This window comes from Chroicocephalus ridibundus, chromosome 10 (assembly GCF_963924245.1).
Source record: "Chroicocephalus ridibundus chromosome 10, bChrRid1.1, whole genome shotgun sequence".
Taxonomy (NCBI): domain Eukaryota; kingdom Metazoa; phylum Chordata; class Aves; order Charadriiformes; family Laridae; genus Chroicocephalus; species Chroicocephalus ridibundus.
In genome coordinates, this window is record NC_086293.1 from 714,222 (window position 1) to 784,129 (window position 69,908).

The following is a 69,908-nucleotide window of genomic DNA, read 5'->3' on the forward strand; positions in this document are numbered from 1 at the left end:
GCAGCACACCAGCACTGACGACTTCCAAGCTGGGGCTCCAAAATTCGTCCTTGTGTCCTATTGACAGGCAGGCGTGCGGCGGCACCGCCTGCGGGACCTCGGGCAGCCCCTGCCGTGGCCACCGAGGACGGGAGGCTGAGCCAGCACACAGCGGTGTGGAAACCAGGGAGGGAAGTCTTCAAAAAGGAAAAAAGAACACCTATGTAATCCAGTAGAAACTGCTGGGTGACGAGAGAGAGAGCTTTGCATAATTTAATCTGTACGGAGGTTGGGTTTTATCTTGCTAAAACTCATGTCGGTCTGCCAAATTATCACACGGCAAGGGAAGATTGCATTGCACACCCTATACAGCCAAAGCGTGGCTATCTGCGCTGCACTTCTTGTCCTGAGTGGTAACGGTGCGCCGAGTCAAGCTGTGGGTAGAAGTGGCAGTGCCCGGATGTGAGCACAAATATATTTTAAAAAACCATTACTTCACTGAGCATTTTTTTTTTCCTAAGGTTAGTGATTGATTTGTGGTATTTGTGGCATTCAGATCAGAAAGACGTAGTTAAAAAAGTAAAGATGCTCTGGTTCTCAGGTCGTTAGATAGCGGTAAGGGCTCAAGAGAGCTGCCTTGCTGCGGCTGAGCGTGAACGTGAATTAAACTACTCACAGCACATGCAGCCCAGGAACGGGGCAAAAAATGTTGCCAAGGAAAGAAGCGTTTGAGTTCAAGTCGGCACCTGGGATAGGGGAAGTCGTTATTTCTCTTCGGCTAAGTCCGAGGACTCCCAGAATGAGAAACTGAGGCAGCTTCAGGCTGTGTCAGCGCTTTCAGACAGCAGCGTGTTAGGGCCGTGGTTGCCCACAGCAGGAAGCCATTCAGACAGCGCACCAAGGCTGTGGAAGCGGAGCTTTTGGGACTAAACTGAGCTGAAACTGCGCCTCAATGTGCTTGTAGGGCTGAGTGAATTTCACAGTTGCCGCAACAAAAAAAGCCGGTCTTGTGATTGATTGAATTGTTCCTCATCTTCTCAAGAGAGCTTTACTTTTAAATTGGGACTAATAAACGAAAAGAAAATGTGCTTGAGGCCCATAGGGTTTTCACGGGGTGGAGGAAAGGGGTCACTGCAGCTGTGTCTTGCTCTTGGGAGAAGGCGCACGGGGCGCTGGACGTGGAGGTGCCCCCTGGGAGCCGGCGTCCCCCCTCTCCCCGACCTCCGGCAGCCGCAGCTGCCCCTCGGGAAGGGAGATGCCAGGTCCCCACGGAGTCATTTGGAGACCAGGTCTCACCAGAATTCTACTGGCCTTTGTCTGCAAACAGCTCTTCGGTTAATTTTCTCCCTCTTCAGTGAATTTTCCCCAGTTTTCGTTAGCACGGAGACAACCAGCCACTACAGCGGTATTGCAATAGCTGCTACTTCTTTTTGCCTGAGAGATCATTTTTGTGTCAAATCTGTGGCATATTAGCACTTCCTCCCTAATTTCCAGAGTAAGCACGAGGCTTAGGATAATAATGCACTACTTTAAGTCTGTAATGGAGCCATCACTTAGGAACGGTACACCGATGCTTTACTATATTTCTTAGAGGTTGCTGTTTTGAAGGGATAAAGCTAATCCAATGTGCATCTCGTGAAAGTTTCTAAAACAGGCACCGGTATCACATGGGTTCAATCCTCTTCCGAGTTACGCAGATCCAAATCCCCAGGACTCGTTTGACCTGGGGACTTGGCAGTTGCGTGTCTGCCAGCGTCGTTACACAAACATTACCCCGGCGCCCTGGTCTGGGCCGCGCTTGGCCGGAGATGGAGCTGGTTCCACTAAGTGAATGGCATTTCTTTGAAATCAGGATTACGTACTTGGTATTGGAGCAAGTCACTCACGTGTCACCTTTCACTCTCCCAAAAACATCCCCAAAACAGAGTAAAATTTGTAAAAAATTAATGATTCTTACAAAAAAAAAAGACAGAATGTAAAAAAATCTGGTTTCTGCGTCCTAACATTGGAACCATACTTTGGTTAAGAATTTCTGAGAAAATTTAGACTATTTTCACCTGGAGGAGAAACTTTAGCCAGGCGCTAAAGTTGGTCATGTTGTAGGTAGCTAAAACCAAAATGTAATAACAGCGACTGGGCCGGTAGCCTTTGCCTGTGAGAGCCAGAACTGACTCAGGTACTAAATGCCATGGCTCTGGTGGCTCTTCCAAAGGAAGATGCTCTGAAGCTTTTTCCGGAGGTATGAATAAGATATGGTGACACCTGGAGCCTTTCACTGACCCAGGCCAAGAATGAGCTTAGTGAGAGTGAAATGGAAACGCCAGCATGTGAAGGCAATACGGTACTGTCCTAAATGTAGCACTTTTTTTTTTCCTTATGGACAAGCCATCAAATTATTATTTGTAGAAACTCAGGCTGGGTACAAAATTTTAAGTCTATTTTGTCCGAAAGACCAGATAACCGATCTATTCTAAAAATATAAAAACAATAGTAAAAAAAAAATGTGACATTTCTTGTCAGCCGGCGTCAGAATGGCTTAAAAAGCGATGGCCCACCGCTCTCGAGATGACAAGGTGACAGCTTTCTTATATATCACCATTATAAAAGTGAATTTCAGTGGAAGACTGTGGTTGCTTGGGGTTATCTGCATTTCTTTAGAAATACAGTATCGTTTTAAAGGGTGCCGGCATTAATATGAAGAACTGCATTTATGGAGGAGAATATCGCCACCTCATTGTTAAGGGTTCATGGTGTCCTCGTTCCTTATTCAAGGCAACACAAAAAGCTATTTTCAATTTTAGTAGCAAACACGTATGAAAACTGATGTCAGTGCCTTTGAAGTGGCACCCAAAACCCATAGAAGTTGGAATCTGGGAAAGCAAACAATCAATAATATGGTTTAGCAAGGAACAAGTGACCCATGCCACGGCACTGCAGGAGCGTAGCGGCAGAGTAAATATCTCAGCTGGGGTATGCTCGCCCCAGCCCGGTCAGCGCAGGGCAGGACCAATATTCCCAATAAAACGCTGAGCAAGAGAGAGAAACGATTATTTTAGCAGTAAAACTAGGTTTAAACCCATAAGTCCCCAGCTCTTTCAGCTGGAGATGTCGTTTACAGGGAGCGTTTCGAATGGGGAAGCGCAGCAGCGGGGTCTTGCGGATGTAAAGGGCTGGAAGGGCGTATTGTCGCCATCTACTTAGGCAGACATGAATGTCGCTAGGCTTCCCTTAGTTAATGTCTTTTAGGAAAACATCCACTCCTGATGTCACGATTGTTAAGGGCTGCAAATTCTCAGCTACAAAGTCCTGGAAAATCCCGGCTTGACGGTCCCCATCCCTGGGGACGCGTGTGCAGGCTTTCTAATGCCCCTCCGTGGGAGCTCGGCGTGGGCCATGCTTTCATGTAGCTCATGAGACCAGCACGCCAAATAAATGTTTTGCCCCTGAGCTTAGGTATTTATAACCATCCATGAAGTAATCCCCTTACTCTTCCCTCCAGAAAAATCTATGAGATCTTTTTTTTTTCTGGTATTTCCGGCACACCTCCCCAAGTCCTTTCCAAATCAGCGGTTTGCCTCTAACGTTGACACCAGCGCTCAGCGCATTACTTCAGAAGCCGGCAAACTTGTGCTGGTTCCACAAATAATAGGCTTTTCCAGCTGTTTCTCCGTGTTTCTGTCTCTCCAGTCACAAGCGGTGTTCGTCCTTCGGGCCCCACGCGGAGCGGTGGATACAAGATCAGGCGTTTCTCCATTTGGATGCCCCAGCCGCCTTCAGCCACATCTTCCTGAAGCCCTCATCCCACCACGCTCTTTGGTCACGGGGCTGACACTCCGTGTTTCGCTGGTTTAAAATGCCCTTTAGCCTACAGCCAGCTTACCGACCGAACTGGACTTCTCTGTGTGTTACCCGTTTTCTTCTGTCTGTGTGCCATTGCCAAATTTCGTCCACGACGATTTTATATTCTGTCATCAGTAAAAATATTAAAGAGCCCGTCATGACAGGAACGTGCTGGGAATAGTGACGTGATGCCGATGATCCCCCAGTTGCAGCTGCGTTTTGAAGGCTGTCAGTCTGCCAGCCGTTAATCCATGTTAATCCTCCTGAAAGGAGGATTGCGATTCAGGAGTACGGCTCGCTCCGAGAGGGCTCACGTGGGAATTCAGCGTGCTTTAACTTCTGCACGCTGACTTCATGCCTTTAATGGGTTTGTCTTCACTTTCCGAGTGTCCCTACGGAAGCAGACTCCTCCGTGAGACATCCTCTTTCCGGGGTGGCTGTGACAGATGGGTCTACAATAGGCTGAACCTGCCAGGGGGTGAATGAAGCAGGAGAATGAGCAGGAGAAGCGCGTTTGGATAAACCTTTGCTTTTGCCTTTGTTTCTGTTTAACTAGTGAAGCACGGGATTAACTCCGAAGGATTAATTTTCCAGAAGAATCAAGCTTATAAAAAATGAAGCGTGCCTTCCAGAAGTACGGTTACCCCTGTTTCACAAGGTGTAAATCTCAAATATTCAAGCCCAGATTTGTGGAGGCGTTTCTATATGGAGCTCCTATGTAATAAGTATTAGATACATAAATAAGAATAAGGCATCCAAATACCTTTGTAGAGCTAAGCCAAGATTCTTGCCCTTGACTAGAGAAGAAAGGCTTTAGAACGATGAAAATGCAAACCTGTCTGTTCCCATATCCCGAGCTGTTATCCCAATCATTCCATCTATGCTACGGACGCTTCAGGGCCAGGCTGTTACGGGCCTGTTTAAAAATGAACCCTAGAGCTGCATCCCGTAGGAAATTAGAAAAAAGGAATGGATGTGTCTTTTTTATTATTGTCATTTAATGTTGGTGTTTGCATAATCGTACACTCCGGGAAGCGTTGTGTGTTCGTGTTGACTTCGGTGGAGTTAGGAGCTACTCAGTTCTCCGTCCCGGGGTACCAGCTGTAGCACGACACACTTCTTTGGTTTGCAACTTCTTTACTTGACCAGGAATCTAAGTTCTGTTTGAGGCGAAACATAAAACTTTAATATTTGGACCGTGTACCAACCCTTGAGTGCTTCTGTGGCACCCCCCTGACCACCCACCAATCTCAAACCTTGTCCTGAAAGATCTCTGCCTTAGTGAGATACTTAGCGCGTGTTATTGGTGTTGTCCACTGCCCATCCATTTGTCCACGATGACTGAAATAATTGTTCCAGCCTGCAACAAAACTATTCCCTTCCCACAAGGGGGAAGAAAAGAGTGCATATGTATATCTCTGTGTGTGTATATTAAAAAAATAAAAATATACACATAATTATATACACATATATATACACATAAAAATATATACATATATACATGTGTCTGGTGTTCTGTGTGTGTGTGCCTGAATATATTATATATAAATTCTATCTATTTATATATATATAAAAAAAAATTATAAAATATATATGCACAAACACACAGAGCACCGGGGAGCTGATGTGCTAAAGTGTTTTTGAAAGACTGGCAAGCTCCTGAGCACGGTGCTCTAACGCCTGATATGAATCAACCCCGTGCTGAGCAGACGCAGCCATCTGGGGAACAAAAAGGGAGTTCGATTGTTCGGCGTCTGTTGGGAGGGAAGGGAAACCTGAAAGGTTCCGCTTCTTATCTGAACTCCCAAATGCAAGGAGGCTGGGGATTTGCAAAATGGAAAATGGTTTTAAAACGCATTACGAGGCGGTTCTGCTCTTTTCTGAGCCCTTTTCTGAATCCCCGTTAAAAACGCAAATGCAGAAGTCAGCGGCCCCCAAGACGAAGGGTGCCACTATATTCGGGAAAGCTCTGCCATTTCCCTGATACTATCATGTTATTTAAGGACTGGAAGCTCGAGAAGCAACGGAAGCCTCTGTAGCTCCTTTGAGCGGTCCTTTACCAGGTGGTCCTGCTTCTTGTGGCTCTGAGGGTAACTCACCTCTTCGGGTCAGGCGGGAGCTGCTGCCTGTGTCAGAGACGTCTTGAGAAGGACATTCTTCTATCCCAGGTAAAAACCTGGAGTTTAAGGCAAGTGCAAATGTAAATCGCAACAGTATGTTTATACACACTATGGCTATATAAACACTGGGGGGTTTATCTTTTTTTTTTTTTTGAGGGTTTTTTTGTTTTTTTTTTTTTTTTGCTTTTTTCAAAGAAAACTCCCCAGGTGAAGCATTGTTTGCGGGGCCTGCAGGCTGGTCCTTAGCTGAGTCATCTCTTTGCTCTGGTGTTGCCTTATCACTTGTGTTCGGGGCAGGCTGCACCCGTATCTGAAAGCATTGTGCATTGTGTGCTCCATTAGAGAAGAGACGATAAGCCGCGCCCGGGCACTTCCCTAATATTCGATCTATTAATGGGAGAGCGGACTTGGTAACTCCTGCTGTTAAAAGCCAACCATCTGGGGCCCACGGAGGCTGCCCGGTTTCCAAGGCTCCATCGGAGGGAACTTGAACCGTGCCTGGCGTGGGGAGGGGGGTCCAGAGGGGCATCTCCTGCCTGAACGTCCTCGGCACCAGGCACCTGGAGCTTCCCCTGGGTTCCTGCTCTTCCGTGGGGGACACGGGAAAGCCAGGGCCATCCCTAAGGAGAACAAAAGGGGGTGGGTCGGAGATGATGACAGGACACTTTATTTACAGCTTGGCTCAAGCCGTGAGAAGCAGCTGGTTGGTATGCGGCAGGGGGGTGAAATCGCACTCCCCCTCCTCAGCCCCTTCGCGCAGCGCAGCGGCAGCTGGGGTCGGCTCCGCAGAGCTCACCTGTCCCCTGGACCGCTCCCCACCGCCTGGCAGACAGTTCCCACAGCTCTGCCAAGGTAAAACACACAGCCAAGCCCCGTGCCTTGCTTCCAAAGCGCAGTTTGCTCCTTCAGCCTGCTACTTGTACCGTTTTGGGGTTTTTTTTATTATTATTATTATTATCCTCACGCTGCCTGCCAATCGTGTTTTATTGCAGCGATTTGGGAATGGACTCCTTAATCTTTCACATTGTTAAGAGAATGATGGCAACTTCACTTCCCACTTCACAGAGAGCAAGGGGAAAGCGATTACTGGACTATAATGTGATACGTGCTAAATAGGGACCAGGTCAAACCCCTGACAGCTAGAATTTCTCCTCTTGAGCTGAGGGGGTTGGGAAGACTCCGGCTTTCTCAGTCGCTCTGTTACTTTCTGTTAAGATTGCTGATGTCTAGAGCTATCGCTGATCAAACGCTCAGAGTAAAAACCGTAGATTATGATTGCTATTCAGAAGGTGACCCAGTATTCGGAACAACCGGTGCTTCGCCGGGCATAAAGGAAACCTTGCGTCTGCCGGTGGACTATGCAGAGCTCCTGAAGAAAAGTGGCATGAAATTTAACTAATTGGGTACGCTGTGATTCAGGTACGTCAGTCGCTGGAGTGATGACATATCCAGTTGTAAGGAAAGGTAGTGATGTTGTAAGATACAAGAAAAATGCTCCCATTTACTCCTCTCCACCTCCAAATTAATCTACTGCCAATTGAGACTCCTGACCTGGAATATCTGGGATAGGTTCCCACGTAACTGCCTCTGGTAGTAGGGGAATAGAGATCAATCTTAAGCAACTAATAAGGGCAAATAACATGTTTAGGAAGAAACTTTGTCACTAGCGTCTTCATCCCATGCAGCTGGAAGTAGCTGAGTGCATCCCGATGCTCTTGGGGATGTTATTCCTTCCCGCCTTCAGGAATTCCTTTTGGTGTTTTCTCAGGGATCCGCTGGAGCACGTGAGCATTTCCATAGTGCGCTTTCAGATTCGTTAGCAGAATTAAAACAAGGCTGCCTTTTGAGGCACAGGTGACCGACCGCCTGAGACCGGGAAAAGAGCAGGACCATTTACAGCGGTTGTGAGCGCTCTGGCCATGGGATATATTGGTTAAATTATACTGGGCTTTAGTAGCTGTACCTGATATTTAAGGTTTACATTTCTCCCAGCTTCTGTGTGTCCTTGCCCTTTTCTTAGTTTTCGGTGGCACTTCATCCAGATTTGGACGGAGGGAGTATAAGGGAGATGCTGATGAACTGGAGCAAATCCACCGGAGGACAAACGCAATAGCAGGGAAATTGGAAGAGGCAGCCAAGGGACCTGGACTTGCTTAGAGGGGACCCGATATCAACTTTCTGTCACCGATGAGGAAGAGCCAGGCTCCTTACTGAGGTGCAGGGCAGCAGAGTAACAGACAGCCAACATAAATTGAAGCAAAGGACCAGAGAGAAGGAAAAATATTTTTCATTTAGAGGATAATTAATCACAAGAACAGAAACCCACGGCACTCCGAAGGCATCGCTGACCTTGGAGGTCTTCGGCTCACCCCCTGGGTGAAGCGCTGAGGAGCTCGGTCTGAAATTTATGGTCACTCTGCTCTGAAAGCAGGAGGGCTGGAGGCTCGAGGCGCTTTGCGAGCTGAAAAAGTCACGGTTCTACAATGGTTTATATTTAAGCTTGGCTCTGTGCAGTGTCGCTCAGATTTAATTAGGACTGGGCTCAGAGTTAGACCAGAAGGGAAGGCGGGATAACAAATGCTGCTCCTTGCTATGTCTCCTAGGGCTTGGACTGTTAGGTATAGGCTGGGTTTTGCTGCTAATATTATGCGTCTGCCAAAATAAGACAACTCGGGCCACTTTGCTTTAAAAAACGTTATGGGGGAGCTGAGGTTCCCCCATGAGAATCGTTGTCTTTGTTTTGCTAACGGGTAACCGAAATGGCAGGGTGGAAACGTCTGTGCAAGCGAAGTTGTCTTGTTTTTAGAACAATAACACAAATGAAAAGCAACATATAAAATTCAGAATCAGGGTAACGCACTGTGGGAGGATCAGGGTCAGTCCAGCGAGTTGCCCTGGTAGAGTTTATCTGAATCTCTCACAGGGCGTAAAGAAGCTGTCAAAGTTGTCCTGCAGCGATTTGGACACAAGACCTGCTCCTGACCTTGCGACGGTTTTGCTGGGAGGCTTGGGTTGTCCCCGCGGAGCCACGCTGCCAGCACCGGGACCTGCAACCTGCGGAAACCAGCTAGAGATTGGGACTTCGTCTTTTATTTCCCGTCTTCTCCAAGGGTGAGAGCCTTTTTCCCATGAACTCAGGGGGCCAGACATACAGGAGCCACCTTCGAAGAACAAACCTACTGGGAAGGAAGTTTCCCTTCTCGCTGATTTAAATAAGGAATAAGAAGTAGAAGGTCCTGTACATAGCCAGAACTCAGCTCTCGTCTGTCGCATGCTGCACTACGCACCTCATTAGTGTTACGTATGGGAAAGTTTGATTCTAAAATATCAGATCTATAAGAGATTTTATGACCGTGAAAGCTGGAGGTGACTGTGATCAACAGGGAAACTTACGTTTATGCTGGAAAATACTGGTGGAAAAGTCTCAAATTTTGGGACGCGGCAGGGAATGTTTCCCGCAGGACTGAATCCACATCTATGTAGAATACAGTGCTCCGGAATATTGCCCCCAGCAAAGTCTCTGCAAAAAGCACTCTGCAGCAATATTATATGGAGTCTCCTTTAAATCCCATTTCTTTCGATTTTTCGAGTAAATACAGTAAAGAAGCACCACGGAGCTGCGTTGGTGTGTGCAGAGGGCCTGCAGTGCTCTTCCCTCCCACAGGCAAGAAAAACGATTCTAAATATCCTGTTTTGTTCTTGCATCTTCCAGATGTGCTATCCCACCGTTCCTGGGGCTCCAGAGAAACTCTGCCGGATACAAAAAGCTCCCACAGAACTTGCTTTATCGTACCTCTCCTTCGTTTGACTGCAGTAGATTAGTTAAACTCCAGAGAGCTCTTCTGGGGGAAATTCTCATTTTGTGTTCTGCTTGGTTTTAAAATAAAATATGAAATTGTCTCTTAGTTCTTTCCAGCTTATTGTTTCTCACAGGTACAGAACAGCGTCCTACACAACATCCATGCCAGAGTGAGCGGGAATTTGCTTTTATGCTATTTAAAATCCTGTATAAGCGCAAACCTAGATGTGAGCTCTGTATGTGATGATGCGATGTGAATGTGTATTTGTATCCATGCGTGTCCATCTATCTTTATAGACAATTAATACTTATACATTTATAATTTTAGTGTTTCCAGCATACAGGAGTGAAACTGATATAAAAGCTAAAATTACAAAAAGAAACTCTCTGCTTAAATTTGGGATATAGATTGAATCTCCCCGTCTCAGAGGCTTTGCTGATAAGGACTCTGATTTTGCTATTATGGAAGCAACACGATTCCTAGCCCGGGCTGACGGTGTGGTACAGCCAGTAAAGACTCTCTGTTTCTGTCTATAAGGTTTGTACTTTGGACACCTTTGCTGCGCGAGATTTTATCCCAAATATTGAATACAGAGGTTAAAACCACCGCAGAAACTCCCAGGGACAGCGTTGTTATCAGACCCAAGGAGACAGGCTGGCTGCAGCCTGGTTCTGTCGAAATGTTTGCGAAGTCAATCTCCCGCCTGTGCGGGAGGTGGTGGCAAAGCCGTATCGTCTTCAAGGTTAAATGCTTCACTGGCCAATAAAACCTCGATATTTGCAGGGTTCATTTACATCCATCGATCGTTTCTATAACTGCTTCAGACGTGAAGATCCTTGAGTGGCAGCAATGGGTGACAAACGCATCTGTACAGTGTAAGAAAATGGATATATAGAGTCTTGTGGGTTTTTTGGGAATGCCGTCAGTCCCTTCTGTACCGTATTTTGGCCATGAGTAGCTACTAAGACAGACCTCTCTGACCCCTGACTGGCACAGGTCAGGGCCCATTTTTCCTCAGCTGCCTGTTGGCGTTGTCCTCCCCAGTGCTGCCAGCTCCGGCGCGGGGGAGCTGAGGGCTCTGGTGATGGCTCTGCACAAACCAGGGGTGTTAAGGGCTGCGTACATGGAGGTGGCTGAAGTTCCCTTCTGTAACAGCTGAAAGGGCTCTTTCAGAGAAAGAAACGACAACAAAAAAGAAATATTTGCCCAAGGGATGAACGAATAAAGGTTTCTTCCATCACTTTTTCAATACGAGGAGGAGAGATGCTCTGGAAATCCGCTGTGTACTTTCTCATTTGGTGAAACGTTCCCTTTCCTGAATTTTTTATTTGATCATATATACCCCTACTATTTTGAGGTTATGTTTTACTCTGCAGATTCCCATCTTTTCTTTTCCTGAATTGGAAGGCTAATTTAAAAGAATGAGACGTCATTAAGCCCTTTTGGGTCTAGAATTCTGGTCAAGTAATTTTGAATTTGTAGGAAATTATGCTGTCAGCTCTAACTTTCTAAATTCAGTGGCAGCAACAACTCGAATACTTCTCAGCTTTTTTCAGATTATGTTTATTTCCTTTTATGCAAGAATCGTAAAGGTAAGCTAATTTAGGAGATAGGGACCTCAGCCTGCGATCGTAGTCCATCCCGAGATGAAGCTACTGTGCCAGTCAGTAATTCTTGCCCTTCCACTTTCTGTTGGGGCAACACCTGCGGAGATAAAATGTGGTAGCACTAGGTATCATCTGTTTTGTTGGCTGAGGAATACACAGGGATTTTTTCCACGTCCAGCAGCTAAAACAGAACTTTCCTTCCAGCTGCGTTGATCATGTAATAGTCCCTTGTGGCACACATGGTGACGGGCCACCGCGGCGAACTCCCTCCTGCACGGATCACCCCCTGAGCAAGGGGGTGATTTTTGGCAGAAGATATCTCGCGGTACAACGCAACTTGGTAAGCAGATGCAGAAATAAGAAAGTGGGCTGCGGATTCTCAAAGTTTTGTGATCTCGGCGTCAGCAATTTTAGACAGCATTTTTTGGATTTGAGCTCCCATTCTCTGCTAGTGTGGAGGTGGGTTTCCGAATTCCAGCAAGCTTTATTTATATTTTTTTTTTTCCCCAGCTTATTGCTTGCTAGATTCCTTATTTAGGAGAATGTCATGGTTTGTCCTCAAACCAGGACAGAGAGTCATGATTTATGGTTCACCCGTGCGAATTCAAATGATTAATCTGTAGGAAAGCACGAACACGGGAGCTTTTTCCACATACTCGGCTGCCGTAATGGCTCAGTCTATAGACAGCAAGTACTTGGTGATGAGAAACTGGCTGCAGTGTGAATTGTGCCGTTGCCTTTACTGAGGGCAGGATCTCAGTATATAAAATTTCAGCTTCGTCTTCCGTGTGTCCGCAGAACAAAAGGAAGTGGAACGTGCTACTTCAACTGTACGCGGCTTTTAAATGGGAAGTTTATCATTTCGACTGGGCAGCCTGAAATGTGGCCAGTTCATGGTATTTTTCGGAGATATTCGCTGACCGCGGGGCTGTGAAGACGGTCTCCAAAGATGTGACGCAGCTGTACTGCTTTTTCACCTGGTGGTGGATATTAAACACTAAAGCAAAACAGACAACCAAGAAATGATGTGTTTTAGTAACCAAATAGCTCACCGTGCTTAGAAATCTCTCTTGCAGTTTTAATATATCATAGAATAAAAGCAATTTGTAATCAATTTAAACTGATGTAAGAAATTTCGATTAAAGATCACAGACTGTACATGGGCATGTTTCTCTGCCTTTCGCATCTTTTTCTTCCTCATTTCAATAGTTACTAGCAACCATTTCATTGGTTGCTTGTAAGATACCTTTTTTGCCAGTTAAACTGCAACGACTGTTGACGGCGTACCCTGGATTACAATTTTCATTGGAAAAGCTTTTGTACAACTTCAAGAACTCTGCACATATCTACAGATGCCTTCACAAGGCTCTTCTGCCTGGGGGAACCCTCGCCAGCAAGAGTAGGAGCATTCGGCACGCTTCAGCCAGCCGAACTCTGCGACATTCGTGGTCAGGAAATTAATTTTTTTTTGTTTGTGTACTTTGCTACTCGACCAGCTCCGGCTGGCGTTGACCTCCGTAGCAGAGTGTGGTTGGTCCGAACCCCAGCATAGGAAATACAACAGCATACCACGCACAATTTCACGTCTTCGTTCCTCCTTTTCTCTCTCTTTGTGGCCAAGTGACTGGGATCCTCCAGTCTATGGGGCTGGCGCAGTTTTATGCATCTGCGTACTCCACAGTGGTGGCGTCTGTTGTCCTGAATGACTGTGGAGCACCATGGTGAGTAACTTGTGCGTTCACGCTCATTTAATTCATTGCTGGTGTTGTCTGAAATTTACCTTTTCCTCCTTCCTGCCGATTCTGTCATTTTGACAACAGCAGCATCATTTCTTAACCATTTCTGAGCCTAGGAGATGCCCAGCAGGAATTAGTCATTCCTTCCGGCTAACCAGTTTAACAGGACGGCCTGCCTGCCTTTGGGGGGAAAAAAAGGTCGGCAAACAAGTTTAGTTTTAATTTCATTTTCCTAACTTGCTTTTTATGTGTTATCCAATTCTGTTCACTCATGTGCTGCTAGCCTTCCGATGTTTAGGTTGGAAGCGTCTGAGACCCTGTGGGTGTCTGGCAGGGGACCGCAGTCAAGACCACACCAGATAAAGGTGAGTCTTATAAACCGCTGCGTCCCTTGAAACTCAAGAACAATCTCCCGGAGCCTACGGGCAAGTTTTTCCAGAGACCTTTTTTGCCCTTTTCCGATTTTAATATTTCATTCATGGCTGTGATATCACTTGCAGATCCACTCTTTGTATCGCTCTGGTACTCGCGTGGTCCCATTTTACTTTTGGGGGTGCAGGGATCAGTTTTGGCAGCTGCGATCAGAGGGCAAAAGAAACTGGCTGGCCACGCAGAGGGGGCTCGGAGTGCTGCTAACAAGTGAATGACTTGGGTTCTCTCCCGAGAAGCAGGTCGGATGTCCCGGCAGCGCCTCCACACATTTATTTGCGAGTGGAGCTGTTGGAGGGCTGTAGCCAAAGCCCAGCAGTTCTCAATTAAGCTCAAGCAGCCATGATATGACTTGTGGAATGAAATATTTTCTGTAAACTGCACACCTGGCAGACCTGGGTCAGAAAGACTGCTGTTCTTCTTGTCTTTTGTTTAGTAGAGGTAAGTTATTTCTTGCTTGAATCACACTGACTTGAGACCATCTCATTTAACAGCCCTTGTTAATGTAATTCAATATGCCGGTAATTCTAACAACAACGCACATCAGTAATAGCACGGGTCTTGGTCTTCACTTCGGGCCAAATGTTTAAGCTGCAGTTCTTCCGTTCGTGCTATTACAGGGTAGGCTCTAACAAATGGTTATTACAGAAAACTGCCTGCATCAAGTTACCTGCATAAAGCGTAACTGTATTTTATGCAGAGTAATAAATAGAGAATAAATAGATCCACTTGGCTTACTCCAGCCACCAGCAAATATACAGCTTGCAATTTTAGAAGTTGCTGATGTCTCTCTTCATAACTTCTGTCAGGAATATATTATTTTCCTCATTGCTGTACTCATTAAAAATAAGCACCTGAGATTTCACGGAGGCTTAAGGTACAAAGAGTGAGCGGACACAATGAGGTAAAAGGTACTAATTACGGGAGAGAAGTCAGTAGGGCTTGGGGAGTTGCCAGATCCCGCAATGTGTTTTGGACAACTGTCACTCCAGGGGTTAGTTTGTGGTGGGAAAATAAAGTCAACATAAATACCCTAATAATTACTTTCCTTGTCTGTGAAATCAGATTGACAAGTCCGGGGGTGGGATTGAAATAACTCCTTTAACGAGCCTTCGCAAAGGTGATGACTGCTGTGCTTGTTCTTGCTGGTAGAAATTTGAACTTTGGGGAGCGCGTCGTGTCTGTCCTGGCTGCTTTTTGTTTTCAAGAGGAAAAAACAGGTCACAGAAGTGTACGTTTATTTTCAGTGTAAGCAAAATAGGTACATTCAGGAATGCATTTCACGCCTTTGCTCAGAGTCCATCTTAGTGGGCAACGCCATGCATGAGTGAGATGTACAGGCGCAAACTCCACTGCAGCCCCAGCCCAAGCTCTTGCTGGCTTCAATATTTTTTTGCTAATATGGAATGGGAATGAACTTTGCCCATCTTCTTGGGGATAACTTAAAAATTATGACTTGGACCTCGAGTTTATTTGTGAACCTGCTGGCATTCTCCTCTTTATATGCTTTAAAACAGGCCATCTCACCACCACTGATAACATTATGAACCTATATAAATCCTGTCCGCGGCACCGCACTCAATATCCTGTTGGCCTCCTGTATTGTGTCCCGTAACTTCTCCAGCGCAAACTCTCTCCGTTTGCTCCCCTTATCTCAGCCGTGAGGCTGGATTTGCCGCTCTGAGGAAGAAGAGCCCCGGTGATGGGGGCTGGAAATGCAGAAACCCAAGATCAATTCCGAGAATTGAGTAGAAGGTGTCATCGAGCAAGGTCACTGCGGCTTCCTCTGCCTCTTTTTTGGTAGTCCACAAGGAGGGAAGGGGTCATCCTCCCTGAGAAACGAATCCCCCCCTGCAGGGTGAATTCTGCCACTTGTTGGTAACGCCGGGGGATGCGGCTCTGCAGAAAGCGGCTGCTGTCTAAATTCAGTTTTCACAGCAGATCGGCTTTCCAAGAGCTCTAGTCTTAAGCAGAGAGGAAAATCCCCTGCTTACTTGCATTTTCATTCTGCCATACGATCTCTCTACTTAATGCCTCCCAGTACCTTTTCTTTGAAAGCGCCTCCTGATTTTTGGAGCTGTTTTCACATTCAGATCTTAAGTATAAGAGTAAAATAAAATTTTAGACAATCCTGTTTGTCAGAGCAGATCTCACGCTGAGCAGTACCCCAATGTCCCACATTTTTGTGTGTTCAACGACACCTGATGTGAATTCAGCTCCGTTCCAAATGCTGCGGGAATGCAAAGAGTTTTCTACTTTGAAATGTCCATCGCCCAGCGCCTGGGCTGAGGGAACCTGAAATGTATTCTTTTCTTCTTCAGGGTCTGCTGGGTGGCCCCAGGCCTTGGTGTCTGTGGGGGCTCCTATCGGTTCTCCAGGTATTGCCCTCCTCAACTTCGCAGCTCCGCTCTTCCTCAGGTAACAGCCCCCGGCTCCCAACAGGCACCGGGAGCCTTCGCTGTTTGCGTATCCCTTGGCGAGGCACCATCTCATCCCCTGCAACCTGCCGCCGGGCGCTTTTTCATGGACTGTCCTCTGCCTTCTGTCCTGCCGGAAAGCCTGGAAGTCTCACACATGCACACTATTTTTTTTTCTTTTTTTTTTTTTTTTTTTTAAATGAGCCACTTGCTTTCCATCTCTCCTTTCCCAGTTCCTCCCACCATTCTTTAGTATTTATTTCCTGTTCCTTTATATGCGTTCATTTCGATACCGCACCTCTTAAGAACACCTCCACCGGCTCCAAAGCTGGTATTTTAGCTTAAACGGGGACTGTGAAAGCTCAGCAAACCCAAGGCTGCTCTGCAGCACGCTCTCGCTCGTTTGTAGCAGGGCCCAGGGCTGTCAGACCCCACGGTGCGATGCAGCGTGCGTGTTTGGAATGTAGGGATTTGCGTGTTGTTACCATTTATTTTGTTTTCTTATTCCTATGGTCAGCACAAACAATTTAAATGGGGAAACAGAACTATCATTATTTGCTGCCCATTGTAACGTTAAGAAATTAAGCTGGAGAAGAACGTGTGACATACGCCAGATTACCACAGGCACCAAACCCCAAACCAGCCCTGAATTTGTAAAGCCATCTCTGCTTCACTGTAACGGGGCTGATCAGCTCCGAACGACGCTGGAGGAGACAGTCTGCCTGCGAGCGTGCACAGCAACATTTTGTCTTGTGTTGAAGACACAAGCGGTTGTTCGCAGAACGTTTGTTTTTTTCCAAGCCACTGGCAAAACGGCATGTATATTGATGCCCCTTGGCCTGTCGCACTGTATTTATTCATTCCTGTTAGAGAGGGAACAAAAATGTTCCCTCTTTGAATTAGCTTAACGCTTTCAGACTCTGATGGGCTAAACATAGCTGTGTGTCACTGCGTTTTTCTGTACCGTGGCACTGCGCCGTACTTAGGAGCAGTGCAAGAAAACAGTTCCTGAGCTATGGCCCCATGCAGAACCCGCCCCCGCCCTCGCACCCGGCTACGTCTCGTGGGGGAAAAAGTGTAGGGTCACTAGGCAAAAGAAAAAACATTGGGGGTTTTTTTGCAGCAGGTGAGCAGGTCACTTGTTATCAGCCGCGAGCTGTGACTGCACGGGCACAGCAGAGCTCTGTGCCACCGGTAGCCCAGGAGAGCCTGCGGAGGAGCCAAAACGGAGTTTGGCGTGGGCACGCGGCTTGTCCCTGGCAGAAATGGCTCTCCGGGTCCCCGTGTGCAGTATTCCTTGCTCCAAAATGAGATTGGTTTCCCCTGCCCTGAGGAGTTCCCATCATCGCTCCTCTCTGCTGGGAAAAGCAGCCTTTTATTCCCACCTTTTTTTTTTATTTGAGCAAGGTCCTTTCCTGCTGTGCCATCGCTGTTTGAGGTCCTCTGAGAAGAGATTTTGCCAAAAGCCCTTTTATGAAAAGCCACGTAGAAACTATCAACTAGACTTTCCCTTTCTTCTGGCCTTTTGACTCCTTTAAACATCTCCAGAGGATTTTTGAGATATAACTTACTTCCGTTCGTAAGCCCCATGTTGACTTCTCCCCAATATATTAAGTGTATTAACCCAATATATTAAGTGTATTAACGTGTTCACTGACCTTATTGGCTAAAGCACTTTCTCTTATCGCGGCTGGTACAGATTTCAGGCTCACCAACCTGAGGTCCCAACCGAAAGAAGTCCTTCTAAAAAGCTGGCGTCACATTTCCTCTATTTCAGACCTTGGGTAATCAAGAAGGTTTTAAGTGAGAGGTTATGCACCATTGTTAAAAATTAATTTGATTGTTTCACCCTGAGTTTCTTTGGCATTCTTGCTGAATGCCGCCTGCTCTTCTTCCTGCGTGTTCCGCGCGCAGAGCCCTCAAAGAGGGGCGCTGGCTTTCCTCCCGGGTTTCCTTCAGGGTAAGCGAAGAATTAATTCAGCCTTTCTGCTACGACCTTATCTTCTGTGAGTGCTCCTTTCAGATCCTCATCAAGGACCTCACCAGCTCTCTGACAGACAGCCTTCCTGCTTGTAAGGCATCCAAAGACGGATTTACGATTCCTTTTGATGCTTTTTTGCAAATTGTTCTTCCCCTCTTTGGCCTGCTGCTTGTGCTTCAAGCATGTTTAATCTGCCAGACTTTCTACTTTCCTCATTTGGGCACATCTTCAGATTTTTGGAAGGATACCTGCTTGCTCCTAACCATCTTTCATCCCTGCTGCTCGGTCCTGCCAGCTTTTCCTTGCTGATCCTTCTCAGGTCCTTGCTGACAAGCAGGTGTGTCCCGCACCTCTAGCCCAGTGGCCACCACCAGCCTCTGGTCTGCCTGGGAGGATTTGAGTCTCTCGGCTCTTCCTCAGGGGCTGTTTTCTAACAAGGTTTAATAAAACCTAGAATGGTTTGGGCTGGAAGGGACCTTAAAGACCATCTCGTTCCACCCCCTGCCCTGGGGGGGGGGACCTCCCACCAGCCCAGGTCGCTCCAAGCCCCGTCCAGCCTGGCCTGGAACGCTTTTACGCAGTTGCCCTTTCTGAGGTCAGTACAGCGGTGGTGGACTGTCTGCTCTTGCAGAGGTTGGATCTGGAGTACGTTGCGGTCTGTAACACCGAGGCTCAGAGGCGGCAGCCGGTCTGCTCTGGGTCATTCCTTCTCTGGAAGGTCCCTCAAACAGCTACTCCCCGCAGCAGTCCTCAACTGCACCTGAAAATGCAGTCCCCGGGGCAGACCCTGCGCCGCACAGGCTGGGCCGAAGCCATCAGCAGCTGCTGTAGCTGAAGGAAAAGGCAAAGGCTTCAGGTTCCGGTTTCACAAAGGCTGGCTCGGGCTCACAGCCCCCTGCCAAGGCTAGAAGCCGCCTTCCCCCTCTGGTTTTGCTGGGCTAGCCGGTTTGGCCGGCACACCTTGCTGTCAGAGCTAGCAGAAGGGCAGGGGTGAGGAGGAGGAGGAGGAGGAGGAAGAGGAAAAGGTGGGGGCAGAGGAAAACCACCTCCTCCAGGCAGCTGTGCACCATGGATTCGGGAGTGCCCTGGGGATGGGAACAGTTCTCACAACCCAACAGATTATTTCACCGTCTAAAGACCTTCTAAGGGTCGAGTTTTTCTTTCAGGAACCTAATTGCTGAGCCCAAGGCGGACTTTTAGCAGTAACACACCTATGCATGTGTTATCTGATTAAATAGAAACCTGTGGCTGGGAGCTACGATCCTTCTTTTCAGGCGTTTACGGCCTGCTCAAGGCTCTGAGCAATGGAGGCAAACCCAAGGATGGTTGTCCGGGGGCCGAGGGGCGGATGCTCAGTTGGAGCCGAGGGAGAAGCAGGGTAAAGGGAAGCGGGGGTAAGAGGAGGTGGCAGCAGGGCTGGCTTCAGGGAGGGAGAGATCAGCTCGGTGCTGCTGGAGGGCTGGGAAGCTGGCACAGACGGGGAGCGTGTCCCTGCCCCGCAGCCAGCCGGGCTCTGCAGCTGCCGGCCACCGGGACTGCCGCCTCAGCAGCCTTGTGCCCTTGGCATGCCTTGAGCCAGCCCTAATAACCCTGATTAGAAGAAAGGCAGCGCCTTAGGGCAGCTTAGCGAAATCCAGCCGTTGCACAATCCCTGCCCCAGCCGTGAGGGGTGCCTGGTGGTGGCTGCGCAGCTTCCCCCGGTGCTGGAGGCCAAATACGGGGTCCAACAGGGAAAAACGGGGCTGCAGCGTGGGAACTTCCATCATTTTTAAGACGCGCTCTCTGTTCTCTTCCTTCTCTCTCACCTTTTTTTCTTGTGTGTGTTCCCACTATACTGGTGAGATTTTTTTATACTAAATTCAGTGTGTTTGCGTGGGAGGGGTGGCTTTAAAAGCGAAATCATGTCACCATTGTTGATGACGGCAGATGACAGCACCTTACTTGGGCAAAATCCCCCTTCATTACAGCTGGATTTTGAGTAAGGATTGTAGACGTTGAGTCAATGGAACTGGCCACCTTCTTCATTAACATCATAGAATCACAGAATCATAGAATGGTTTGGGCTGGAAGGGACCTTAAAGACCATCTCGTTCCACCCCCCTGCCCTGGGCAGGGACACCTCCCATCAGACCAGGCTGCTCCAAGCCCCGTCCAACCTGGCCTTGAACCCCTCCAGGGATGGGGCAGCCACAGCTTCTCTGGGCAACCTGGGCCAGGGGCTCACCATCCTCACACCAAAGAATTTCTTCCTCAGATCTCACCTAAATGTCCCCTCTTTCAGTTTAAAACCGTCACCCCTTGTCTTATCGCTCCCCTCCCTGCTCCAGAGTCCCTCCCCAGCTTTCCTGGAGCCCCTTTAGGGCCTGGAAGGGGCTGGAAGGTCTCCCTGGAGCCTTCTCTTCTCCAGGCTGAACCCCCCCAGCTCTCTCAGCCTGTCCTCCCAGCAGAGGGGCTCCAGCCCTCCCAGCATCTCCGGGGCCTCCTCTGGCCCCGCTCCAACAGCTCCGTGTCCTTCATGAGCAAGACTTCCGCTGATGGCAAGCACTAGGTCCCCCTGTCCCCCAACAAGCCCTGTCCCTGAATCCGGGGAGGTGAGTTAACCCCTGGGAGGGGGCAGCCAGGGCCAGGGGAGCTCTTTGCCTGCGGGGGCTCCAGGGCCCAATAAGCAAAAGCACCTCAGGTGGGTTATCATTTCCATTACAAAGAAAAGCTAGATGTCGCCATGAGGTGAGTGGGATTCAGATACTGCTTCTGTAAGTGCCTGTAAGGGAAGACTGGACTTGCAACACCGTTGTGTTCAACTTTGTAACAGCAGTTGCGGTAACAAGGGCTTAAGGAAAAAGTCACTGATGTGGGGTATTCCTCTGGCCTCGCAGACATGAAGGACTTGATCGCGGAGCTATGGTTCATTGCTGACTTAAATTCGATTGATGGGTATTTGGCATTACTGAAAACACAGACCTAATTCATAAGCTGCAGCATTTTGAAAAAGGCTGTTCTTTTGCTATAATGTGACCAAGTGTCACTTTTAAAATGTATTTTAGTTGTAGACATGGAAATAACAGTCCTTTATACTTGCAATATAAGCTCACAGGGAGGAGTGTGATGTCCAGTAGCACAGAGCAGCGGTGCCACCACTACCCTTGGGTACGGTCCTACTCCATGCGGTGCTGCCAGGAGAGCCTTAGGAGATTTTTCTCAAGTCTATTTGGGCTTGGTGCATCTTGGAATTTCGTCTCTCCAATCTGCTCCTGCAGACTTTTTTTCTTCTAATTCCACACGGAAAAAAAATGAGAGGGTAAAACAGGCGGAGTGAGTGTTAATAGCCGCAGTGCTTAGTGTGGGCCCCAGCCCATATGCTCAGCACCAACACGCGGAGCTCCTTCAGAAGAGCCTGCTGTTCCTCCTCTTGCTTTTCCTGGACACACGGTGTAAACCACTGAAGTTCGATTCTGACTCTACTACCAGTGTCAGCACGTCAGCCACCTCACCCAGCGCTGCTGGGACCCACGCTCCCCCGCCGCAGGTAGTGAGTGACTGCAGGTGGGTACGGCCAGGAGGTGACAGGCACCATACCACACCCAGAGGGAGCGCAGGGCCTTTGGGCGTCACTGAAGAGCCTCTGCGTGTTGGTGTGCGCCGTCCAGCTCCCAGGTAGTAAGATGATGGATCTTGGCACTATCCAGGGAGTTCAGTTTCCGATCCCAGTGAAAAAGAACACAACTTTGAAGACCAGAAGCTGCGTGCATGTGAGAGGTGCAGCTGCTGGCAGATAACGGCACAAGGACGGTGGGCAGCATGTTTGGAATGAGAAGACCAAGACCCATGAGACCAGCTGGCCCCACCGGAGGCTCTGCAAGCTGCGAGCACCGGCCCGGGTGCACTGGGGGCCAGGAGACAGGCGGGGCGGGCAGCAGGCAGGGCGGGCAGCAGGGAGCAGGCAGGGTGGGCAGTAGGCAGGGCGGGCAGCAGGGAGCAGGCAGGGTGGGCAGTAGGCAGGGCGGGCAGCAGGGAGCAGGCAGGGTGGGCAGTAGGCAGGGCGGGCAGCAGGGAGCAGGCAGGGTGGGCAGTAGGCAGGGCAGGCAGCGGGGGCACAGCAGGCAGAGCAGGAAGCAGGGGGCAGCCAGAGCAGGCGCGGGGCGACAGCAGGCAAGGTGGGAGCAGCAGGCAGGGCAGGCAGCGGGGGGCCAGGCACAAAGCAGGGGAACCGCAGGCAGCGGGGGGGCAGGCAGCAGGCAGGGGACGGCAAGCAGGGCAGGCAGCAGGCAGAGCAGGAAGCGGGGGGCAGCCAGGGCGGGCATTGGGGGGGCAGCAGGTAGTGAGGAGCAGGCAGGGCAGGCAGCGGGGGAGGGCAGGCAGCAGGCAGGGGAACCGCAGGCAGCGGGGGGGCAGGCAGCGGGCGGGGGAGGGCAGGCAGCGGGCAGGGCAGGCAGCGGGCAGGAGAATCGCAGGCAGCGGCTGGGGGTGGGGGAAGCAGAGCAGGCAGCGGGGGCAGCGGTGCCGCACCCCCGCCAGGCCGCTCCAGGGGAGCCGTGCGGGTCGGGGGAGGCCGGGCCGAGCCCCGGGTGCCGGTGGGGGCGGCCGCCGGGGGGGTGTCACAGCGGGGCGCTGCCCGGTGCCCCGGGGCCGCAGCGCGCAGGGGAAGCGCTCCGGCGGCGCCCGGGCTCCCGCCAGCCCCGAGCGGCCGCCGCCTCCCGCCTGCCGCCTCCCGCTCCTCCCCCTCCCGCTCCGCGCTGCCGGCGGAGGGGCCGCGGCGGCGGCGGCGGCGGCGGCTCCCGCGGGACGGCGGCCCGGCCCCCCCCGGCCCGGCCCGGCTCGGCCCCGGCGGCGGCGGGCGGAGGCGGGCGAGGGCTGCACCTGCTGGGGCGGCGCGGCGGGGCTCGGCGGAGCCATGCCGGCAGCCACGGCGCCGGGGCTGGACGAACCGCGCACCGCCGCGCCCGGGCGGGACGGCGGCCCCCGCGGATACACAGGTACGAGCGCGGCCCCGGCCTCGGCTCCGCGGGGTCCCGCGTGGCTCCGCGCACAAGTTCCCTCCTGCGCCGCACCGGGAGCGGGGAGATGCCGGCGGGGGCAGCGCCGGAGCCGGGCAGGGTGCGGACCCCCCCCCTCCGCGTAGGGATGCGGGGTACCCGGGGCAGGATGCGGGACGCCCTGGACAGAGGTGGGTTTCCCCCGGGAAGGGGAGCGGGATCTCCCCCCCTCCGGCTCCGGACCCCCCCCCTCCGGGCAGGTCACCCTCCCCGTTATCCCCTGTGCCGGCGGCGGGGCCGGTCCCTGCGGCCGCGGGGCACAGGGCGGCACCTCGCCCTCCCCCCGAAGTTCTCGGGGACACAACGGGTGTCCCGGAGCCGCCCGGCCAGGGGAGGGGGCTCGGCGGGGGGCCGGGCGGCGGCTGGACCCGGGGCTGCGCTGCGGGAGCCGGGCGGGGAAGGGACGGCCCCCGCGGGGACAGGCTGCGGCGCACCCCGGGGGTGCGGGCCCGGCGGGGTGCGGGCCGCCCAGGCACCCCCGGGATGGGCTCTCAGGGCCGGGGGGGGCTCCCTGCAGCACACACACACACACACACACCCCGGGGCCGGTCACCCCCGGGGCCGCCGGGAGCGGTGGGGGGACGCGGCCCGAGGCGGGGGGTCGGGCGTTGGAGGGCCTGGCCGGGGGCAGCCCCGCTGCCTGGGCCTCCGCTGCGGTTCCGTCGCTCTTAAATAGGGTTCATTTGTGATGAATTAATTTATGGGAGTTCGGAGTCGGCCACCGGGGTGCAGCGGTGGCGAACGTGGCATCCAGCGTACTTTCTAAAGAGGGAAGGGGCAGGGCACGAATCTTCTCGCAGCCTTTTGGAAGCTGATGGTCCTCAAAGAGAAGCCGTCCCTGGAGAAACGTAAATTGACTGGGTAGAAAATGATGATGTTGGTGTTTTGATGGGATAGGATAACACACTGAGGAGTGGAATGAGAAACCAATCAAAGCTTTTCTGCGTCCTTTTCTCTCTCTTCCCCCTCGTTTTTGTTATTCAATTTGATCGTGTGGATCATAACATCCTTTCAAAACCTCTGAGTCGAATGAGTCTGATTAACTTGATGACAACAGGAGCTGATAGAGGGTCTGTCCCTGCCACGCGCGGGATGTGCACGCTGTCGGGGGGGCAGCCTCTGCCAGTTTGGGGGTCCGGGGCTGCGGCCTTCCATCGCAGCTGACGGCCAGTGGGAGCCGCCTGCTCGCAGCCCTGGCGAGCTCGGAGGCCTGGGAGCGAGGTGGGATGGAAGGAGCCTGCGGGGGCTCGTCGTGGGTGGGATGGAAGGAGCCCGGTGCAGGTGGGCTGCTGTCGGCACAGCGCTGCCGGCCCGGGTCTGTCCCTGCCGTGCTGCAGGACACAGGGTAGGCACCCTGGCTTCAGTGCAAGCAGGGCTGAGCGCTCCTGAAGTGCAGGGACCTCCTTCGCAGCCTGTCCGCACGTATCCCTGCGATTTAGTTTGCCCGTAGGGTCCTAGTAGACTTTATCGATGACCTGGTTTTGTTACGCTGACGGAAATGAGCAGACGTGTTTGGGCTAACAGTGTAGCGATGCTTTAAATTGCGTCCTCCGAATGTGCTTAACTGTGCATTTAATTTGAATTTAATAGAGCAGTTTATTTTAAAAATGCAAAACAAGTTCTGGGAAACCTACTTAAAGAAGGAACAACTCGAATGCAAGCGTAGACCCTGTTGCTCTAGTTTGATGCTAATGTTACTAATTATTGACTTTTTTTCTTTTGTAAAATCATGTTTATTTGGCTGCGTTTATTTGTTGCGTCAAATTGTCTTCTGGAGCTGGGTTTGCCCACAATTAAGGTGAGGTTCGGAAGTGGCGTGTCCCATCTTACACTCAGCCTTTCTGTTCCTGCCTAGGATGATCTTGCCCGATGTAGATCCGTGGCAAAACTCCCAGAAATGCAGGATCCACCAAAAAAAAATTTGGCATTCAGACTAGAATTCCTCCTTCAGTTAATCCCTCAGAGAGCTACAAACCTGGCTTCTCTCATCTGTGTCTCCAACCAGAACAACAAACACCATTTTTTCCAAACTAGCCGCGCCAGAAGTGTGGAGCGGGAATTCTCGGTAAGGTGCCGGGGTGGAGTCGGCAGGATGGGGGCACGGCTGCGCCTGCAGGGCTGCTGCGTCTGTGGTGGGAGACAGGGCTGGCACACGGGGCTTTGCCAGACCTTTGCAGGGTGTCCTGCTCCCTCCTCACCTCTCCCGCTACTCATGGGGGTTTGTCTTGGCCTTCAGATTTCTCCTTGGGTGAATATCCATTTGTTACTACGAATGCACTGAGTTAGGTGGCCGTGTGGCTTAGCTAAAATTATGACTACTTCTTGTATAATTTTAAATTAAGCTCTTGTTCAGGGCGCTTAATTTAAATGCGACTCTGTTATTTATGCATTTGTTTGCTGGAGAAGTGACCTCTAGAGAAAGCTGATGACAACCGTTACACAGTGCCTTTCATTGTGTTGCGTCGTTGTCGGCGATCATTTTTCATGCTGCTTTGACTGAGTGTCCCCCTTGTAAAATTTCAGGCCACGAGCAACAGGGTGATAACAAACATTTGCACGGACAAACTCCCTCATGCGTTCCTTTTGCAGAGGGTGAAAAAAAGAAAAAAAAAGTGGCAAGATTGCCCTTTGAATTAACGCGGGAACGCGGGAGGTTGAACGAAGTTCCTTGGCACAGCCTGATGCCTGTAGCACTTGGAGGGTCTTAGAGCTTCCTGAAACACGGCTGTGAAATTCAAACACCCTCTGCTTTCCCTGCGTTTTGAGGACTGGTTTCTCCCGCTGGCAGGCTCACCTTGAGCAGGGAGAGCCGTGCCGCCCTGTGCTTGCCGAGGTTCAGCAGCGCCGGCAGCAGAGGCTGTGCGAGCCCGGCTTGCGCCGCGGGAAAGTCGGCGTGCCGCTCTGGTATTCCCCGTATCCGAAGGGCAGAGACGGGGGGAGAGTGCAGCAGAGGTCTCGAAGCTGAGAAGAATCCTTCCTCAATTCAGCCCCTTACAGTTTTAAATGATACAGATGTTTTTATGTGTTCCGTGTCGTACCGTGGTTGTTTTGCTGTCACGGCAGCGTTACAGCATCCCTGCCTTCCTGCAGTGGTTTACTATGGACAGATACTCATCGACCTTCTCTTGCCAGGCTCATTATATTATCTGGAAAAGCCTCTGGAACGCTGAAGTGCTCGTGTCAGCGGTGACCTGAGCTCTTTCCTGCCCTGCGGGAGCTGCCATGGAGCGGGGGTGCTGTCGTCAGCCCAGCCGCTGCCGTCTCGCTCAGCTGCTGTTGCCTCTGAAGCTGCTCAGGTTGTAGGGGGGCTCTTTGGGTGAAACAGGAAAGAGATGAGAAGGAACAAAGGCGTATCGCTATTTTTAGTCTCCGTGTTGGGGGGGCTGGGGCCTCTGGCCCTCTGTTTTTCCAGGGTGGTACCCTGGTTTTCGCTGCGATTCCTGCCTCGCTCCGCAGCGCAGCCCTGCGGCTCTTCCAGAGCGGGGTAGCACGTACTTCTGCAAACATCGACGTGCCATCTCCAGACACATCGGTGCAGCCACAGACAAATGGAATGTAGGACAGAAACACAGACACGGCAGGCGCAAGCCAGGTTATAAATGCTGGGTTGTTGTCTGTGGTTGTGGTTCTGCTTCGTCCCTCCGCCTTCCCAACGTGGGAAGAAGAGAAGCTGCCCAAGCTGAGGAGGAACGTGCTGCAGGACGCTGCGAACGCTGCCTCCAGCCCAAGCTGTGGAAGAAATTACGTAGCAGACACCATTTACGGGAAGAGACGCGATCTCTGGCTTAGGACAGACACAAGCTGCAGTTTGCTGGAGGATGGAAGTGGTATCACCACGTATTTGCTCGGTTGTGCTCTGGGTGACTCTTCGTGGCCATGGCGGGGTGTAGGTACCAGGCTGGATGGATCTTTGGCGTGACTCAAGGTGTCTGCTCTTTTGTTATGAGCAACTTTTTTTTCTGAAGTGAGTCTCCGTGCCAGCGCAGAAACTGAAATCGTGTCACTGAGAACTTACGGCTGCTCTTCCAGGAAAGCAAAAGCAAAGCTGCTCTTCAAAGCCAAGAGCACTGCTGCTCTGCAGAAGGGCTGCAAGGAGGTTTCTTGCCTTGTTCCCGTGATCCTGAGATGCGGCTCGGTTTTTAGGCTGGGGAAGAAGACATTAATCCCAAATTTCCATTTCCACAAGACCGAATGTGACACAACTTGGAGTATATGGGCTTGTAATTTCGTCAGGGTTATTTCTCCTTCCTTTTTCTCCCATGAGATCAAAGTGAAACCTTTTATTAAATAAGGTGAAAGAAGTGACAGTTGCAGGATTTCGGCTAATTGGTTTTATGTCCTGTACTGCAAGATGCTAATCTTGGTGGTTAGGTGTTTGCACCAGGCGTTGTTATTGCTTTGAGGAAATAATTTTTGTGCTTGTCATAAAAACTCTAGAACGGTACAAAACAGGGGCGGGGGGGAAGTTATTAGGTCTTCTGGTACAGTCCTCCATGGTGCAAGATTGTTCCCTATGGTATTCTCCAATACTTTGTCCTACCTACTCTTAAATTACCTAGGTTATAGAGATGAATTATGTCTAGACTTCTGAATTTCAGCTAGGGAATGAAGTGAGCTGGCCGTTTTGGACCCGAAACACTGATATTTCGAAAATCAGAAGTCAGCCTCAAAACACAGAAAGAAACCCACCCAAATGGCAAAAGATAATCCAGCCCTTTCTGGGGTTTCTGTGATCAGAAACGTGGTCTATTTTGGAGGGCCCAAACGCTGCCGGTTTGGCTGTTCCCGCCGTGGCAGAGCCAGGAGGTCTTCGGACTCCCATGAGAAAGCCAGGGCTCCCAACACGCGTCTGCAATACAGAGAATTTTAACTGTGCTGAAATGAGCGCTACTTCGCTTGTTCAGTCACGATTGCCACTGACTTTTTCTGTGCCTGGCAGTACAGAATCTTGCCTTCAGTAATTTGACGGGGACAAGCCAACATGTAGGATGCATTTAGGCATTTTATTGACACGCCGTCTTTCAAATGCAGTTGCAGATAAGCAAGCGTGTCACTCTGAGGAGCAGTTTTGACTAGCTCAGTGGATCAAAAGATTGGCAGGGAGATGATTTTGCAGTCTGGGTGGAGGTCTGCCTCTCGCACGCTTCGTTTTGTTTTAAGATGACAGTGAGAAATGCAGAAGTTGCAGAACGAGAAACCGCTCACCAAAATAAATCAATTCCTGTCTGTGTTGAGGGTCTCGGAGATGGGGTTGAGCTGGTGCCTGATTTACTTACCAGCTTTTTCCAGCGGATGCGAGCCCCTCTCGCCTTCCAGACCCTCTCTGGGTGCAGAGGTGCTGGCCCAACAGCCCCAGGTGGCTCGGGACGGCGGCGCTGGCACCAGCACGGCCGCAGTGGCCCAACCGGGAGACGTGGCAGTGGGTAGAGACACTCGTCAAGGAAGAGGATGCTTGCTCGTCCTCTAACGGGGCTGGAAGCGGTTATTAAGTATTAGTTCTGGGATGAAATAAAGCCAAACGCAGTGCTGCTCGCATGTACACGTCTCCTCGGCAGAGGGTCTTTGATAGGGCAGGATTTTGAGGAGGGGTGAAAATGGGGCCAGGAGCCATAGGTGAAGGGAAGACGATGTACAAAAACCTGAGCGCGTGGGCGGGCTGGGGAACGGTGTTGGGGAAGGTGTTTTGGGCTGGGGTGGCTGAAGGAGGTGGAAAGGGGGAGTTCTGCTTGGTTCCTCCTGTCCGGGAGAGCAGAAATTTGTGCCCGCGTGTAGAAGAGCAGAATTACACCCGGGGGGATTTCTGCTCCGAACCGCAGTCATCTCTGAGACCGTGACCTTCACTAGTGGGTCGGTGTCCTGGTTGGAGGTCAAAAGGGGCGTCTGGACAGGACACACAGGTCTCGCTTCGCTCTAAAAGAGGTGCCCCACGAAGCCAGTGGCAGTTTTGCGTAGGCAAGAGAGGGCTCTGGTGTTTGGCCCATTATCATTGACAAATACAGAAATATAGATTGGGACTGGTTTTTTACCTCATTTTAAATACGAATCAGAGACTATCCTTGCCCCGTATTTCGGCCGTCCAAAAGCTGCCAGTGGTTTAGCTGAATTATCTGATGCAGATCTTCGTTTCTTAGACATATGCAGTACAAGGAAGGGAAGGGCATGGGGCTGCTGTCCTTTGATCTGCTCGTAACTCACCCGTGTGTAACTCACCCGCAATCATTGACTTCTCTAATGGGAAAAAGCAAACGCGACGGACTGGTTCCCTGTCCTCATCCTGGCATCCCCGTCAATCTTCGTGCCATCTCTCTCTGATTCCTACGGCCAGGGAGGCCGAAAGCAGATGTGCTCATTGACTCGTACCGTTAATCATTGCCGTGCTTGAGCGATTTCTGGCAGGATGCTGCGTGCCTTTCACATGTTGCGGTTTTACAGGTTGCTTTTGTGTCCGTGGGCAGGCTGCTGGCTGCGTGCCCCTCTGCTGTCACGGGTGAAGCCCAGGAACAGGAAAGCCGAACCTGGCAGCATTAAAAAAAAAAAAAAAGAAAAAAAAGAAAAATAAAAAGTGATAAAACCGCAGAGAAGGTTTTTTAAATCTTGCCGTTAGTTTCTCAGTCAGTGAATGATTTCTATCACCGTAATAGATTGCATGCTATTGCTAACTCTTTCAGACTGGTGTCTAAAAAAATCAATTATTCACAGAAATTCTTGCTGACAGTTGTGAATGCCGGGTCACAGCTCTGTGGTGCACATTTAGCAGCTTAACGCAGCGAACCAAGTACAGGAACTGCTTCAGTTTGCTATTGAGAAGGAAAAAGGATGTGCAGAAGCCGGAACAGGCTGGCCAGGGGCGGCAAATGCAGGCAAGATCTCCAGCATTCAGGTTGTTTTTTCTTAACAGGATGGCTGGAAATTCACCTAGAAAACTAACAAACCTGTATCCGATAGTCTGTTTTAAAACAAGAAAGTTTCAAAGAGAAAAGGCGGAGAAGTTTCTATATTCTTTACAAAAAAGGGCTTTGTGCAAATGTAATTCTTACGTTCTGGAGCTTTTTGGCCAGAAATGAGCGTGTAACAAATGAGCGTTAAGTAGCAAGCATTTCTAGTCCACCTAAAATGTCACGTTGGGGGTGAATTTTCTAATGCCTGAAGGGGTTTTTGCCTGGCTCTGGACCCTTCCCACTCCAGCATTTTTCGGTCAAGGCTCGTGCCCCCCCATCAGCAGGGATTTCTGCCATCCCCGGAGGTTGTGCCCAGCCTGGAAAACAACACGCAGAAGCGAGAGGCCACCAGCTCCATCATCGGGAGCCATCTGCTCTTATCAGCGACATTCATTACCCCGAGCATGTTTGCGCGCCGCTGTAGACGAACCAGCCCAAGCAGTTGCTGCTGGCAGATAACCCGGAGCCGTCGCTGGCTGTACACAGCCAAACCCACAGCCGGGCTGAGCTCCGTTCCTCGGGGAGCCCGGCTTGGCGGCGAGGAGTGGGACCACGTCAGGTGCGGGTGACAGACGCGCGGGGATGCTGCCCGCCCTCCTGGGGGATGTTGCAGGAGGGGTCCCCGAAGGTGGCAGCGCAGGGGGCTCTGCCCCATCCAACTGTCCACTCGGGCATCCTTCATCCTTCCTCTGTCCGTGGCTCCCAACGAGCACTTGCTTTCCCTGTGAAAATAGGTTTGAGGTTTTCTTTTGGCTTCTCCAGTGACTCGCTTTTGCGTGAAGCCCTGCCTATTGCAAATTAAATAAACTGTTGAAAACCTGACAGGTCTTACAAGCAGGAGATGCCTGGTGTTGCCGGGGCACTGTACCTAGACTCATTTCCCCATCAGGTGTCTCCAGATAATCATTTTCTATCCCGTACCCTTTAAATACTGAGATTCTTCACTCGGCTCTGCCCAGCTCTCGTGCTCGGCCGTGCATCCCACTGCGGGACAGAAGAACGAACCACCGGTGGTTTTTATATTGAATCTGTAGAGCTTAATGGACAACGTTGCAGCTGGTTCCTCTCTGTTTTACTTTCCTCGTCTGCAAGACGCAGTAAAATCTGAATCTTGCTCAGTTTACCGAAGATCTATTGAAATGTGTAATTTTGGTGGCGAAACTTTGATCATTATTAAGGGAAGCCAGAAAATGTTGGATTTGTTACCAGCTGGCTTTCAGGGTAAATATAAAATTGATCCACTTAGGTGTTAAAAAAAAAAAAAAGTGTACTCTGCAGAGAAAAAGCGGAAGGGTTTTGCAGAGCTCCTTAGAGGCGCTAAACCGTTTTGTAGGTGAAAAGCCACAGAGCTGAAGATTCTCTGTCAGCGAGCCCTTTTCTTGGGCCCATTGATAGGATGAGTGCTGATAAGGTGTTTGTATTAGAACTGCCCGGCCCGGGTGGTTTTGACATTTTTTCTTCTTTCTGCGTCTTAAAGGGAACAAAAGCAAGAGAGAGGATTCTGTCAGAGCATCCCCTTTCAGACAAAAGGGTCCTGTTTTCCAATTCGGGTTCCTACAGGTGGGTGCCTGCAGCCTTCTCCAGACCCCAGCAATGCCCGTCACCATCCCTGTGCGAAGGGAGGTCGCGGAGATAATTTTGCTCTTGGACGCGGTTGTTGGTGCTCGCTCGTGTCAGGCTACCGTCCGAGCACGGAGGAGGGCTCGCCAAAGACAGAGCGCAAGTAAAACTCGTCTGTTTTCCTCTTGATACCCAGCCCTTGTTAGCAAGGTGCTAAATACTGAGTTGGGTGCTGAAACCATGATTTCCCCAAATCATTTGCCTTCTGTAGCGTATTTACTTAACTTCCAGTTGGCAGTGATTGTTTTCTTGCAGTTATCGTGATGATGAAAAATGCGTTGAGCATTGGCCCGAGATAATCTCTTATCTCCACTACGGACAAGGGGAAATTTTAACATTTCTGGTCATCATACTTTCCGTTGGAAAATATACAGGATGTGCTTCATGGAGCCCACGTATCACTTTGCGCTGTCTGCAGAAATGTTACAGTCGGCTGCACAGGTTTAACAAATGAGAGACTATTCAGGAGCATGGGGGAAAAATAATGATGAAAGTTGAAAATATAAACTTACAACCTCACCAGCCTGACGTTTCACGAAGGACGCTTCCAGCAGCAAGGACGTGCTGCTCAAAGACTGGCTGAGGACAGAGAGGGACCTGGCGGCAGAGGGAGAGTGCGGGGATGCTCCTGGTCTTTGTTATTCCCCAAAGAGGAGGAAAATGATACAGAAACAGGTTCCTGACCTGCACATTTCAAATTCAGAGTAGAGCTGATGGATTCATTTGTCGTGGTTTAATTTCTCACATCCCTGATTCTGTTTGGCTTTCCCTAAAGACGGGGTGACAGATCCTGGGGCGACACTCACATCTTGCTTTGGATTTGAAGCTCTCTGGAGACTGTGGATGCAGAGATGCACGGGGGAGGCTCAGGACCATCTGTAGAAGACTGTGGTATTGTGTAACCGGTTACTTCTGTTCTCCTTCTTATAAATACCAATGCTTATTATGCAAGAAGCCGTGCTAACAGAGTTCGGAGGCAAGCGCAGCCAGGGCCGGACCCCTCGCTGCCGCGTGGGGACGGCGTGCTGGGACTCGGCTCTCCGGAGCGGTGGATTTCGGCTGTGTCCCGCTGCAATCACCTGTCCGTCGGGTCTGTCTGTTCCAGGACGTTTGGTATACATTCAGGGTCTCAGCTGTAGTGCAGGTGAAAAGCTCATTTCAATTTAGTCCTCTTAATTTTATTCTTTTGGGGATCTTTGTTTCAGAGTCTAGGCCACAAACTCTGCACTGTGCAAATAAGTAGTTTATTTATTATCTGCTTTAGAATGACAAAGAGGGGAGACGATCAGCAATATTAGCTCCATTCACTAAACAATCAGTCACAAAAGCGACTGTTGGCATCACTTCCATGGGTGATTTTTGATTGGGAACGGTTTAAATTAAGGCATAACTCTGGTGCGCTCCATAGTGGAGATAGATGTAGATATAACATTTTTATTTTTTTTTTAATATGGAAGTAATGGTGAAGAGAGAAATAGATGAACGCTTCTAATGTGCTTTTGGTTTAACGGATCCTTCCTGTTCTCAAAAGTTGCACTATTATTAACTGTTCAGAAGTGCCATAACCTATTCTTTCAATTCTGTTGGTAAACAGACTAATAAAGCACAGAAAACCCATCTGTTCTTGCTTTACTGGGGACTTCATCGAATACCTCATTTTTCATTTAGCTCTCATTTCTCATTTAATTCTTCTCATAAGAAGAGAAATACTCCGTATTGCCCTCATTGCGAGATCCAAGAGTAAAATCTACAGACGAGAATAACTTGACTTTGATGTAAATTGGCAAAAAAAATCAATCATGGAGATGGCAGCACGGTGGCTGGAACAAATCCCCTCTTAAAAGAGCAACATAAAAGACATTATGAATAAGAATCATTTTGCACCAGTCCTACAGGTTATTTATGTTTGAGATAGGAGTGGATTACACATGCTGCCATCAAACCCTTGGTGCTACGTAGCTTGGGTTTCACGTGGATTAAAATTGCTCGCGGCCCTCTACTATTTCAGAGTGGAGCTGGGAAGTCTTTAGCGCCGACTCCTAAGTCTTAGTGCATCTTGTTCACTACAGCGAGAAGCTCGAAAGCCGAATGAAAAATGCCGGGAGAGAGAAAAGAGGAAGGCTCAGTACTGTAAAGAGAGATGAACCCAGTTTGTCTGCTGCAGATCGGGATGTAAGATTTTGCAGCGGTGTAGCGTAAGGGTTTCTGTCGGAGATGGAAGCTAAGAATTTGCTGCTATCTGATGATTTTTGCCACCTCAGCAGGCGTGAAAGGACCCTGAAGTGGGCTTTACCATCCTTCACCCACCACAGGGCGCCCAGAGTTGTCAGGGACCGACCGTGCAGTGGCCAGTACGTTCCTGTGTGTTCTCCCGTCTGGCTGTAGGGGCGTCGGCGCCATAGGGGGGGCAGCTCCGTAGGGTGAGTAACCAGCAGCCCCGCGGGAAGGGGGCGCAGCCATCCGGGGACAGCACCGGTGCCCGCTCCACCTCGGCCCCGCCGACCAGGTGGTTTAACGCCTCGCTCGCCGCTTCTCTCCGGCTTCACACCAGCGTTGTCCGGTCGGAGGATGCGGCTCAGGAGGATCAGATTCCTGCTGAAGTGTCCCCAGCATCCAACAGCGGATGGGTCTGGGCTTCTGCTCATTTACCTGAGACAGTCACGTTGGTGAGCGCTCCTGCCCCCCTCGTGTCAGAGCTGCTTGGCGTTTGACGCTGTGCTGTTTCTTTTCTCCGGACGCATTTCCTTCTCTCTTCTGTACGTGCGCCCTTCCCTGCTCCAAGCCAGGAAGGATCGTGTTCTGTCCGATGGCAGCTGCTGCCCAAACGCCGCCGTGGCCGATCTGAAATCGCGCAGGCGTCCCTGATGGAAAGCGTCTGTGCAGGAGGAAGCGCGCAGGGTGCTGAGATGGGCTGGCTTGTCCCGGGGGCTCCCACCTCGCCGGGTGCCCTGGGCAGGTCATGGTGAGGAGGAAAGCAACACTGCCCAAAACCCAACCGCTGAGACTCGGCCTGGCGTAGGAGTTCCAGCACCCCTTCACGCCGCGGGGCTATTGCGTCTTGTTCATTGCCTTGCAAACAGCGTGTCGAAAAAGCAGTTTTACCTACCCAACGGACAATAGAAAAAAAAATGAGGGAAGTTGGCAGGAGCAAGCCTAAGGTATCTGCTGTAACACAGGTGTGAGCAGAGAGCTCGTCTCAGGATGGACGTGCAAACGCAGAAAGAAACTCTCTTCAGCTGCCTGTTTTCTCCCCTTCCCTCCTTCTCTCTTAATTGCGTGGAAATTCCCTATCAGTGGGAGAATGCGCTTTTTCAAAAAAAGCATTTCCATGAGTGTGCAACGGTGGCCTGTGACAACGACCAGAAATCGGGTTCCCTCTTTCACAATTTTAAAATTAATTTTTTCAGTAGAAACCCAGAGTGTTTTATAGGGAGTATTTTCATTTGGAAATGCTGAAATCAGGCAGCTGCAAGACCTACGTGTCGTTAACAAGTTGTGTTTTTCTCGGACTATGTCGTCTGACAGATGTCTTCTTCAGACAGATTCTTCTTCAGATTTCATGGTCTGCGGTTGTCCAGATGGTTCCTCCATGGGACTGGCCTGAGGGAACCGGGGTTCCTCCATGGAACGGGCCTCCAGTGTGGCTGCTGTTGCAGTTCTTGCAGGTCTCCGTCAGCCTGTGGAGCATGCAGGTCCCCTGGGCAGCGGTGGCCCAGCCTGGTCCTGCCCGCCGGAGGTGGTCCTTACAGTCACGTGCATGCAGAAGGATGGTTTTGGTGCATGTGGTTTGTGCCACACCTGGACCTTCAATGCCTCCTCCGGGGGAATAACGGTGCAGGGCCATGCCCGTGTGTTGGAAGGGAGATGGGTCTGTAACAGCTTTCCAGCATCTCGGCTTCATAGTTACTCTTGGAAACCAGTGAAATAGGTAGGAAAAGTCAAATCATGCCATTGCTGACGTGCTTTTGTTAGGAAAGGTGGAAGCAGGTCGTTACCTGGTGCCACCAAGCAGTAGGAAGTCTCCATAGCATGTGTCCCAGTGTCCGCGGCACAGCTGGGGACCTCCTTCGGGCTCTGCAGCTTCCAGAGCCTGGACCTCGGCCCCTCTCTTTTACTGCTGGGTTGGTGCCGTGTTTAACACTGATTTCTTAAAAAGCTGTGCCAATGTCTGAATTTTCTGGTGGGAGGGTGAGGGCTCCTGGTCGCCATTTGCAGTTGTGCCATCAGGAGCCTGGCGCCGGCAGGGCTCGCGGCCAGCTCTGCGAGGGAGGGCAGGCACAGTCGCAAGGGGAGCGATGCTGGGGCCGGGCGGTTTCACTCACACAAGATGCTTTACTGCTTCTGCTTTATTTCGTGTCTCACTTCTAGCTGCTTTTCTTTTGCTTTTTGGCATCGCGAGCTCTTCCAAGAGCTCTTCTGCGAGGCTGCTGCGGATGTTCAACATTACGCTTGTGACTTCAGGGACGCTAATTTCTAAGGCGTGCTTCTGTAGGAGAATAGACGTGCAGAAATAATATCAGCGTGTTTATTTTCTGCAGGGTTTATAGAACCTAATGTTCTGTCTCTTTCTGGCATCTGGTTATTCCAGCGTGTTTTAGTTGCATTAAACAGTCAACAATAAGCAACACAAAGGCTTGAGTTACGCGTGTGTTGGAATAATGAGGCGAAGTCGTGGATTGCTCCCTTTCTGCACAAACAGCGAGTGGCAATCTTGAGAACATGCTTTCAGGTAATTATTGCTGTATTTTAGATCATTTTGGTATATACTTAGGTGACGTATTTGATGTTTAGTCTCGATGTTTCGCTACGGAAGGAGCACAGGAAATGTTTAATGGGCAAGTATGCCTAGGTTGCTCTCTCGTTTCTGTTTTCTTACCAGCAAAACATAAATCCGCAGCTTGTTGACAATGAAACCATATGGTAGCTCTTTCCGACAAATCGATTTTGCGATACAGATAATCCTGGCTGTGCATGAGAAGAGATATTTTGGATTATTTTGTCTTAATTCTTGCATTGCTGTCTGGTTTTCAGCGCCCGGAAATTATGCGCGTGGCTATTTCTGAACACAGTCGTGTGGGTGAATTAAGAATTAATGGAGTACACTACGCTTTAGTGTCTTTACTTTGAGGACAGTTATTTGTCACGTGAAATAATCTGTTTATTCGCTGTAGCCCCTCTGTGTTGGCAGACAGTAGCAGCAGATTCAGATACTTGTTGAACTCCGGGTATCCTCTTAGTGTGAAGCCAAGCTGAGAAATGCGTTTGTATAAACCAGCTCTTGCTTTACAAGGAGCTGCAGAAGAAGCTGCAGGAACCTGAAGGTGTTCGGGTCCTTGTGCCCTGAAGGGAAGTGGCCAGCTGATGGCTGACGGTCATCCGGGTTCACCGGAGCTGGCGCCGTGTGGCGACGTGGTGCGCGGAGCGGACGCGGCGGTTCGTTAATCCTTTTCAATGGGTAAAACGAGCAAGCGAGAGTCCTCACAGCTTCTGTTGGACTTCAAAATAAATAAATAAATAAAAACCCAAATAAAAAATGGCCAGCCTTTGCTTCACAGGGACACGTCAGCAAAGTGAGATCTCTTCTTGAGCTTGGAAGTAGTAGCCGGTATCTGGAAGCGTAAGCAGAGCTCGAGCCTGGGCGTGGAGAACCGTGGCGAGGATAATGGGAACCGGGCGCTGGAGGCACGTCTCCAGTCTAGGAACGATGCCGTGAAACTAATCACAGCTAAACAACACATCATGAATTTTCCCGTTTACTCTAAACTACGTAGAAACAGCTGATAGGCTGTTAATTCCGCAAGCGTTCCTCCTAGCTTTGGGTGCTGGCTGCCGGGCATGAAGCTGCGGGGTGGGAGATGCAGCTCTTGCAAAAGCTACGTGAACAATAAGTGGGGGTTTTATTCAGTTTCACATCTCTGGGTGCTAACAGTTACTGCAACCCAAGGCGTGAACATGGTATTTTCTAGATATTTAGGAAATAAATATAAATCGAGATGTAAATCCGGTCAGCACAAATGTTTATGCAGTGTTTGTGTTTTACTTCAGGAGGCAGTGCAGCCTCAGACACCAGCCTCGGCTGAAAACAAAAATATATTATACTTAATAGTATTAAAATTCTTGATTGGAGTAGATTTAGAGAGATATAAACGTGCCTGAAGAGTACTCAAAGGACAAATCTACATGCAACATCTGCTTATATAAATACAAGGACGGACGCTTACCGAAACAGTGATTTTTCTGGAGACGGAAGGGTAAAATCAGCCTAGCAGAGCAGTGGGTGCAGCAGCAGCAAGTGACCGCAAAAACGTTATAGATAGGGACCAGCAACGAATGGTGGAGCTTACAGGAGAGATTTTACAAATCCAAAATCCAAACTTGGATAAAATTCACAAAGTCCTAACAGCAGAAATCTGTCTATGCATTTCAATAGAAGCGTCGGTAAGAAGGAAGAAGTAGTGACACGTTTCACGTGTTGACTTTGGTGGGGAACCAAATCGCCTTGCGAAGCCCTCGGAAGAAGAAACGGCATTTCTGCTCTGGCCGAATGCAGGTGCATGAAGTGCAGTCGACGCACTTTCAGCTCTGCAGAGAGCCAGGCGCAGAAGCTTTCCCAAAGTCCGGCGCTCATTAGCTGTTGTTAAGGTGAGCCTCTGGGGCCCCGGCCCCAGGCACGGTCGTGCAGGAATGATTCCCTGGGGATGACACCGTGGCCGAAGTGAGGAAATACCCAATATCCATGGCTTCTGGGCGGTTAGAAATCTTTGTAGAGCTCAAGTGAAAAAAAAAATATTTTAAAATCCGCGGCTGAGGAATAATGCTGTGATCACTGAGATCCAGAGGTTTTAATCCCTCGGCGCAGAGCGTCATGGTTAAGGATGGAGCAGGAAAGGGTCAGTAGCACCTGAACCAGCTGCAGCTGCACGTGTTGCTCGGGATGGTCGATGCTGGATTAAATGAAATATGTCTTTCAAGAAAGGATCCAGTACCAAACGATCCGTTCTTTGGAGAGCAGAGGCTGAAGAGCGAGTCCAGGGAAAGTGGGAAGTCTGCTGGGAGCATGTGATGAGGGCTGCTGTGGTGGCTGAGCGGGTGGGCTTTGCACCAAATTTGGCTCTGAATTACTTCCCGCATCTCATGCAGCCAAAATTGTTATCCCTGTGAACTCTCAAGTGTGTGATCCAGCAGCTAAAAATAGCCTCGGAAGTGTAAAATGCAAAAAGGTAGATGTTTTGCAGTTTAGGACAATGGGATTTTTAACAGTGAGCCTCTGAGTGACTAAGGCAAAAAGAAAAGCCCTAACTCGTAACGCCCGTCTGGAGTGAGGAGGGAGGTTGTCCAGCCTACACATCCCGTGTGTTCCGGTAACGGGATGTTGGAGGGAAGGGCAGGAGATGAAGGGAAAAGACCCTCAAGGAAATATTTGCTCTCGTTGTGGCAAATTGCTGTCACAGTTAAGAGACTGAAAGAAGTGGCAGAACAAACAGAAATAATCCGCATGGAATTAAAAATAGACATGTTTTTAAAAGCTAGTCCTCAGTACATATTTACTTAATAGATTACACCAGTAATTGTCACTGTGGCTTTTGTTCGGTCTTTTGCTGAGATTTTTGGGGGTTTCTAGGTAGCAAGCCTGTCTGCTGCGGTTTGATTGCACAAGCTTAACATTAATTAATGACCAGGCGGGGCGGGTTAGTATTAAAAATAAGATAGATTTGGTATCGACGTGTGATTCCGTCGAGGTGTTCTCAAGGAGGCTATTAAAACTCTACGTTTCTTTTTGCTCGTAGCGTGGGAGGCGGATTTTTCCCCCTTTTAATTTTTGTGCGTGGCGTCCCAGCGCGTGCAGCTCTGGTCTTGCGACCGCCACGCAGTTGCCCCTGAGTCTGCTGAAGTCACTCGGGAACGCAGTGGAGGAGAGGGAGCTCGCAGCCTGATGCAGAAGCAGTGCTGGTGTTTAGCAAAAGTTAAAAAAAAAAAAAAAAAAGATACGTAAAACAGCTTCCAGATTCTGCCAGTGCACGCATACAAAACTAGAAGAATGTATTGATTGCTGTTGTCTTTGAAGTACATCTGGGTATTCTATGTTGTCTTAATGACCGATCATTGAAATTTGTGCTTAAAGTGAGTGTGAAACAAGGAATGTTGTGACAATAAATCCCAACGGATAAAGTTAGTGGCTGACATGAGGTGGCCGCGAGGAGAACGGCTCCATGACTCAAAGAACGGCTGGATGAACACCAAAGGAATAGAAAGAGAAAAGCCGAGCGAGCAAAAATGTACTAAAAATGAATGATCCGCTATAAAGCGGAGCTTGCCGCTTGAAAATGGAGATCAGCTGAGCGTAGCTGTGCTGTACGTGTGTGTCTGTCTCTGTCCCCTCTCTGTTGAGCAGCTGTTGAACCCAGCGTCTCCTTTCAGCCCCGACCAACAGGGGCGCAGGGCTTGTGAAAGGCAGGATGTTTCTGCAGGGTCACGGCAAGATGCTGCCAGGCAGACTGAAATGCTGCAATGTGTGATCGATCCATCAGGTCTTGGGAAGTTCGCATGGGGGAAGACGTGTCACGGATACTCCCTGCGTGAAAGGTGCCAGCCTGAGTACTTAATTAAACACACAGAGTCCAACAAGACAGGATTCTGTAGGAGACCACACCACTCATAGAATGACTCTTGTTTTTTTAAAAAAACCCCACGCTCAGTATTTACCAGTCGAAGTAGACGGTGTTGCAACAGGAGTAAAACCCCGCTTTGTGCCAGGGGTGGGGGCGGTGGAGCTGCTGGATGGCACCGAAGGGGGTTTGGCCTTGGGCTGGCACTTGGCAGAGCGGTCAGCATCGCCCACCCCGAGCTCTGTTGTTTGTTTCCGCCGTTAGCCTGGACTGATTTACAATCCGATGGCAGTAAAACCGAAGAGGACCTTCGCTCTTGGCTCTGGCGCCGCATTGTCTGGCTTTGTTTTTGTCGTGCAGGGCAGTGCAGCCGCGTCCTCCCTCCCCAGCTCGGCACCCTGCAGGTCCTTCACGGCAACGGCACGGCCCTGGGGACGGTGATAACCTTCCAGTGCTCTGCCGAGCACCAGCTGGAGGGACCGGGCGTCATCACCTGCGTTTGGAAAGGGAACGGTACCCAGTGGACAGCCGGAGCGCCCTCCTGCAAGCGTAAGGTTCCTTCCGAACCATTCCCCATCCCTTCGGGCTGCGTGGTGTTTATTTTGCCCTGCCTATCTCCTGCAACGCTAGGATTAATTCTAGACATCTGGGCAAGGAAAAAGACAAATTCGATTTCCTTCAAAGTTGCCCCCACCGCCTGTAATTGCCCTCCATATGTGTTCTGACATCATTCATTATCGTGACACAGAAAAGACCCAGTCGGATTTATGCCCGTTCTCACGTCACTGGCTCCGGGAGTGTTGCACCCCGAGCGACTGTGGCTCTGCAGCTACAAGCTGTGCCCTTCTTTAAAAATGTATTGAGATGACCAACTAATGTGGGAACGTATTTGCAAACCCTCTAATCTCCTGGCATTCTTTTCTGACTATTTTTTTTTTTCCTGTAAAAGAAACGGAGTGATATTTTTTGAACAATTTTAGGTTGCTGCCTGTGGGCAGCCTCATGGGAAAGTTACTATATTGACAAATCACGTTTGAATGGCAACAGCATTAACTACCTTTCACGCTGTGTTCCTTCTGATTTGTTGTAAGGCGGTTAGTGATTTGGGTAGAAGTAGGCCCGAGCAAAACGTGGCACCTCTGAGCTTTGAGAATCTCAGTCTGTGTCTCAGACCTTCTGTCATTTTAAGTCATCGGTAGATGGATGGCTCTTTTAGACACTTACCGTGCTCTCACAAACTCATCTATTCTCTCTCATTTGAGGATTGCCATTAAAGAAAAATGAGAAGAATCCTTCCCTCCAGAAATATAAAGCTTGGCTTTATGTGGAGCTCAGCCGAACCAGGTCTGATGCTGGTCATCGTGGTGTTGGAAGAACTGCACGAGTTTTGAAGCAAGACATGCTTAGGGCTCCATCCAAACGAGCTGGCAGAGATCTGCGTTAGCTGTGCCACACCACATTCCCACTCCTCCTTTTCTCTGGATAATTAACTTCCAACATCAGATCACTGTGAACCCTCAGCCCTGCAGATGCTGTCCCTTCTTCCATCCCGCGTCCTTCCCCAAACAGAGGAAGACCTGGTGTTTGCTGCCTGCCAAATAGGATGCAATTAGATGGACCTGTCCTTGCTCTAAAGGGCTTCTTTAACCCCCTTTACTCCTGTCAGGATCTGGTTTTGCAGCTCCAGTCCTTGTTAACGATTGCTTAGGAGAGCTGCTAGCTCATCTGCATTTGATATGCCGACAAAGTTGTGCTTTTTAGCTACTGCAGCGCTAAAGGCGTTGTGTTGGTTTAATTGCAGTGGTGAAATACTTGTGAACAATTCATTAGTAGCTTATAAATAGGAGATTTTTCAATAGCCCGGTTTCGGGCTTGCATAGCTCAAAGCTAAAGCCAATACACTCTGGTGTCTTGACACATACTAATGTGCAAGTCCTCACTGAGCTATTATTAGCAGAAGCGTGAAGCAGGTAGGTTTCAGCATGGTTTAATGAAAATGTGAAAGATAAATTCATGGGTTGACCTTAGAAACATGCTTCTGTGTTTGCTTTGCTGCAGCCATATCAAAATATGAGACTTTTGGATTTAAGGTCGCAGTGATCGCCTCCATCGTGAGCTGTGCTGTCATTCTGCTGATGTCCATGGCTTTTTTAACTTGTTGTCTCATCAAATGTGTGAAGAAAAGTGAAAGGAGGAGAACTCAAAGGTAGGTCAAGAAAAGATTTTTAAAACCAATGTAAGACTGTACATCAGAGGGCCCCCATGGCTGTGATAGCAGAGAGCGTCAAAGGACCCGATGCTCACAACACCGCAATGATGGTAATTACTTAAAACCCTTAGATTGTAGGTCAGGCTTTAGGCATAGAAAGACTTGGAATTAAAAAGTATTGAGGCACCTGATGTCTGTTAATATCAGATGACCTCAGCGGGTCTGGGCAGATCTGGATTTACCCGGGATTATGCAGAAGCTGAACATCCAAGTCTTATGTGCTGGCCCGGCATTTCTGTCCTTGAATTATTTAAGATTGGCTGCATTTTCCCTTCTCTTCTCTCTCTTTCCTTTTTCCCTTTGCTTTCCCTCCACACTGCTGGAAAAGTTAATCTGCCCGTGTCAAAACCACCAAAGCGCTCCCCGTCTGCGGAGCATACTTCCAGCTGTCACAGCGCTGTGATATATAAACAGGCATGGGAAGAAGTAAAATTTATCAATCCTGTCCATTACAAACACTCAGCGTGAAGGGTGGTTGGGTGGCCACATCTGGCTGTGCGCTAGAGCCGAGCCGCCGTTGTTCATGAGGCCATCCCTCTGAAGTCGCCTGCTGCAGAAGGCTTTCCACGGGCACCTCTTCTTCGTTTCCCTCTGGCTTCTCCTGCTGGTCGTTGCCCCCTGCCCCGCTGATGCCTGCTGCGCAGACGGAGGGCTGCACTTGTGGCTGATTTTAAGCCTCTTCTTGCTTCAGAGAAGTGTTTGGGGCGAGGTGGGGTAGCGGTGGAGTAGAGCGAGCCTGGGGGAGGACACAAGTGAAGGTCTCTCTGCTCTGAGCTGTGTTTTATCTAGAGGTGCGCAGGAACCGGCTTTGGGGGGATGTTCTGTCATTTTGAAATCTGATTGTAATCAAACCACAGATTTTCTGTTTCCCTTGAAAGGATTTTGTGAGGCAAAAAAGAAAGACTTTGGTGTCATTCATAATATTGAGTTTTCACTGATAGCATGAGATAATTTTTGAAATGAAAGGGTTGATCGGAATTTGTGGCATTGCCGCTTTTCTTTTTGATAAGACTATTCATATCAAAGTCCTTGTTTTTCATTTATTTTAGATGGAGTTTTGTCCAAATTCACATGACTAGGATGACTTGATGTTTTTCTCTTATAAAAGAAGAGCCCTTCACCCCGGATGCTTTGACCTGGTTCTGTCATAAGGACATGAAATGATTCCCTTTGTTGGGAGCTCCTCAGTTCCCTGCTGCTCTCTGTTCTCCCTTCACTGCCTCCTGAAGGAGCTACTTCAACCCGGCCTGTCCATGCCTGAGCCCTGCTCCTGGGCGGGAACTGGGGGCACTGTAGACATTGTGTGGCTTAGCCCCGCTGTCAGAAGGCATCTGAGATGATGGAGAAACTGTCCATGTAGAATCATAGAAGGGTAGAATGGTTCGAGTTCGAAGGGAACTTAAAGATCATCTCGTTCCACACCCTGCCCTGGGCAGGGACACCTCCCACCAGCCCAGGTCACTCCAAGCCCCGTCCAACCTGGCCTTGGACACCTCCAGGGATGGGGCATTGACCACCTCTCTGGGCAACCTGGGCCAGGGGCTCACCACCCTCACAGCAAAGAATTTCTTCCTGATATCCCATCTAAATCTCTCTTCTTCCAGTTTAAAACTGTTCCCCCTCGTCCCATGGCTCCCCTCCCTGCTCCAGAGTCCCTCCCCAGCTTTCCTGGAGCCCCTTTAGGAGCTGGAAGGTCTCCCCGGAGCCTTCTCTTCTCCAGGCTGAACCCCCCCAGCTCTCTCAGCCTGTCCTCCCAGCAGAGGGGCTCCAGCCCTCCCAGCATCTCCGGGGCCTCCTCTGGCCCCGCTCCAACAGCTCCGTGTCCTTCTGCTGTCTGTGCCCCAGTGCTGGAGGCACCACTGCAGGGGGGTCTCCCCCAAGCGGAGCAGAGGAGCAGAATCCCCCCCTCGCCCTGCTGCCCACGCTGCTGGGGATGCAGCCCAGGGTGCCGGTGGCTTTTTGGGCTGCCAGCGCACGTTGCTGGGTCACGTTGTGCTTCTCATCCACCAACACCCCCAAGTCCTTCTCCTCAGGGCTGCTCTCCAGCCATTCCTGTAGAAGCTTGTCATGCATGAAAGACCACTGCATCCCTGTGGGAAGCTTGCTCGACCAGCAGCCCGTGCTGCAGGGTGCCAGATGTGGTGGTATCGCTGCTGCAGCTGGCGGCACCCAAGGCCACAAGGGCGTGAGGGTCTGCAGGTGGAAAGGATCTCTTTTGTGAGGTCCGTTGACGTAGCCATAAAATGCGGATCGACTTCTGGGTGCACAAAGCATTAACCTGAAGCGAAGGTGCAGGCTTGATCACTTAATACAAAATGATACAGCTTGGTAGGGGATTAGATAAAGAAGTGTCTCTCGGACCATCGCTGAAGGAAAAGGTAGTCTGTATCTGTGGGGCAGGGAGGATGTCCTCATCTTGCCTTCCACTGTGAAGTCTGCCTGTCTACTTTTCTTTGACTTTTTTTAGTTGGTCTACTGGAAGAGATCACCTCTGCCTACGAACCTGTCTTCCAAGATATGTATTTGATGATCTTTGAAGTGCCATCTTGTGTTTTATCCCTTCGTTTGGAGAGAAAAAGGACAAAGGCTGCCAAAAACCCTCACGTATTTTAGCCTCCTTGCAGAGCTTGTCCCTCTGCGTGAGCGCAGCTGCCGTCTCCTTTGCCAGGAGCAGGATCGCATCCCGAGAGCGCAGAAGTGACACCAAAATCAGCATCGCCAGCCCTCGCAATCTAATCTTGTCCCATCAGCTAGTGTGAATGCCTGTGATTATGTGAAGCTCAGATTTCTTTTAAAAACGAGACAAGAAATTGTGATGATTTTTTTTTTTTGCCCCAGAGTTGTAGCGAGCAGCATGAAAAAATCCCGAAGGCAAGCGAATAAGCCCTGCTCTTAGCGAAGGCAATGGTACCTGTCTCCTCTGGTTTGAAGTCCATTCATCTTTTCCACCCGCCTGGTGATTTTTGAACCCTTAGGAATGGCAGTGCCGCAAAAATTCACAGAAAATACTACTTTTTTGGTCTGAAATAATTTATTCCGTAAAACAGGGATAGTCTGTAGTCTTCTTGCGCACAACGGGGTCTGGGCTGACGTGGTGTCACTGATGAAGGGCCCTGAGACACTGACGCAAAATCACGCCTTACGTGACTTATCCTCTTACCTGGAGTCTCAAAACCCACTGAATCAAACTGGCAGAACTGTTGGATTTTTTGTTCCTTTGAGCTGCCCACAGGTGCTCGTAAGGAAATTGCTCTTTTGTTGTTTTTTTTGTTTTTTGAGGAGCGCTGGATAGTACTTAAAATTCTGTTTTACAGGATAGTGTTTACGCTATTTAAGAAGTCCCCACCTTAAGGTATTTAAGCAGGTATTTAAGTTTCTGGAAATTTGGTTTATACTTGAAGTTCAGCATGTGTTTAAGCGCTGTCTTCAGTAAAGCTGGATTTAGGTTTAAACTCCAGCGAGTCAGGGCTGTGGTCAGATGGAAGTTCCGATACGCAGCCGTTTATCACAGTGTTGTGTTTTACCCCGTGCTTTATTCGCAGAGATATGCAGCTGTGGTACCAGCTCAGGACCGAAGAACTGGAGCACATGCAAGCTGCTTACTTCGGGTTTAAGGGAAGAAACAATAACAACAACAACAAGAAACTCAGGAATAAATCCGTCTTTGATGATGTGGCTAACATGGCGTATGATAACCAAGGCTTCTACAGGTAAGGCTATTAAAATACGGTGGGTTTGAATGAATGTGTTGAACGAATCTTAGAAAGAGGATTCCTCGAAAGCGCGTTTCAAAGGGATGCCCCTGCAGGGGACATCATGCCAGTGGACTGTCGGGGCTCGTCCTTGAACTTGCCCGTCCTGTGGGGAACTAACGTTGCCAAAAGGGGAGAGAGCGGAGAAGCTGAGCGTGACCTCCTTCCTCGCAGCTTTTCGTCTGTCCCCAGCAGTGCTCGGCTAAGCCTGGTCTGCAGGGGAGGCTGCACCAGATTAACTGAGAGAGGTTTTTAATTGGCTTTGTTAAACCGATGCTAAACCACAGCAGGAAAGTCGCTGCCCCGTATTGGTGAGGGCTATCAAGGTGCCAGCTTGCCTAAGAGCCTTAGGAGAGGAGCCAGACGGGGACACCTGGGGCTGCGGCACAGCCCAAGGTGAGCATCCAGTATCACCCTTCATCCCTCGCCGGCCGCGAAAGCTCTCCGGGGAAATCCCGTTGCGTTCTCAGGGTGCGCAGGGCAAACACGGTGGGATCCTCGTCCGCCGGGCAGCGTGAACACCTGCAGCAGGGCAGCCCTGACGCCGGGGCTCTCCAGAGAAATGTCCACTCGGAAATCGAGTGCATCACGTACTGTGGATGCGTGGATGGGGGGCATAGGTATTTTTGGTGTCAGCCCGGAGCCACGTCTGAGAGTGTCCAGATGCGTTACGCTGGGTTTTTGCCGACAAAAGAAAACCAAAAAAACGAATACGCGTTAAATTCTAATCGCCGTTTTGCTATTACTATTCATATAAACACACGTCATTGTGTCCTTTACATCCTTTGGGTTCTGTTTCGTCGTCACGCGTGGTACTATATAGCACAATCCTTGTTTGCTTTTAATTCACTGCTCACTTGTACAGCTTCTATGTACGGCAGTATCTGGGATTTGTAGTAGTTACCTGCGGAAAATGATTTTGTGCAGATTATAAACCTGCTTCCCTGTCACAGTGCAGCTGGAAATTATACTCAAACGGGAGCACTGGCACAAAAGCGTGCTGGCTGCTTAATCAATTCCTAGCTTTGGGTGATTTCAGAAAGATGTATAAAGCTAATTAAATGCTGATTATAAGCTACACAGTTTTTAGGAGACTCAGGAAGCACTTTTTCATTTCGGGCGGCGTCAATCTGCTACGATGTTAATGTTTTGCATAAGCGTAATTTGCTTTTAAAATACTAGGGATAACCTTATAAAGGGCTGTGAACAGAGGTCAGTGCTCGGCTGGAGCCTCCAGCTCCTTCTGGGTTCTTATCTGCACCCCTGCACCGAGCAGAAGCTGCCGCATCATGTTTGCCAAATTCTGTACAGTTTTTCTTCCTGAAAGAAACAGCTGGATAAGCAGCTTCTCTGGGGCCAGAAGTCAACAAGTTTAGTATTTCTTTAGGAAATGGGAGGATGTGTAAACTTCAGTGGGAATTGCAGAGGGCAGGAGGAGGAAAGCCCGTGAGCTCTTTGTTTTTCGCGCGTAGGACAATACTCGCGCTGCGTTAACCGCTGGTGCCAACCTCCTGACCTCACCCACCTCCTGGCGCGTGGGGTCCACTGTTAATCAAGGTCTACTTTATTTCCAGCAGGCAGAGGTGATGTAATCCTGGCTTATCACTAGCCAGAGCAAAAATCAGCCAGGAGAGCAGGTGTAGTGGCCTGTGCGCCCCGGAGCCAAAGCTGTTTCTCACATGGAGAATGGGCGCCACTTCCAATCAGAGATGGAAATGGCATTGAAGAAGACAGGCTCTGAATAAAAGTGTCTTGGAATTGCTCTAGGAACAGGTGTGACCCTTTATCAATTTGTGCCTTGTTCCCATTCTTTACTCAAATAAGATCTATTTAATCAAGGTTTGTAAGAGACGCTAATTCCTACTGGTTAATTCTGTTAAATGGATAGAAGCGCAGGATGAGATGTGGGAATTCTGCCAATGTATTTCATGCCAGCTCTTGAAGACAACAAATGATCTGTCAGCTTTGTGTTTCACTTGCAAGATTTATTTTTTCTGTGTAGTGAATTACGCGTAGTTTCATCATCCTCTGCACATCCAGCTTTCTGGGAGCAGCAGGACATTGTCGGCAAATCCCTGGGGAGGTGCAAACGTGAAGCTGGCTTACGCTGGGAAGACCAGTGTGAAAGGACGTGTCCACTACCTGGGTTATTTCTGCGGTACCTTTCTTCGTTTAACGTGAAGTGGACACATTGGCAGCCTGTGCGTGGAGGAAACCGTAGAATCAGAATGGTTTGTGTTGGAAGGGACCTTAGAGATCACCCAGTGCCACCCCCTGCCCTGGGCAGGGACACCTCCCACCAGCCCAGGTCGCTCCAAGCCCCGTCCGACCTGGTCTTGAACCCCTCCAGGGATGGGGCAGCCACAGCTTCTCTGGGCAACCTGGGCCAGGGGCTCACCACCCTCACACCAAAGAATTTCTTCTGATATCCCATCTAAATCTCCCCTCTTCCAGTTTAAAACCGTCACCCCTTGTCCCATTGCTCCACTCCTTGATCAAAAGTCCCCTCCCCAGCTTTCCTGGAGCCCCTTTAGGGACTGGAAGGAGCTGGAAGGTCTCTCCAGAGCCTTCTCTTCTCCAGGCTGAACCCCCCCAGCTCTCTCAGCCTATCCTCACAGCAGAGGGGCTCCAGCCCTCCCAGCATCTCCAGGGCCCCCTCTGGCCCTGCTCCAACAGCTCCGTGTCCTTCCTGTGCTGAGGCTCTAGCCATGGGGTGTTGCTGCAGCACACAATGTTGTGAAGCTGTTGCAACATTGATTATCCGAGGACATAAATAAAGGCGTGTGGCACGGTTGGAAAAAAAGCAGCAAAACTGAGGACAAGCAAGCCCAAAAGAGAGCTGTATATTGGTGTGCGCGTGCGAACCGAAGCGCGCGTTCAGGGTCACGAAGAAGCCATATGATAATTTAACCAAGGCTCCTCAAGGAAGGTTGAGACCGGACATTAGGAGCATTTCTTTACCCAGAGGATGATCAAACCCTGGAACAGGCTTCCTGGAGGGGCTGCTGATGCCCCAAGCCTGTCAGCGTACAAGAGGCATTTGGATAGTGCCCTTAATAATATGCTTTAATTTTTAACTGGTCAGGCACTTGGACTAGATGATCGTTTAGGTCCCTTCCAACTGAAGTATTCTGTCCTGTCCTATCCTACCCTTGTGTTAGTGTTTCAGGCATTCGGAGGAATTTGTGCAACGCCTCACCAGACCTATGAGCAAATCAGAGACCTTCCTTTGTTTTCCTGATAAGGGACTGTCCTAAGGAACACGGGAGGCTGATGGGTTTCTCCCCGCCTCTGCCCGGGCTGCGCACGCGTTGTCCTCCGGGCTGCAGCCATGGGGGGTGGCTCTGCAGCCCACTTCGCGGGGGACGGCGGCGAACTGAGTGGTGCCCTCGTCTGAGAAAGGAGTGGGTGGAGGCTTGGCAATTTATGTCGGTTTTGTGGTGGCGCTTCCTTTTCGTAAAGAAAAGTGTTCTGCTGCTTCTTCATGTAACCTATGAAGTATCTGGAAGAGTGAGAACTCCTCCACCCTTGAAGAAGACCTTCTTGAGTGTATCTTAGCCTATTTTTGACTAGAAACGGATGTAGGTCAGGCTGCTTTTCCAACTTAATTGAAATAGATTCAGAGATTAATTTGAGATATTAACATTTTGATTCGCCACTTTAAAGATCAAAAGCACTGTAAGAACAAATAAAATAAAAAGCCAATTCTTTCAGGGAAGCCAACATAAAATAAAATAAAACCCCAGTTATTTCAGACAGGTAAGATATTCGTTCTGGTTTACAGGGTAATTTAGGATTAAAAATGATCATCTGTTAAAGTGGCGGCTTAGCTTGCTGATGAGAGAATTTTGACTGTATCGAGGTGACATAATGTGGACGCGGAATGCTTGATGTGTAGAAGTTACAAATAATGCAGAAGCCCAGCTGTGGGACAGTAGCGGCTCCAGGGTGCTCCTCTGGACCTGCCTGCCACAAAAGGAGATCTCTTTCCCCTCATGTTAGAAGCACGGAACAAATGGGAGGAATAAAGAGTTTTCCAGGGAACTGCTGAATTTTAATGGCAACTACCATTCTGGCTTCTCGGCTGCTTGAACAAATTGCTTTAAAACGCTGAGAAATATGTCTACAAATACCTGGGATCATTAACTACGGAGTGCAGTTGGTGTTGATGCCGCCTCTTTCGTTGCAATGTAAGGAATCGTAATGAGGATAAAAATACCTATTTTTAGCAGAAAGTCTCGTATGCGGGAGCTGTAAGCGTTTACAGCATATTTGCCCTGCTGGGAGGGACGGGTTTTCCCCAGCATTGCTTCTCAGGAGTCTGGAGCGGAGGGCAGAGATAGCAGGTTGCTGCACGATGCAGAGGTTTGAGACAGATTAGCTGAAGAAAAGGGTCTGTCGTCTCTGGGAGGGAGATTAGCTGCAGCTCTGCGCCACGTAGTTAGAGGAGAACAATGTGCATGAACCTCCAAAACAGCCCCCCGAGAGGATGGCTAGGCAGAGGCAGGGCTTGTCAACGCGGGGATATATTGGGAATAGCTCTCCCAGCCTGACTGCCGTCTGTATCGGGAGAAAAGCCGGAAGGCAGTAGATTATGTTCGTCTCTCTTTAAGATTTAAAAGTCTTCCCGATTCTGCACGAGAGCGAAACCAGGACTTTTGGCATCGTTCATCCGAAGTGAGAGACCTTCCTCGAAGCAGCAGAGAGCACCACACCTGCTTGGGGTTAGACCTGAGCACCGGGGGCCTTTGGTATTGCAGGGGAACTAGCACTTGAAACGCCGTGCTGGGTTTAAGAGGGTTTTTGAAATGGGTACGTTCCTGAGCAGGATATGTTATTTTCGAGGCAGTTGTTTACTGATGAAAAATAAGACCTGGCCCTGCAGTAATCTTTCTCTGGAATAATTGCTTGGGCAACCACCACCTGGGATGAACAGTCCTCTTCCATCCCCAGCAAATGCCCGGGTGGGAGAGCTTCGACTTAGTCGGCTGCCTGAGCAGGGAGGTTGCCCTCTGCCCCGGCACAGGCAGAGGGCAAAATATAAGTAAAGAGAAGCTTAATGACAGTTGTCCTTCCTCTGGGCCAGCTGCTGGTAACGCTTGAGAGGTGGAGGTGAACGTCAGTAAGACACGATATTGAAGAAACTGGTGTTGAAAAGAAGAGCGTGGTCACCTAACGCGGGCACGGGGGTCGGCTCACCCGCTGCCGTGGGTCGGCTGTGGCTGCTCCCGGGTGAATGGTCGGTTCAGGTGGGTTGAGGCCACTTTGGCCTTGAGATCCCCTGCCCGGAGTCGGGCGGAGAAGTTTGCTCGTGACTCCCAAACTGGAGTAGCAGTCTCCTCTTTTCCATGAAGTAGTCCCAGCCATGCCTCTAGGAGAACTGATGAAAATGCGCACAATCTAGCGTGAGAGCAAACAGAAGCCCTTTTTGACGTGCAAAGACATTAAAGAACTGGGCGCCCCACTGTTTTTTACGCTGTCTTTTATATTCACACATAAGCACGGGCAGCAAGGTGGCTGTCCCGGGAGAAATACAGATAGCCAGTAATGAGAAAAAGCTGAGAGAGCTCGTTTCAGTTCACATCAGCTTCCTGACAATGGTAAGAAAAAGCCACACCTAGGGAAACCTCAGTTTTCTTTGCTTTTTCAGCACAACAAAACCTGTAACCTGTCCTGGAATAGATACTCCCTTGGCTCGGGGATGTGCTGTTATTTTGCAGGGGAGAATTGACAGCCCGGTACTTACCACACTCAGGGAGAACCGAATTTAGCTGTAGACTAACTCCTTTTCACCCTCTGTCAGCAAAGACGACAACCAGAAAGAAACTAGTCCAGCGCAAAAATACATCTAAAGAGCAGCAAAGAAATTTGGTGATTTTTTTTTTCCTGGTTTGGAAGCACTTGGAAGAAGTTGTGCATTCCAAATTTGGCCTGTTTTGAGGTGAATTATTTTACACAGCTCTAGGCCAAGTTATAAAACATTCTCTGTGAAGTAGCTGATCTGACTGCAGGAGTGGGTCAAATGGAAAGCCCGTGTCTCAGTAGGTTTAGAGTCCTCCTTTCAGATATCCACTACAGCTGGACAATATTATCAAGAAAAAAAAGTCTCTTCTGGAGAGAAACAGGCTCGTATATTCTCCCGCGGAAGATATTTTTAGTACCTGAAATTTTTGTACCAGAGCACTTTCTGACGACAAGATGCATTACCAGTGTACCTGGCAAAATGCAAGCAGGGACAATGCAAGAGCAAAGGCGTCCAAGTGAAAAGGTTTTGCAAAAAAACCCCAAAGCCAGCACGCTCTCAGGAGAGGCCACTCGGCATTTTCAGTCCGTACAAGGAGTCACCTGCCAGGTTGGTAAAATGAGCTCGTAGCTTTGTCCTCCACAGTAAAACAAAATGTGTTTTCTTTTCCTCTTTGATTTAGTGGCTATAATGGTTGAAGCTTTCCAGTGCCTTGTGTAAGGAGTTGCAAGGAAGGTGCGAATCAGATACTCGTGTTGCTCTGAACAATGTCTGCCCGGCCCTGCTGAGGAACGTGGCTGTAAGCCAAAGGACCTTCTAGAAGTATGGACAAGATGGGATGGGACACTTGGCCACATTCCTACCTTGCCCTCTGCCCCCTTAAGGACACTTTCCCAGCTGCTTTTCCCTTCGGAACACCTAAGTAGAAGAGATTAAAAAGATGAAGGATCTGATGCCCTTCTAGCAGGATAGTGTGGTGTAGATTTACCACAGTGAAAGGGGTCAACACTTGAAGAAATACCCACGTTGAGAGACAGGTTGCTGCAAAGCTTGATGAAAAACCTAAGCAGAACAAGAAAAACCCACCAGGATACCTACAATGTCTGTCAGGAGATGCATCAGCGGGAGAATTAAGGGGGCAAAACATCTTTTGCAACAGTGACTTGGTGAAGGCTGTTAGAGTTCCTGGGGAAAGTGATTTATCTGTGTGCTTTTGAAGGTGAGCAGTCTCCTTCAGCACAAGAAGGACATGGATCTGTTGGAGCGAGTCCAGAGGAGGTCACAAAGATGCTCCAAGGGCTGGAGCCCCTCTGCTGTGAGGACAGGCTGAGAGAGTTGGGGTTGTTCAGTCTGGAGAAGAGAAGGCTCTGGGGAGACCTTAGAGCCCCGTCCAGTCCCTGAAGGGGGCCTACAGTAAAGCTGGGGAGGGGCTGTTGGCAAGGGCAGGTAGCGATAGGACGAGGGGCAATGGTTTAAACTAGAGCAGGGCAGGTTTAGATGAGACGTTAGGATGAAGTTCTTTACACTGAGGGTGGTGAGACGCTGGCCCAGGTTGCCCAGAGAGGGGGTGGAGGCCCCATCCCTGGAGACATTCAAGGCCAGGCTGGATGAGGCTCTGAGCAACCTGATCTAGTTACAGATGTCCCTGCTCACTGCAGGGGGTTGGACTAGATGGCCTTTAGAGGTCCCTTCCCACCCAACACATCCTATGATTGTATGACGAGAGAGCTGGAGCCTTCACTCCCTCCGAAAGATCCATGTGTTGTCTTTTACGATGGGCCTCGCTGTCCGAAATAGCTCTCGTTTGTCTGCATGCTGGGGCAGGCCCAGCCCAGCCCTGCTGGCGGCCGTGGGCCGTGTGCCGGAGGGTTCCTCAGCGCACCTGAGCGCTGCGAATGTGCCCGGCTGCGGCGACGGGGCTTAGATGGCAGAGAGCCACCAGCGGGCTGCTCCCGGGGCTGCAGGAAGAGATGTAGGACCCGTCATCACCACGGTGTTTAATCTTTTGCTACCTAGAGTGAAATGGCTGCAAAGAGCAAACAACCTGTTTGATACAATCGTACGTAATTAATACAGTTCCCTACACGTGCGATGTTTGATCGTGTGGCACCTGGGGCCGGAGGGGAGGAGACCTCGCACAGGAGAGGGGCAGATTTCCTTCAAGCTTCTGCATAGATTCTCCCACCCTGAGAGCTGTCCCACTTTGAGCTTCTCTGTTCATGGAGGCTTTCTTTTTTTCCTCTAGTTTGTCATTACTGTGCTCTGTGTTGCCCACCGCCACCTTTCAGAGACGAAAATCTTCCCGTACCTTTTGACACAGATATTTCAAAGAAAGAGCGGGCGGGGGAAGTGAGCTGTGGTTTCACCTTGGGGCCCTGTCGCGAAGGGTAGGATAGCTGGCTGCTAAATTATACCGATTTCTGAATTTCAGTCTTAATTGTCATCACAACGAGCGTGGAGGGTGTGTGCACAGCAACATGTGCTTTCAATAAAGCTGCTATTATTGTTTTCGTAATGCTTCCCTGATTACCCCAGGGTCTTGTACAAAGTCACCAGACATACAGCAACAGAAAAAAAAAAATCCCCTCCCGTCCTGCAGTATAAAAATCTCTTTTCAGAGCCAGTGCCAGCGCCGCAGCATTGCTCTGCCCCACTGCTCGGAGTTCTCACACTCCTCGGATGTCCCGTTAACAGTGTTTTCCCCTCCAGCTAGGAACAGTCACACAAAGCAAAATTCTTGTGAATCCTCTAAAACCCACTGACAAATGCTGCGGTGGCTGTTCTTCTCCCCAGATGGGAGCTCTGACTTTATCTCTCAAAGAAAGTCTGTCCTTGTCAAATGTACTGTGCACCTACCTAGGCTGGTCGGCACCTGGCGTCCTTGGGTGCGTTTGCATTGCCAGATGGGAGTACCCAGGGAGGTCTTCTGATCCTCTTACTGTGATGTTTTGAAGTAGCCCGGCTGGAAACTGGAGTTAAGGAAAGTTGAAGCACTTGAAAAAAAAAGTCACGCTCATTTAGGCTAGGATACGGTACAGAGCTCCCGAGGATGAAAGCGCGAACGGAAGGCTGCCTCTGACCGATAGCCGTGCGTGCAGAGGAGAGCCCGCTCCGGGCACATCCGTCTGTGCCTTGTCGGCACTGCAGCCCTCTTAATAGCTCTTCTCGGCCTCTGCTTAGGTGGAACTCCACTGACTTCACCGTCCCTCTGACATCCACAGGGTTCGATGTACTGCACTGAATGGAGGGTGCCTCGTCCTAGACTTATTTCGGTCAATGGAAGCTTAATAGTCACAGAATCCCAGGCTGGCAGGGGTGGGAAGGGACCTCTGGAGATCATCCCGTCCAACCCCCTGCCAGAGCAGGGTCACCCAGAGCAGGTGGCACAGGAACGTGTCCCGGTGGGTTTGGAATGTCTCCAGAGACGGAGACTCCCCCACCTCTCTGGGCAGCCTGTGCCAGGGCTCTGCCACCCTCACAGCAAAGAAGTTCCTCCTCAGGTTTAGGTGGAACTTCCCATGCTCAAGTCTGTGCCCGTTACCTCTTGTCCTGTTGCCAGGCATCAGTTCCCGAAATGGGAGGAAGAGGTTGCTCAGCCAGGAGAGTTGTCCTCCAAGTACAGCTTCAGCCAGTTTGGCTTTCTGAGTTGGTGTGGACAGTGGGTAACTGCAGAGTTTCACAATGCAGAGTTTTTTATAGGAGAAAACATCAGAATGGGATGAATTCTGTACAATAACCGGAATATCTAGATTTGAGTTATAATCCTGGCAGGTCTGTTTGCAGAAGTAGTGGCTACGCCGTGCAAAGCTTTACGCCAGTTCTTCTCCCTGTTACATGCTGTTTGGATTTGATTTTTATTTTGTAACTATTGACTACTGCCTCAAGAAGATGGAACTGAGTTCCTCCTACTATAAAAAAAAAAAAAAAGTACAGTAGCAAGTATCTCAGATTTTCTTTCAGCAGCAAGATCTGCAGCGTTACCCGCTGTAGCTTCTGTTCGCTGATGGCGGGCCGCTGGGGTACTCGGAGAGGTGTTCTGGTGTCCAGCACAAAGATCCTTGAGGGCTTGTTGACGTACCAAGATTAAATGGCGTGGTTAAAACAGTACAGGTCATTACAAAGTGGATAAAGTTACCAGGCTGTTTTTTGAAAGACAGATGAATTAGGTGTTGTCCAAAGTACGGGTGGGTAAATCCTGCTCATCTGAGCACCTCCTCGATGAATATGTTCTGACTGCGCTGATACAGGGCCTTCGCACATCAAATGCAGGGGTGGTTTAAGATGCCTTTACCCCGGCTGACTGTAGCTCATGCCCCAGATAGTTTTGTAATACAGATTTCCAGTGAAGAGCAAGATTTGTTCTCCCGTACAGGAAATATGTATCTGCAGTAGAGCCACTCTGTACCAGAACAGCAAGCTCTCGGTTATTTGGCTTTACTTTCTGTTATTTCCCCTGGGGTTCCTATATGTATGCACGTTCCGTGTATGAGCATTTCTGCAACTGATAGTTGCAGAATGCAGCTTCTGTTTCCTGACCAGCTTTTCATGTTGGCCAGGATGTGGGTGTGCAGGCTGCTGCCTTCAGCGGCCGGAGGAAGCCGGAGGAGCCACGTGAGCTCACCTGCAGTGGATCTGGGGCAGGCGACCTCAGCAGCTGCCCTGCCTGTAACTGATGCTTTACAAAAGCCCGCACACTCGGACTGCAGTAACTTGGCACGACCCCGAAAGGGCTGTCTCTTACCTGCTTCTGGTTCACAGAGCGGTGGGCTTAATGCCAGCTGCATCCATCCTGCCTCTTGCAGCAGGGTTCAAGAACAAGCTGATCCCATGCCCCTGTTCTCTGGAATGAGCTGTGTGGTGTTTGCCGAGCATCTTTTCAGCAGCTCTGCCGCCTCCGTCTGCCACTGCTGCTGCTCTGCCCTCGCCATCCGCTGCTGGCTTATTTGCTGTCTGGGTCGGTAGCCTGTGCTGGCTTAGTCCGCAGCTGGGCAAACCCTGCTGTGGAAGGGCAGGATGCAGGATGGATCCGTGACCGCCAGCGCTGCATACACCCTCAGCTGGCAAATATGGAGTCCTGGCGTGCCATCCCTTCTGGGAGGGCAAGGTGGGAGCCAGGTCAGGCTGTCAAGGGCTAGAACAAGCCAAGTGCAGGTGTGCTGCACCGGCATCACTGCAGATAACACCCCAGATGCCACCACGCGCAACTGGCTCCATGCTCCCAGCAGTGCTCTGCCAATCAAGCAGGGACTTCCCCTTCCCCTTCCCCTTCCCCTTCCCTTCCCCCTTCCCCTTCCCCTTCCCCTTCCCCTTCCCCTTCCCTTCCCTTCCCTTCCCTTCCCTTCCCTTCCCTTCCCTTCCCTTCCCCTTCCCTTTCCCCTTCCCTCCCCTCCCCTCCCCTCCCCTCCCCTTCCCCTTCCCCTTCCCCTTCCCCTTCCCCTTCCCTTCCCTTCCCTCCTCTCCCCTCCCCTTCCCCTTCCCCTTCCCCTTCCCTTCCCCTTCCCCTTCCCCTTCCCTTCCCCTTCCCCTTCCCCTTCCCTTCCCCTTCCCCTTCCCTTCCCTTCCCTTCCCTTCCCTTCCCTTCCCTTCCCTTCCCTTCCCTTCCCTTCCCTTCCCTTCCCTTCCCTTCCCTTCCCTTCCCTTCCCTCCCCTCCCCTTCCCCTTCCCCTTCCCCTTCCCCTTCCCCTTCCCCTTCCCCTTCCCTTCCCCTTCCCCTTCCCCTTCCCCTTCCCCTTCCCTTCCCTTCCCTCCTCTCCCCTCCCCTTCCCCTTCCCCTTCCCCTTCCCCTTCCCTTCCCCTTCCCCTTCCCTTCCCTTCCCTTCCCTTCCCTTCCCTTCCCTTCCCTTCCCTTCCCTTCCCTTCCCTTCCCTTCCCTTCCCTTCCCTTCCCTTCCCTTCCCTTCCCTTCCCTTCCCTTCCCTTCCCTTCCCTTCCCTTCCCTCCCCTCCCCTCCCCTTCCCCTTCCCCTTCCCCTTCCCCTTCCCCTTCCCCTTCCCCTTCCCCTTCCCTTCCCTTCCCTCCCCTTCCCCTTCCCCTTCCCCTTCCCTTCCCAGGCTCAGCATTCCAGTGTCCTTAGGAAGGCTCTCCCGATACCATAGCATTAAATTGAAGCTGGGGACTCGTTTGATGGAGAACAAACAAACAAACAAATAACATCTGCCCCAACCCCAAATAAAACGGACCTCACAAGTCTTTTCAAGGTCTGCATCAGCTTTTACAGAGAGGCAATTACTTGCCCCACTGCTACCAACTGGTTTTGATGCTGGGACGAGCGAGTCCATATGTTACAGTACGAGTTGTTTGCAAAATGCTCGATGTGCAAATAAAATGGATTGGAAGTTTCTGTCTCCTCACCAGAGCTAAGGAAACAGAAGTAACTTTTTCCTTCGTGCTTACAGGTTCCAGGAGGAGTGGACCCGGGACATCGTAGCTCCTGGGCATTGCAAAGGCACCGATCGTCTCCCTAAGTTACCCAAAAGCAGTGGCGCGCCTGTGAAACAAGCTGTAGCGGGACACGGCGCGGCGGTACAGCCGGTGAACTCAATCCATGTTGTTGAAGTCTATGGACATAAGGATGGCTATAACAAACCGAGCTGTCGGATACCTGGATAGCCGGTGGCGGAAACACAATTGCTCCTCTGGACCAAAATGAAATTTGGATAGAAATATGTGCCTTAAAGACAACGTAGAGAGTTAATTATTCATATGAATTCAAAAGTTTTCTATATTCCAAGATGGTTATTTAACAGAGATACTTCAAGGTCTGATAAAATAAAAAAATGGACATTGAGGCTGGCAGTCCGTCGCCATTCTCTACAGCGTGCTACGTACTGTGACCACGGCAAAAGCATAATAGCATTCTTCTGTACATCTAGAAAGAACTGGGAGCCAGTTTGCATACTTGCCTCATACAAAGTCATTGATGATAATTACACATTCATAAGATTGCAACCTTCTTTTAACCAGTGTTTTTTTGTAAGCATTTCAGAATGAAAAATCTCCCGTATTTTTACACAGTAGTGTGATAGAGCTACAATAAAATTTTGTTTTTAATTAAAAGCCCCCGTTGTTTTATATCAGGAAGGCCTTTTTGTTTAATTCCTCGGCTCCGCATTTGGAGCCCGTGGGAGGCTGGGTGCAGCAGAGGCCCGGCTCCGGATCCAGCAGCCCGTGGGGGAGCGGGCAGAGCGGGTGGGGGGCTCTGCTTTGCCCCCCCCAGCCCCCACACCTGTGGCCGGCGGACGTGCGGCGAGCGAGCGCCCGGGTGCGGACTGGTGTGGGGGGAATCATAGAATCATAGAATTGCTGAGGTTGGAAGGGACCTTTAAGATCATCGAGTCCAACCTTTAACCTACCCTGACAAGAGCCACTTCTAAACCATGTCCCTCAGTGCCCCATCTACCCTTTTTTTAAACACCTCCAGGGATGGTGAATCCACCACCTCCCTGGGCAGCCTGTTCCAATGTTTAATAACCCTTTCAGTGAAAAAATGTTTCCTAATATCCAATCTAAACCTCCCCTGACATAGAATCATAGAATCATAGAATTGTTGAGGTTGGAAGGGACCTTTAAGATCATCGAGTCCAACCTTTAGCCTACCCTGACAAGAGCCACTTCTAAACCATGTCCCTCAGTGCCCCATCTACCCTTTTTTTAAACACCTCCAGGGATGGTGAATCCACCACCTCCCTGGGCAGCCTATTCCAATGTTTAATAACCCTTTCAGTGAAAAAATGTTTCCTAATATCCAATCTAAACCTCCCCTGACATAACTTGAACCCGTTTCCTCTCATCCTGTCACTCGTCACCAGGGAGAAGAGGTGCTCTGCCAATCAAGCAGGGACTTCCAGAAGGCCAAGCGTGGCTGGGGCGGTGGCTGCAGCATCCCGGAGAGAGCCCGCTAGGCAAAGGGGAGATGTAGTTTTTTGGAAACCTGCCTTCCTTTCCTATTATAAATCCGTTCACTGTGTGAGGAGACAGGGTGGGTTTTTTTCTTGTTTTGTCCGTTTTGAAAAATAACTGATATGGCTCTTCCTGTGCTGTTTGTATGCACATACGTGTATGTCTTACAGTCACACATTGTGGTTATTTTTGTTCAAGTTGAAACCTTATTTATTCTCCTGTCATCAGCTGCCTAATGGGTATTGACACTTTCCTGTCATGATGGAAATACGATCTTAGAGCAATACCCAGGAGCTGTTTTATTGTTTGTCCCGCTTGTTATGAACTAGGTATCCCCTTAAGACCTTCAGGCCTTAAGTTTCAGTTTGGAAATTCAACTTACTGGAGCTTGCTGGCAGGCCGAGAAACGCTGCGTTCCACCCTGGCCATCCTGGGCAGACGTCAAAAACGCGTGCTGGAGCTTCAGCCATGTGGAAGCCACAGCGAAGGAGCTTTGCTTTCGTTCCTTAATAAGCTCAGTTCTTCTATACATTACAACCTGTGATGCACTTCGTAGTCTGTGCTGCGAAAGGGGGATGGATATACGTCTCAATGCTTGTTCCAATTAAGTAATCCATTCATTAAATTAACTAGCCAATGTTTTATCAGGACAATCGTGCCGTGAACCATTTTGTCTGCAGTTTTTTCAGTCCCCTGCCAGACCCAGCCGGCGTCTGTCCCCAGATGCGCCCTTGCATCCCACGTGCAGCACCGCCTGCGGGCTGCGCGCGGGGCTGGCACCGGCGCCGTGCCCTGTCCCCTCGGCTGCAGGCACTGCCAGCCCGGCTGCAGGGTGCCAGCCAGCTCGCAGGGTCGCTGGCCGTGTTTGGGGTCAGAAAGTTCTTGAGAAGACGTGTTCAGTCTCAGCGCGAGCAGTCCCTAAGAGGGGCCAGCTGCAGGCCCTAGCAGGGTGCCCTCAAGTGGAAAATGAGGTGCAAGGATGCGAAATCTCTGCACAAAGCTATGGGCTTCCAGCTGCTGCAGCAGCAGCTCTTCCTCGCTGCTGGCATGGGACTTTCTGGCAGGACAACTAGGAATGGCTGGGCTCCATCCGCCAGAGGAAAACACTTGGACAGCATCAATGGCGGAAGGGCACAGGTGGACGAAAATAAAAACAAAATGCGTGAAAGGAGCATAGAGAGGAACAAAGGCTGGGAAAACCAACCAAAACATCTGAGATGCTCCTGTGCAAATGGCCGGGATGATAGAATTAAATGCAAAAAAAAAAAAAAAAAAAAAGACTTTCAACATAATAAAAGGCACAACTTAATAAGAATTACAGTGCTTGTGGGACAAATGATAGGACTAGGATCTTGGCATGGTGAATGATAGCTCGTTCCAGGTAGGGCACATGAGAATAAAGGTCTGTATGCTCTCTGAAGTTCAGCGTGGGGTGAAATGCTTGTTAATTAACGTCTGTGGTTGGAGACCAGAGAGCGAAGGAGCGCGGGCTGCTGGGCGTTCAGCACCGACTCTGCAGCTGGGAGGAGGACCTGGCAGAAACGTGCTCGGGGGAATAACAGAACCATCTTAAATATTGGGTGACTTTATTTCTCTAATCCGCTGCTGGAAAAGTGTACAACCATCAGGTGTTTGAACATATGTCTTGGTGACTGCTTTATTTCTGAAGGTGGTGGCAAGTGGGGTGGCAGTTGCTTCTGACTATAGCAGGGACAAACCTGTTAAAAATCAAGAGAGACATTCGGGTGAATGCGAAAGTAAGTGACATCACATTTTTAAGGAAAGGAGGAAGAGCAGCGGAATAAGGAAAATGGACTTCAAAAAGGAAAATTTTGCTACACCAAAATAGCAAGTACAAAGGATGCATGCAGAAACAATCTGATAGATGGAGCACAGGAGAGCTGGCAGTCGCTAGCAGAGACTGTTTAAAGGCATGTCAGGCAAACCCATGCAGAGGATGGCAAAAATCTGATACAGCCGCCTCAGGAACTGTGAGGACATGAAAATCAGAGCGGGGAAAACTCAAAAAATGGAAATGTGGCAGATGACTGAGGAGCAGCACAAAAAGAGGTTAATGGAGCTGTTCAGAAAGGTAGGAGGGAATGTGAGTTACAGCAGGCAAGGGAAATGAAAGAAGAGAAAAATACAGTGGAAGAAACGGAGAGTAAAAGCACAGGTAAGTTATTTCTTGGGAAAAGCAAAAATGGACCCAGAGATGACAACCACTGAATGTCTACTTTGGGTCAGGCATCACTGAAAAGTTGACTGGTCAATGCGATGAATTTTAACACGGGACTAGGACTGCAGCCTAGAATAAAGCAAGAAAAAGATCACAAATGTTAAGACAAATTTGATTCCTTGATGAATTTCATCCTAAAGCACTAAGGAATTAGCTAAGCAATACTTAAACCATCATTGATACAGCTTCAGGGAACTGTGAAAAGACGAGGGAGGTCTTAGAAGATGGGAAAGGGCAAATCTAACTTGAATTAGGGGAGAGTAGGGAACCTCCAGAAGTACCAGAATGAAGGTGCTTCTCTGATACCCAGAAAGAGTGTAGGAGAAATGATTAAACAATCCATTTGCAAGGGCGGCACATCCCAACCTCGGATTAAACAGAGCTGTAGGCACAGGAGGCAACTGTTCTACTAATAATATCATGCCCGACTATTTAAAAGCGGAGAAGGTACACGTGGCCCAGCTACGCCTGATCCTGCCTCTCTGCAGCTTTTTTGAATTTCCTTCCTTTTCCACATCTCTGCCATTGCGGTAATTGGATTTCATGATTTAGCTCCCTGGCGTTTTAATTTTATCGTGTGATTTTTAAAATGCAATACTATGACGGCAAGTCCCCGAGTGAAATGAACTCACTTGTTGGGCCGTCTGGGCCAACACAGCGCGTGCCAAGGGAGCCCAGTTACCCTGCGCTGCAGAGGAGGCCAGCCTGGGTAACGTTTGAGGGGGGAAAGTAAAACCGTGAGACGACAAGGACGTTGCTAGCCATGGGGAGCAACAGCGAAGGTAGGGAAATTTACTGTCTCTGTGCCAGAGCACTGGATTACTATCATTTATTTAGGCATCCAACGCAAGAGGCAGCAAAGTCACAAGACGATAAGGAAACAACACCCATACTGTTTTTACAAGATTTGTGGCTCCGTTCCCTCTGGGACTGTGCTTAGTTTATGACAGCTGCACCCCCTGGAGTTAGCTTTATCACTCACGTAAACATTATTTATTGTTGGAAGGAAAGTAAGTGTTGCGCAGGAAGGAGATGAAAGCAGCTGAGAATCTAAAATAGACATGTAAAAACTCATATTTATTAAGTTAACCCTTAAATGTTTGCCAGCCAGTGATTTCAGGTGGTTTTAGGCTCCCGTTTCTGCTACAGAGGACTTGCGCTTCCTCGTGTATTTTATGGAACTGATGGCTTGCACTTAAAGAACAAGTTAAAATGCCACGAACTACATAAGCAAGCAGAAGACGCCCCCTCCCTGCATGGATGCTTACGATTTAATTGCTGTATGTTACAGAATGGCAGAGATATTTCTTCACAGATTAAAAACTGGCAACAGCATTTATCAGAGCAATTGCTTATTTGCGTTCCCTCCCCCTGTTTTTTAAAAGCGTTTTCCCTTGAGCAGGCATCTCTGCTGGGGCTGTCGCACGGGGCTGTCGTTAAGCTTTGGCTGCTTGCAAAAAACCGAAAGACAGTTTTTAAGATCTTACGCTAAATACTAAACAAGGAAGGGCTTTTAAGCCAGCTGACACGCTGTTTGCTCTAGGAGGGTATCTGATCTTTACTTCCTTCTAGATGAAAATTCGTTCTTTGAAACAAAGGAAAGAAGGCATTTGCCATGCTGGAAACCTGGAGAGCCTGAGCCTGGGAGGTGGGGAGGGGGAACCCACTGAAGCCCCCACCTGCAGCAGGGTGTCCTTGCAGAAATATCTCCTGCCTGTATTTGTGGGATATTGCAGAGCACAGTGTTGCCAGATCCTGGGATTTTTGTCACAAATCTCGTGATATTTCGTATTCTCTTAAGCCACAAATGGTAGAGATGGATGAATATGTGAAAATCACGGCTTCTATTTAAAAATAAGTAAGTGTCTCACATTTGTATTTGAAAGGAGACGTTTCAGTCCTGAAGCATCAAACAGCAGAAAAAAACACACAAGTCTTTGAAGTTTCTTTGGTGGTAATGACGTGATTTGGGGGAGGCCTGACTAACGATTCAGGAATACCTCACACTGTCAAATGCGTGTATGACCTTGACATGTCTTCTATGGTTGAAAGAAAGGGAAAGACTACGTTTTGATCTGGATGGAGCAACGAAGCTTGGGATGGACGCCGGGCTATGTACCGTAGAGTTAACATTGCTTTCATTGAGCCTTCCACATGGATTTTTGGCCGTGCAGGCTTTTGGATATTATCCCGGAAGTCTCTAAAGATGCTGTTTTCCTCAGCACGCTCTGCTGCTGTCAGTCGAACTTTTGGTTACAGGCTAGTATTGCTCAGAGTTTCTGTGAGAAGTTCGGGACCCAGAAAAGAGGGAGGACTGTGAAACTGATGTCCGTGACAACCTGCCGGAGGTGGCCGATACCACCAGTCTGAAACGGCACAGGGTGGGAAACCAGGAGCCCTCTGGATACACCAGACACCAGCTGTAAGAACAGGATATAAACGACTGATGGTTTGGGGTGGACAGGAGACAGAGGTCTCGAACAATTTTGCTCCCAAAACCATCCCAGTCATCAGTGATGTCTTGGAAGCAGACTAACTAAATGAATCTGCTATAACTTATTGTCAGATGTAAATGGCTTTTGCAACTATTTTTTTTTTTTTTTAACAATGTCACACAGCACAGCTTTTTAATAACTGTAATTAAATGGTAGATGTAATTGAATCTTCTGCTTGGAAGGCCCAAGAAGAAAATTTGGTAACGTGCCAGCTGGTAGCTTTTGAGATGATTTTCAGTTGCATCCTTTCATAATGCTGGTAGCCCAGCAAGAAGCTGTTAAACTGTGATACATATTTTATTTTGTTCAGACATTTCTTAAGTGTTCTGTGGAAGTTTCAGGGAAGAGCCACATAAACACTACCTGATGACATCTGATACGGTTTACAAGTTATCTGCAGAATTTACACTATATTTAAATACTGTAGTGCAGAAGTTCTTGTGCCCAGAAAAAATACCTGAGGAAAGAGTAGAAAGCAACATCACAAAAAGTCCTGGACAAAAGTCCAGAAAAGCTAGTGACATATGTTTAAAATGTCCTTGGGACTTGTTTCACCTCATCTTGGGCTCATTGCAAGAAACAGCTTGACAAGTCAGACCACGGGCAAGAGTCGGGTAACAACCTCCAACAGGGGTAAAGCGAGGTTCCTCTACGACTCTTCAATAAACTCTTGCTGTGGGGTTGAGCAGTACCTTTCAGATTTGGGGCGGTATTTAGAGTGACACCTCACAACACCTGACTGTGTGAAATGGGATCAGATCCTGTCCCTCTAGAAGTGATACGAGGAACCTCATTTTTTTCTTCCTTCAGTAACATGAGGAACTGATCTTTTCTGCTTGTTTTTTTAAGGACTATTATTAGGAAGAGATAGACAATTGACAGAGCCAGCGCTGAAAGGCTCTTGTATAAGGCCCAGAAAAGCTACCCACACCCTGGGCTGCATCCCCAGCAGCGTGGGCAGCAGGGCGAGGGGGGGGATTCTCCCCATCTAGACTGCTTTCATGAGATCCCCCCTGCAGGGCTGCCTCCAGCTCCAGGGCACCAACAGCAGAAGGACACGGAGCTGTTGGAGCGGGGCCAGAGGAGGCCACGAGGATGCTGAGATGGCTGGAGCCCCTCTGCTGGGACGACAGGCTGAGAGAGCTGGGGGGGTTCAGCCTGGAGAAGAGAAGGCTCCAGGGAGACCTTCCAGCCCCTTCCAGTCCCTAGAGGGGCTCCAGGAAAGCTGGGGAGGGACTTTTGATCAAGGAGTGGAGCAATGGGACAAGGGGTGACGGTTTTAAATTGGAAGAGGGGAGATTTAGATGAGATATCAGGAAGAAATTCTTGGCTGTGAGGGTGGTGAGCCCCTGGCCCAGGTTGCCCAGAGAAGCTGTGTCTGCCCCATCCCTGGAGGTGTTCAAGGCCAGGTTGGACGGGGCTTGGAGCAACCTGGGCTGGTGGGAGGTGTCCCTGCCCAGGGCAGGGGGATGGAACTAGATGGTCTTTAAGGTCCCTTCCAACTCTAACCATTCTGTGATTCTGTGATTCTGTAATTATTCCACGACCAATAGCCATTTCTACTGTCACTGCACCCAAACCGTACCAGCTGGTGGGAACACTGTGTAGTCGCCAGCCCTGCACATCAAGATGTTTCAAAAGCCAGTCACCATTCCTGGTAGCTAACGCTAACGCAATGATGGAAACACGAAACTCCTCTGGCACCGCAGCAAGTGAGGCAGGGGAAGTTCATCTCGCGTAAAGCAGAGCAGAAGCAGCTTGTTCCCTGGATCCCCGGTGCTATACTTAAGCATGTGTGTGTTCAGACTGCTCGTGTGTTTCAAGGTCAAGGTCATATGGAAATGCTCACAGTAGTTTTTCCCACGGGAGGTGTGTTGCATCGATGAGCTGGAGTCTGCAGTAGCTTCTAATCCATGCCCAGACGCCCAGATGCTTTCATTCATAAAGCCGGTGGGCTGCATTTTGGCTGCCCACCATCCTTTCTGTCCTTCCTGTCCCGTGGGGGTCAGGTGAGGCACTGAGCTGGCAGGGTGATGACTTCCATGTGAGGACACCGAAGACAAAGTGGCTTTGTTCTCTCCCTGGAGCTCTGCTGAACGTCAGTTTGCCAAATCTCTCAGCTGTTTATTTATGTCCCTATTTTAAGGGGAGGGTGCTCAAATGGCTTTATTTGCTTCCTGCCTTCAAAGAATGTTAATGCTTTGGGTTTTTTAGAAAATAAATTAGTGGAGTATTTTTTCTCATGTGCATAATTTGATTTGTACTTTACAAGAGACCAGATATTGAGATAAGTGTGTTTTTGAACATGTATGTGAAGCTGGCTGTTCATTATCCCATGTGCAACCTAACAGCCAACACAGGAATATTCTGTAATATTTATCAAGATGGTTTATGGTCAGCGTACAATGGCTTATTCTATATGCTGGCTTTTCCATTGTGCCAACAACAAAAGGTGCTCAATTTTTCCATTACCTGCATCATCTTCTTGTTTTAATAATGCCATCAAAATTTCAAGGATAGGGTGTCATACATACAGCAGAATCGGGGGGGTAGGGGGGTGTAATTCACTCATGTAATGAATATCAGAAGTTAAAACTGAGCAGGGATTTCTGGACCTGCGGATGCTCCAGGCTATGATTTCACCCAAGTTGGTTCTGTTCACATATTAAAGTTTGGCTTAGCTGGTCGGGAATAAAGAGCTGAGAACTTGTGGCACAGCTTCTGCCTTTGTGTTCGGAGTCGGAGGATTGTTTTTCTTCATGTCCTTCTAACCAAAGAAGAAATAAAAGGTGATTACACCAATAATAATAATACTCTGACTATATAAATAAGTCCAGAAAACTACCTATTCTATATGCAAAGCAATCCTGGGAATTATTAGCACCAAAAAAGAAAGAAAAAAAATCCCAGAACTTTGAGTAAACAAACACCTTGTTTTTCAGAGCTGACTACACATCCCTTAAAATCAACGGCAAACTGCTGCTGGCTCGCGGGAGCGCAGGAGCAGCCCCAGGTTTGCAGTGCCGGGGTGACCACGCACACCCGTCCGGCCTGTGCCGGCCGTGCACGGCCGGTCCCGCTCCTCCCAGTTCACTTTCGTTTCTCTTCTTGCCAGTGACCTCTGCTCATCCAAGGAGGACAGCACTCCGGCTGCCCTGCTGGACGTGCACCGGCCGCAGCACGAACGCGTGAAACCTATGGAGGATGATCTACAAGACATGTAAGTGCGTCTTTGTAATGAGGAACTTGGGGAAAACGACCAGTCTGAAAAGTCCGAATCTGCAGGAACTAAAGCGTGGAGCCGGGAGAGGCAGCGGCTCCGACGGGAGTGGCCAGCCAGTCGCTGCCGCCCCGTTTTGGTTTCTTTTCTGTCTCAAGAGTCTGTTTTTATAAATGATTATCTGAAACTTGCTGAAGGGAGCTTAGTGTGTAATCTGAGCTTTTAAGAAATATGTCATTGTATTTTCTTAAACACAAAGAAATGCTTTGTTAAAGGAACTGCCTGCACTGGATCTGGATTTAATTTGTTCCTAAAGAGATCCAGTCCTCTTCAGCTGTGGGAAAATAAGAAACCATATTGTGATTTAACAATTAACAGATAAAACAAGGAAACACTACATGCTGCTGCTGCCAGGACAAGGGTAATATTTAGTAAATCAAATAATTCAGTCAAATAAACAAATCAGTCGGTTTAGCAGGGGGGAAACAGTAATGGCTTTTGAGATTAGCTAACCAGGAAATATATCTGCTGTCCTTTAGATGCTGGAAAATAAAACATTGTTGGGCGGGTCACTTAGTTTAGCCGCTAAATTAGGAGACGGAGATCTGAAATGAATCACGGAGTTTTGGAAATGAGCTGGGCTCTGTCGATGTGGCACGCCTGCCGTCAGCAGGAAGCCAGGGCTGCGCACAGCGCCGCTCGGCCTGGGAGGGTTCGAAAATCAGCCTTACTCGCCTCAAAGAGCGTAAGGGTTTCATAGCGCCGTTTGCACAGCGCTCAGGGCCGTTACCGGTACCGAGCGTGCATCCTCCCTGTCCGCTGTGCTCTCTGAATGTCACGGATCATACCGTGGGAGGGGATTCGGTGGCCCAGCTCCTGCCAAGTACGTGTCTCCCCACAGCCGTGCCCCGTGCCTGGGACGGGTGTCCCTCTCCGCTCTGGCCATGCGGCTTCTGAGGACCTGTCTTTCCAAGGCAAACCTAAGAGCGATAGGGTTGCAGAAGTCCCGCGTGCCACGGGCATGAGGAGGAGATATATTTAACCCTTGGTGACAAGTATAATTATCTGAGTCTATAGGACAAAAATATCTCCAGGCAATGTGGCGCTGTACACCGCAGCTCTCCTGACTGATTGATTTTCACTTCCATGTCGCTCACAGCGCTGGGAAACACTGTCCCCTAAAAAAATGTTTAACATTTACATTAGAGATTTTAGTCTATGTCACATGAAGATGACCAGGTTTTCAGTTTTGTGGTTAAGATTCTGGTAGCAATTCCAGAGAAGCTTTTTTTAGCAGAGACACAAAATGCAGTGAATCCACAATAGTATAAAACAGTCATAAAAAAATCCTCAGCATGCCATACTACCGCTGCCTCTTAGTACTAGACAACACCTGTTACTGTAATATTTTAATATACATATGAAATGGTCTTAAAAAAAATATATGATGAAAGGAGTTATAAAATGACAATTTTCTTTCCACAAGGTGCCTGTTTCTATTACTGCAATACATTGTGAAAAATGGCTCTGATACAGGCATGATCGACGCCTCCGTGTGCACTGATGGTAATTTAAAAATCTGTTTTAATGCTGTTCGGAAGATCTGGATTCCTGAGGGTAAATGGAGTAAACTCAGGATGTTTATTCATCTTCCCAAGGACACGCACCATAAATGTCACAGCATTTGATAACACTAAAAATATTGCAGTGAGATTTTTTCCCCCCATGTTCTTACGCTTCCTAGAGAAAAAAAGAGCTGCTTTCCTTTGCAGTGCGGAGGTACAGACCAGCATTTTCAAGAGTAAATGAGGGCATTCAGGTCTCTCGTTTGCCAATGCAGGCGCAGGTAACGGTGTGAGTTACAGCAGTTGTGGCCGTGCTCAGCAGGAAGGCCTCCGCGGGACAGAGAGCGCAGGCGTGTGCAATGTGGTGCTGGGGTGCGACGCCGCGCTCTCTGGAGAGCTGTTCCACCAGGCACTGAACACAAAGGGGAGAGGAGAGAAAGAAATTATAGGGAAGAAAGCCTCCCCGGGTCTGTGTGGGTAACCCTGCCAGCCGAAATCCTGCCACAGGACGTGCAAGAGCGGAGGCCCCACGCACCACCTCTGGGGTTGTGCTGGTGTGACGCTTCCTCCGTGAGACCACGATGGGTGCAGTGCCCCCAGACTTCCAACAAATTCTCTTTT

The 69,908-nt window shown here is 49.6% G+C and overlaps 2 protein-coding genes across 5 annotated transcripts in view; both read left to right on the forward strand.

The window, feature by feature from the left end:
• Positions 1-22,323: 22,323 nt before the first annotated feature.
• SUSD3 (sushi domain containing 3) lies at positions 22,324-59,275 on the forward strand. Of its 3 annotated transcripts, XM_063347641.1 has the most exons (7): positions 22,744-22,882; positions 24,798-25,007; positions 36,089-36,229; positions 40,467-40,655; positions 42,165-42,312; positions 45,918-46,085; positions 58,265-59,270. In XM_063347641.1, exons 3-7 carry the CDS (start codon positions 36,220-36,222, stop codon positions 58,476-58,478), a joined length of 729 nt encoding a protein of 242 aa, XP_063203711.1. In that variant the 5' UTR covers positions 22,744-22,882; positions 24,798-25,007; positions 36,089-36,219; the 3' UTR covers positions 58,479-59,270. The 3 variants fall into 3 exon arrangements, with proteins under 3 accessions (XP_063203710.1, XP_063203711.1, XP_063203712.1); XM_063347640.1 differs by lacking the exons at positions 24,798-25,007; positions 36,089-36,229 and having other exon boundaries at positions 22,324-22,882; positions 58,265-59,275; XM_063347642.1 differs by lacking the exons at positions 22,744-22,882; positions 24,798-25,007 and having other exon boundaries at positions 34,579-36,229.
• An 8,267-nt stretch (positions 59,276-67,542) lies between these two features.
• The window catches only part of CARD19 (caspase recruitment domain family member 19), a 22,758-nt gene continuing 20,392 nt past the window's right edge, over positions 67,543-69,908 (forward strand). Inside the window, exon 1 of one of the 2 annotated variants that reach the window (XM_063347597.1) lies at positions 67,543-67,722. In XM_063347597.1, the coding sequence (XP_063203667.1) occupies positions 67,707-67,722 (16 nt within the window). In that variant the 5' untranslated portion in view covers positions 67,543-67,706. The remainder of the gene's footprint in view (positions 67,723-69,908) is intronic. The other variant, XM_063347599.1, reaches the window with a different exon arrangement.

Coding starts and splice junctions, on each gene's coding strand:
- SUSD3 (XM_063347640.1), top strand. CDS start 22,801: ATGCCGGCAGCCACGGCGCCGGGGCTGGACGAACCGCGCACCGCCGCG. Junction 22,883..40,466: donor CGGCCCCCGCGGATACACAG/GTACGAGCGCGG, acceptor TTTGTCGTGCAG/GGCAGTGCAGCCGCGTCCTC. Junction 42,313..45,917: donor GAAAGGAGGAGAACTCAAAG/GTAGGTCAAGAA, acceptor CTTTATTCGCAG/AGATATGCAGCTGTGGTACC.